General features: G+C 37.6%; 2 protein-coding genes across 2 annotated transcripts; both read right to left on the bottom strand.

Annotated features, from left to right (window-relative positions):
* Positions 1 to 8,228: 8,228 nt before the first annotated feature.
* On the bottom strand, positions 8,229 to 15,296 carry LOC143583567 (alpha-glucan water dikinase 2-like). Its single transcript, XM_077065847.1, has 12 exons — positions 15,167 to 15,296; positions 14,874 to 14,983; positions 14,673 to 14,751; positions 14,474 to 14,565; positions 13,961 to 14,379; positions 13,735 to 13,860; positions 10,250 to 10,360; positions 10,061 to 10,159; positions 9,079 to 9,252; positions 8,869 to 8,961; positions 8,661 to 8,782; positions 8,229 to 8,552 (listed from the first exon to the last, which is right to left on the bottom strand). The coding sequence occupies exons 5-12, from the start codon at positions 14,135 to 14,137 to the stop codon at positions 8,348 to 8,350; spliced, it is 1,107 nt and encodes a 368-aa protein (XP_076921962.1). The 5' UTR covers positions 14,138 to 14,379; positions 14,474 to 14,565; positions 14,673 to 14,751; positions 14,874 to 14,983; positions 15,167 to 15,296; the 3' UTR covers positions 8,229 to 8,347.
* A 134-nt stretch (positions 15,297 to 15,430) lies between these two features.
* LOC143583575 (transcription initiation factor IIA subunit 2) lies at positions 15,431 to 16,761 on the bottom strand. Its single transcript, XM_077065855.1, has 4 exons — positions 16,636 to 16,761; positions 16,393 to 16,531; positions 15,842 to 15,892; positions 15,431 to 15,740 (listed from the first exon to the last, which is right to left on the bottom strand). The coding sequence occupies exons 2-4, from the start codon at positions 16,519 to 16,521 to the stop codon at positions 15,600 to 15,602; spliced, it is 321 nt and encodes a 106-aa protein (XP_076921970.1). The 5' UTR covers positions 16,522 to 16,531; positions 16,636 to 16,761; the 3' UTR covers positions 15,431 to 15,599.
* Between the last annotated feature and the right edge of the window lie 44,501 nt (positions 16,762 to 61,262).

Genomic DNA, 61,262 nt, shown 5'->3' with positions numbered 1-61,262 from the left:
CATAAACAAGAATAGTTGGTTTTGTATTGTAATTTTCTCTATTTTTGTTGTACTTAAATGTTCGTTGACAATTAATAAATTAATTAGATATTGTCGCTTACAATTGCATGATAGTACCTTGTGAGCTGTGACAATCAGATCACGCCCGACATTTCCGCCTTAGGTTGGGGTGTGACACAATTGGTCAAATCTCATAAATCTAAAATTAAAACCATTATTTATCAATTAATAAATTAAACAATTAAACATTAAGCAATAATAATAAAAAATAACAAACTGACATTTGATCGAACACCTGGTGGGCATCCCAAATTAGTGTATAAAATCACAAAAAAAAATAATAATAATTTCATGTGAATCAACATACACAACATAATACCTGATACTTTAAGTGACCATTAGAAACGTTGATGGTTTGTTAACACAGTCATGGGTAGGCCGAATTGTTGTAGATTAAACATCCGGCTGGTGAACAGCTTCATCGATGGTGGACGATCAATTTGCCAAATAAATGAAATGAAGGTAGAGATCCGTGAAGAACATGATGGAGGTGTGAAATAGGGGATAATTGATTTGGATTTAGGTAAAATACGTTATAATGAATAATGAAAAAATGATTAATATAGATGATATAAATTAATATTAATAATCAATTATCACTTAATAGAATTTATTGTCTAATATTTTTATTTATTTTAGAATTTTTAATTTACATAAATAAAAGAGAAGTGGTAGATAAAATGGAAAGTTTAAGAATCCACCAATAGAAAGAGACCATGTTGAGTTAAACTTATTTGATTTAATAGTATGGTTAGATTATAACTAACTATACGCTAATAAAAGTAAGGAATTAAAAATCCTACTATACTATTAAAACAAATGAGATTGCCTCCACATGGCCTTCTCTATTGGTCAAATTCCATTTGTTTCTAAATATATCTTATACTTCTCTAATTTTCTTAACAATTAAATAAATCAAAAAGAAATTAAATTTCTAATAATTAATGTAAGCATTTAACTTTAAGTTCAAAAACAGGTTTCCAATATTCAATTGTTTCAACTTCAATACCCGGTTTCCTTAATATTCAATTCCTTTTAACCTAATCACCCAAATCCCTCTTTCAATCGGCCATTATTTTACATCGGTCGGATGATGATTTGATTAGATCCTGCAAATGTAATCGACACCGTAGTTGGCTAAATGATGCAGCGTTGTAAACAAAAACGAAGATCGAATCACGTTGATTCAGAGAATACCCGTGATGAACTTCAAAACTCCCAAATCCCACCCAAAGGTCTAGGGAAAATGAAGAGAAAAAACGAAATTTATTCAGTCTATCTTTCTGAATTACATAACCAACATATAAATAAGTGTCTAATACGAAATGGGCCTAAAATGGGCCATGGGCTAAACACAAACCCAAAAACAAAAACATAAAAACTGCTGAAAAAACATTAAAATGCCCATAACTTTATTTAGAAGGCGTTATTGGGCTTCGGACAGGGGCTAAACCGTCGTTGGCAGTTTGCCACAAATGTGCTCCTCGTCTCAAGCTTCGATTTGACTGGTAATAGCCTGAAACGGAGCTTCGTGGGCCAAGTTATGCCCGTTTTTGTGGGCCACCTTTGGAGACACGATCATGGGCCTCCAAATATAACATGGCCTGTTCGTCAATACTTGGGCCTTCATCACTAAATAAGCGTGATAATCCCTAACGTAAGGCTCCATTATTTGAAGACAACAATTTATTTGATTAGATCCGACAATTGATTCAGTAGATCCATAACGATGTACATTCGCTCATCATGTGGAAGTATACTGTTAATCATATCTTCACATCCATGCCTGTTTTCCCGTCAATCGAAGTTTTTTCGGGTTAGTATATTTAATGTTTAATTCTTAATGTTAATTGATATGTTTCATATGTTTAATGTTTAATTGATTCTAAATTTCAATTTACAGTATATGTTAAATATTTTTTATTTGTATCTTAGATTATTAACCTAGGTTAGTATTTTACATTCTTAGGTTAGTATGTTTAATGTTTAATTCTTAATGTTAATTGATATTGTTAATTGATATGTTTCCTATGTTTGCTATATTTAATGTTTAATTGATTCCAATTTTAATTACATTATATGTTAAATTTTTTTTATTTGTATTTCAGATTATTAACCTAGGTTAGTATTTTACATTCTTATGTTAGTATGTTTAATGTTTAATTGTTAATGTTAATTGATATTGTTAATTGATATGTTTCCTATGTTTAATGTTTAATTGATTTCAAATTTCATTTACAGTACTTGTTAATTTTTTTTAATTTGTATTTTAGATTAGTAACTTAGGTTAGTATTTTACATTCTTATGTAGTATGTTTATATTCAATTTAATGTTAATGTGTAAGGTTTAAGTGTATGTTGAATTTGATGTATAATGTTTAATTGAAATTGAAATTGCATATATACGATTGAATATAAAAGATCATAAACACTGATTACAATTTAAATTTTGAATTGATCATTATTTGGCTTATTTTTAGATGTATTGTGATTGATTTGTATTGATCATATCATTACTAGAACCTAACAACTTTTTACGGATTTAAATTTAAATTCAAATTCAAATTCAACTTAATGTGTCTAATTTTATAAACATCAATTATAATATAATTTAATTTATATGAGTTATTATTATTCGGTTATACAAAAATCCCTAATTACATTCTCTAAATTTACTATATTTATTATTTGGTTATACAAAAATTCCTAATTACATTCTTTAAAATTTACTATATTTATTAGGGGGGGATGGGCGGTGGATGTGGTGGCATCACTCATCACACACCTCACCCAATCAAATGGTGCCACATCACCAACCCCAAATCTATCACATGTGATGGTTTTTTACTAGGGGTGGTGGTGTGTGATGGAATTTTTTTTTTTGCAAGATTAAATGTTACAAAGATAAATAAATAAATAAAAACGACAAAGAAATGGTTGATATAGGCCTCGTCACGTTTCCGCCAACTTAGCCGATTTTTATATCATTTTTATAGCATTCAAAAGTTCAAGGTTTAATTTGTAAATTATTCTAAATTCTGTTTAAAAGAAATATGAAAGTTAAGGGGTTAAATGTGTAAATTGTATTTAAAATATAATAATAATACTAACAAAACCCACAGCACAACTCCTTCTTCCCTGTTAATTTTCCGGCAATCCATCACTTCCGGCGACGGTCATAAGCACCCCCCTTCTTCTTCCATCACAACTCCTTCTTCCCCTGCTGCCCCCCAACGGTCATAACCACCCCCATCCCAACGGCTCTTTTTCTTGGAATCAACCTTCATCACGTGTGACACCCATCACGCCAAAATCCATATTTTCGCGTGACAAAGGGCGGCGGTGGTGTGGAGAGGCTCACCACGCGTGATGGGAGCTCCATCACGCACCGCCACGTCCCCCCTTACTACCGATATAAGTTTACACCAATTATCAGTTATAATTTAATTTAATTTAATTTAATTGATATGAGTTATGAGTTATTATTGTGTTGTTACTCAAAAATCCCTAATTGTAATCCTAAATTTAATATATTTAGACATTTCCTTCTTACGGAACAATTCAAACTTTCTAACAAAATCTGTTTATCTATATATACTATAATCCGAATACACAAATTCTCACACTTCTCACTTCCTTACTCAAAATTCATACTTGTGTCATTTTCAAGGTTATAATTTTCTTCATACGGATATATTATTTTATTTGTTTTGTTCAAAGTATAAATATTAATTATTGAATCATTAATCCTTGCTTGAATTTGATTGTTTCTGAAGCAGCAACATGGAAGCATCAAACATTATCATGTTCAACAATTTGGATGTTACTAACAACGACTGTGTACTGAAGGTTATTTACGAATTCTGTACGAACGCGAACCCAAGGAGTTTGTTAGATTTGCGTTGTTTTTTTTTATTTTTCCCAAATTTTTATGTCTTAATTTTGTTAAATTTGTAATTCTATGGTTATAGGTTCATATATCAGTTTACGAAGAAGATTATGTTATTTCTTGGGTTAATACTTCAACTGGGCAAAGCTGAAATAGAGTTAAACTGAGGACGTTATGTTAACTGTTATATTCATGTTGAATAAACAACTAAATCTTAGAATGAATCAAATTTGGTATGTGAATTTCTCAATTTGAATTTGACTGAAACTCTAAGTTCATATCGAAAAAATGAGGACTGTATCATTGTTATATGCATGTAAAATTTTTTGATTTAATTTATAGAATTGGTCAAATTTGGTACTGAATTGCTCAAATTGAACTTGACTGAAACTGAATCTGTGTGTTACAACATGGGATTCGCATTGAAACGAGGAAAAGTTCGTTTGTTTCTCTTGATATTATTATTTAAATTCTATTATTATTGTTTGAGCTTTTCCCCTTTAACAATATATTTATGATAAGGGTGACTTCAGTGAACTTGCAAATGGCCATGAAGGATTGTCTAGGAAAGATAAGATGCAACCTGATCATGTCATTTTTTTAGTGCACTCTCATACTAACAATCATAGGTTTAGTAATTCAAATTTTAAAACTTAAATTATCATATTAATAAGGTAACTGATTATGATCATAAAATATTAGTTACTTAATTTAACAAAATCACATTTTATTAGCGTTTTAATTTTATTTATTGTTTCCTAAGTTTGAGTTGACTTTTGTATTTTTTTCTTAATTATAATTAATTATGTTGATTTATAATTCAAATCTTGAAAGTTTGAAATTAGTTACTTCCTTACTTGAGTTATATGTTTAATGACATGGAATTCCATACATTTTTTTCACAAACATTTTTTTCTTTGTTTTAAAAGTCAAATTTGCATGTCATACTTAAGGTTTTTTTTCTTTGTTCTCAATGCATTCCAGAAATTAATGCCTTTTTAAAACTATAATAGGTTTTTTCAGCAATGAAAGATACTGATAAAGTGGTAAATGACCTCTTTTTTTATATATGTACGAACATCATTTTCGTGTACTAAAATTATTTTTAACTTTTCAAAACAATAAGCAATCCCAAACACCTTTTAACCTTTCAAAATGTTAAAAAGTTAGCAAAAATTAACCAAATTTCATGTTGAGCAACTTGCATTTGATAAATTGGTCAACTGGCTCACCAGAAAGTTTTCTGGTATGTTCTAACCCCTTATATTGCAATATGAATAAAAAATTGATAAAGTTATATATAATTACTAGGATATATTAAATTTGTACATAATTGAATGATTTTGTTGCAACCTACTAGAGGGCCTTCTAGAGGTGGGATATTAAAGATCCCCAAAGCATATTGGAATCGCATTTGGAAGAACACTTGCCACGTCTTGTAAGTTTGGAAACGCAGTTGTCAATTGCTATAATGTGGCCGTACTTCATGATATTCTTTTCTCCATAACAAGTTGAGTTACTCACGAGAGGATATAAAAGTCAACCATATTGGTCTAACACCTACATTTGAGAATGGTTGTATTAACCAATTTACCGACATCTGTGATAGTAAATGGAATGTCTATTCCGTCATGGGTTGGTGTTAGCCTAATCAATTATAATTTTTATGGTTAAGTTGGACTTTGCATGGTTCCAAATTCATTATTGGCTATGGCTAGACATGTACAACTCGGTTTACAACCCACACCGGTTCTGGTTTAAAATTGGTTCGGGTTAGTCAAATCTTGGTCAACGTTTTAAAATAAATATGTACTTCTAAATGTGCTTTTTAATATTGTGGAATGCTTTTAACTAATCGTTTATATCGTATCATTAACTTGTGTTACTCAATTTGTCTTTGTATGTTGCTTTGGATTGAATTATATAGATAAGAGTTTCAATTTAAAATCATGTGATAAACCTTTCATTTATATAATACCATAGAATTATTACTTTAATATTTTATATTGATAACTTATCATCTTTGGTCATTTTTTTTCATTTCAGCAGATTTATGTAAAATAATCCGCTACATTTCTTTGTGTGTGTATATATATATATATATGATAAGTATATGGTGAAAACCCAATCCGGTTGTGAAAACCCTGGAAACTCGATTTGTGGTTCTAGATGCAGCCACATGGGTGCTTTACAGGTTTATTGTTTTATGTCTTTCAGTACTTACTTTACGTATGAATATAAATTGTAATTATAAATCATGTTGTCGTCTAAAAAACATATTAAAATATATCTTGTCGTTTGAAATTAGATATGTGTTTACTTGACGATTTCTATATTTCCACCCATGTCGTACATATGTTAATAACCTAGTATACAATATATAACGTTTGAGAAATAAATAGTATTAATGAATTATCATATTTAAAGTGTATTAATGATTAAATATTCCATGAGGATTCACGTGAAAGCGACACATCAGCAACATGATAGTCTTTTATTAAGCACCATAGACTTGTATGAGACCAATGTACACAATCGTTATGCAATAGTCTTTACAACAAATTCAATACAAACAATACATTTTATTTTCATAAAGGTTTTCAGTTTTTAACACAAGTTAAATAAAACAAAAAACAAAAAAAATACTCTTAATAATTTTCTTGTGAGAATGATATGATGCAGAAATCACAAAGGGAAGAACCATGGAAAATTGATCTCATGGAGAAGATAGAAACGGTTTTCCAGAGCCACACTGATACGAAAACCATGTGTTAACTACCCCGTATTGGAAGCATTGGCAGACCTATTGTGTGCGGCCGCCCACCTTGATTTTCTTTTTTTAGTTCCTCATAAATGTTTTCAATCGTCCCATAAACTTTTAAAGCCAACGCTGACTTTTAGGAAATAGAAACCAACCTCTGAAAAAACTATATATAATTTTATAAAATTAAATTTTAATATAACTACTCATATAATTTAGTAATTTTGAACATAACTCATTGGTTCATAAACAGCGTAACCCAAGCGTCAAAGCCATTAGCCCATTATCTATGAGTCAATGTTTAAAAAAGCCCAAGTACTCAACCCATATAATTTTAAATTGATGCATCGTTTATTAAAGCTAGCACTCGTGTTACCTAGCACTCGTGTTACCTGTCGCAACCGCAATGGTAGAGATGTTTTTTGGGAAAGAAGTGTGGACATCCGATTTGCGTAATCGTATGAGTGATGAGAACTTAAGCGTTAGTTTGATTTGTTATATTGAAAAGATTTGCTAAGGAACGTCTCAGTACATGATGCTATGAAAAGATTTTTAAAAATGAAGACCCAAAGAGAACAACTTTAGATATTTGACGTATATTTGTCAATTATTTTAAGTTGGGTTATCATTTATAATGATATTTGGAATACTTTTGTGTACTACCTTTTTGTAATGATATTTTTAAGTACTTTTGTTAATTATCATTAGCAGGGTGTACTACCTTTTTGTAATGATATTTTTAAGTACTTTTGTTAATTATCATTAGCAGGGTGGCGCCCCTCAAAAGAAGAATTTGTGGGTCCGCCACTACTTGAAAGGATGAGCAACTGGGCAATGGGCATACCTTGCATAGAAGCACAAGGACACTTTGACCTAGCCAGTGATCTTGGAGAGAGAGAACTATAGAAGTGTTGCTGCTATATATATGGTATAGAAACCATGGGAACCAATAGAGAGATGAACAATGAGTTCCCCAATATAGATGTTTATATAATAGAATCGCAGTGTTTAGTTTGCGAAACTCAAAAGTGATGAGATGGATGAGGATTGAATGAAGAAATGGATGAGTTAGTCGACAATTCACCAGCTGAGTTACTTATGATAGATGATATAACCACCCCACCAGTCCACCACCTCCCATCTTTGCATGAAAGCTTATGGAAGATCACGATGATAGATCGTCACCAAATCCAGACCACCATGGAAGAAAACTTGTGCATGTTTGACAATCCGGAGGGTGAAGCGATGGCCTAGGGCTACACAGATAATAGAACCAATAAAATGATCATCTGCCTCGCTACATGACTAGTATCAATTTTGGTCTACGCAAGTATAAATCATGGTGGCCAGACCCATCCCGTTTAGAAATAGCATACATGATTTTTGCATCACCAAAAGGGAGCACAAGGAAAAGGAATTATGTTCAAAAGGAACACGAGTATAGCCCGATTGTAGAAGCAAAAAACATGGAATGTAAAATTTTCATGCGATGTGAAATATAATCATCCTATAGCTCTAATGTTATATTAAAATCAACGATACGTGTTACTGCCCAATATGATACAACAAAGCACATGACTAGTATTGTATATTGGCATCAAACCATTGTAACCATCACATGTATTTCATCACATGTATTATTTGAGTTGCTTACATTGAAGCACATATACTTGTCCATCTTGCACCACCCCTTCAATGTTTTGTGCACATCCATACAAGTCTTCTATCCTCTTCGCCGTTTCTGATATTTTTGACAGAATCAAACCTTGAAACCGCAAATCTGTTACCAACGGGTCTCTTGAATAATCTAACACAGCTTCCTCCTTGTTTTCCAGTGAAATGCTGCAAAAAGTTTCAGCTCTAATCAACCTAGACTTGAGTTTTGGCTTGGCTTGGCTTCGCTTCGCTAGGCTCAAGCTCATTAAACCTTTTGACTTTCAGTTAACGTACCTGTCATATATACCATTGCCGATATAGATATTCACGTTCTCAGATTTAAAATCTGGCCTAAAGATAACCGACCTCTTGTTCTTTGTGTATAATCCGGTAGACTTGCTTGGGTAACAAATAACCTGGAAGTTATATGATAAAATTAAAATAACATTCAGCTTTAAAGAAATATATTCATATTAGAAAAATACAAATGAAGTAGTCTTACAATGGGTGATTTAAGATCAAATTTCTTAGTAATACAACTCATGGGGCGACCCAAAGAAGCACCAACTAAAGTCTCAACTGAGCCCTTCACAATCTGTTATTCAATCAAACCTCTTAAATCATATTTACGCACAAAGACGCATTATTTAACAAAATTGTATGAAAAGAGTTTTGGATCAACCCAACCCATTTGACCAGACTCGTGGCTTACCTCTGTGTATATCTCTGAGGGGTCTTGGGAGACGGGATGATATGTGTAGGTCACAAAGGCATAATCAGCTCTAATATATTCTTGAATTAAAATACCAATTTGTAGTTTATCATAATTAGTGTTTGTTTCCCTGTGACTGATATATGCTCTTTCATTCCATTTAGAAGCCCAAACCTGGCAATGGGTAAGAGACAAGATAAACGAGTTACGAACTAATAAGAACGGCATATAGTTTTTCTAAACAATATTGATAATTTCTTTTTTCATTATCTACCGAAACTAAAATTTGATGGTAAAAACCATCCCATATTTCAACTTAGAATCAAGAAATTGTGGGAAAAATTTCGAAACCAACCGCTAAAGTTCTTGACTTCCTGCACTTTATTCTTAACATAAAAGTCCATTTTGGCATGATTAACCGACTTTCCAAAAAATAACAAAAAGATCTATTTTGCATTATTAAGTCCCTAAGCTGTATTAAAAGGACTTTTCAATAATTTTTGAAAGTATAAAGACTTAATCATGTATAAATGAAGTCTAAGGACTTATGGGTGAGTTTGACACCAAGTCCATAGGGCTTTTTTGACCAGTGGCCATTTAAAATGTATAAGTTTGACTGTAAACTGCATGGTTGTAAAAATCATGCCTAGGCGCCGATTAATTGCTAGTCGGTAACCCACCGACTAGTTGCCAATAATCACTAATTGGTGAAAACTGAAAATTTTATATAAAAAACTTGTTACACATATGTATATTTGAGATATTACATATAAATTCCCATCTGATTAATCCCGACTAATCCGAATTAATCCCTAGTCCCTAACCCCCCCCCCCCCCACCCCACGGGACCAGTGCCTAGCGAGTTCTACAAGGAGTGTAAAGTTAAAACAACCAACTTTTTGATTAATCTTGACGATTTCATACAATATGATACAGAAAAGATAATGTTGGTATTAAAATTTACTAGCTATAAAAAAGTTACCATTTTTATTGCTTGCCAAACTCGGTTCCATGTATCCTCTCCAGGGCCTCGAGGCCATGGTAATCTTGAACTCTTCATTTTCCTTCTAACCTCAACGCTCTGCAACGTTCAAGATTTTATTAGGAATTTGTAATAATCTTTTCCAATAAAGAAAATCTTGCAATTAATATTTTTAACTTGATGAATTACCATTCTACGAGGAGCTTTCATTTGCACAACAGTTTCTTGGATCTCATTAAGCTTTGAAATGTCTCCTCTATCTACATGTTCACTGAGGCAAGCAATTTTCTTTGCTACTTCCTGAAGAATCAATTAATGGACTTTTAATTAGGGACACGTGTCTTGTTGTAAACGAGGGGTGTAGGAAAGAGTAAAGATAGGGAGCGTATATTGCGTTTGGCTTCTTGGAATGTAGGAACATTAAATGGTAAGTTGCTAGAATTGGTAGATGTGCTTAAAAGACGTAGGGTTCAGATAGCATGCCTCCAGGAGACTAAGTGGAAAGGACATAGAGGGGCTGAGTGTAATGGGTATAAGTTGTGGTACTCGGGGTCTGATGGAGCTAGGAATGGAGTGGGGTTTCTAGTGGCTAAGGAAATACACACTAGTGTGGTGGAGGTGATAAGACATAATGACAGGATTATGGTGTTGAAATTAGTACTAGGAGAGGAAGTAGTGGCAGTAGTCTCCGCCTACGCGCCTCATGTAGGCCTAGGGGATCAGGAAAAGAGAGAATTTTGGGATTGCCTAGACGCAGTGGTAGGGGGCATACCTAGGGGGGAGAGGATTTGCATAGGAGGTGATTTTAATGGACACATTGGTAAGGCTAACGATGGTTTTCAAGCCGTTCATGGGGGTTTCGGTTTTGGTGATAGGAATGAGACCGGGACAGATCTTCTAGAGTTTGCGGTGGCACATGACCTAGGTATTATAAATTCTTATTTTAGGAAACAAGATTCTCATTTAATCACTTTTAGCAGTGGCGGACGCGACACGCAAATTGACTACCTTTTGATGAGGCAAGGAGACCGACGTTGGTGGAAGGACTGCAAAGTCATACCTGGGGAGGCAGTTGTGACTCAACATCGACTACTAGTGACAGATATAGCCTTCAGAAATAAGCTGACTGTTCGAGCGAAGAAAGGTACACCGAGAATTCGATGGGGAAATTTGAAGGACGAAAATCTCCTACTGTTTAAGGATAAACTCATACTGCATACGCGGGCTCGACTAAATGGGACTCAACTCATATATGGGAAGCTATGGAGACAAAGATCATCCAAGTAGCAAAGGAGACTCTCGGGGTCACAACAGGAAAGACAAGTGGGCATAAGGAGTCTTGGTGGTGGAATGACGCAGTGCAAGACAAGATAAGGGACAAACAAGGATGTTTTAGGGAGCTAATGAGGTGCACGAATGAGGAGGAGCGAGTGGAATTGAGGGACAACTACAAAACGGCCAAGATAGAGGCAAAGAAGGCAGTGGCGGAAGCAAAGAAGGCGGCCTTTAAACGGATGTATGAAAGTCTAGAAACAAAAGAGGGGGAACATGCTATGTTTAAGATTGCCAAAGCCAGGGAGCGTAGAAGGCAAGATCTAGGACCGGTGAAGTTCATAAAGGATACAGATGGGCATGTACTGGTCAAGGAGCAAGACATCAAGCTAAGATGGCAAACCTACTTCCACAATCTTTTTAACAATGGGAGAGCTTACCAAGAAGAACATGACAACACAAACTTTCAACGACAACAATCGAATAACTGCTACTGCCGACGGATCACACAAGAAGAGGTCAAGGATGCACTTAGGAGGATGGGAAGGTCTAAGGCGGTTGGCCCAGACAACATACCCATCGAGGTGTGGAAGTGTCTGGGGGAGGAAGGAGTCATGTGGTTAACTACTCTGTTCAATAGTATTCTCAAATCAGGTAAGATGCCAGACCAGTGGAGGAGAAGCGTTGTAGTTCCTATCTATAAGAACAAAGGAGACGCCCAATGTTGTGGTAACTACCGAGGAATCAAACTACTAAGTCATACTATGAAGCTATGGGAAAGAGTGATTGAGGTTAGACTTAGACGAGAAACTCAGGTTACGGTCAACCAATTTGGCTTCATGCCGGGGCGTTCCACCACAGAGGCAATACACCTTATAAGAAGATTAATGGAAAAGTATAGGGAGAAGAAGCGTGATCTACATACGGTGTTTATTGACCTAGAAAAGGCCTACGACAGTGTGCCACGACAGGTGCTCTGGGAGTGCTTGGAGGGTAGAAGAGTGCCCAGGAAATACATAGAGATAATTATGGATATGTATACCAGGAGTGAAACAAGTGTCCGTGCGCCTGTGGGGGATACTGATTTCTTTCCTGTAGAGGTAGGTCTTCACCAGGGGTCAGCGTTGAGCCCGTTTCTTTTTGCAGTAGTCTTGGATGAGTTGTCAAAGTCGATTCAGAGGACTATCCCGTGGTGCATGATGTTCGCAGACGATATTGTGTTACTTGCTGAGAAAAAACAAGATCTAAACATGAGGCTTGAGGAGTGGCGAACAACCTTAGAGACAAAAGGTTTAAAGATTAGCCGATCTAAGACGGAGTACCTCCACTGTGATTTTGGTGGGATAAACGACAATGAAGACGCACAGATCACAATTGAAGGGCAGGTGGTCCCGCAGGTAACGAAGTTCAAGTATTTAGGATCATTTGTACAGAGCGATGGGGAATTAGACAGTGATGTGACCCACCGAGTTCAGGTAGGATGGTGTAGATGGAAAGCAGCCACAGGTATATTGTGCGACAAGAGTTTCCCGACTAAACTAAAGGGAAAATTCTATAGGGTGGCAGTTAGACCTGCAATGCTATATGGAACAGATTGTTGGGCCATCAAGAAGGCATAAGTGCGGAAGATGGAGGTAGCAGAAATGAGAATGCTACGTTGGATGTGTGGGCACACAAGGCTAGACCGAATAAGAAACGTTGTGTTTCGCGAGAGATTAGGGGTGGCGAACATAGCAGACAAGATAAGAGAGTGGAGATTGAGATGGTTTGGACATGTAAAGAGAAGACAGACGACGAATCCTGTTAGATCCGTAGAAAACATTACTATAGAGGGGAGGAGGGGTAGAGGACGACCGAAATTGACTTGGGATGAGAGGATTAGGCATGATTTGATAGACCTAAACCTCTCCGAGGACATGGTTGAGGATAGGAATTCGTGGAGAAGTAGAATTAAAGTTAAGGATTTTTAGAGAGAATTGAATACCTTAGGGCTTAGACTTAACTTATTTAGGTCACATACCATAATGGTATTTCCCTTACATATATTATTATTATTATTATTATAATTATTATTAGCTTTTATATAGCTGTTAAACTGTGATCTTATTATTAATATTATTATAATTAGTAGTAGTTTTTATATAACTGTTAAACTTTGATTTCCTTTATTTTGCTTCATACACATGTACTTAGAGCCGAGGGTCTCTCTGGAAGCCACCTCTTTATTCCTTTGGATAGAGGTACGGTGTGCCTACATCCCACCCTCCCCAGACCCTACTTATAGCTTTGCTGTCGGTGGGATTTTACTGGGCATGATTGATTGATTGATTGTGTCTTGTTGTAAACTTGTAATCATCTAGTTAATTCCACTTATAAAAAGGCAAGAAAGATATAAATCATACCTTATTTATGTCATCCGATAATACCTTTTCAAATACTCCAAAAGGTATGACAATTGATGCAGGAAATCTTATCCATTCTGGCGCCTCTTTATTCAAGAATCTAATGCTGTGTGACTTTTCACCAACCTGATACATCACTCATAATTAAGTTGACATGAAAAAATGGAGGTCAACCCATTTGACCGGTCTATGTTATAAGATATTATTTATAAACTAATGAGCATACCATTTCATTAGAAGTTTCTTCAAGTGACATAACATACATATTGCTGAAAGTATTGTTATTTTGAGGGAGTCCTTGTGAAGTGGACGAAGTAGAGAGCTTTGGAAAGAAAGGCAGGCTGCAGAGGTTTCCGTCGATTAACGAACATATTAAAATTTCTGAAATCACTATAGTATTCATATTTTCCAGATTTATGTTAAAAATGCACCTGTGTCTCAATAGGTTTTCGATATTCTCCTTATGAAAAATTCCATTAAGCAAGCATTTAGAATTTACCGCATCGTCATCTTTAACCTGCAAAATTTACATTCAGATGATAATAAATGTACTAGGATGTAAATGTTACACAATGAAGATATTAGATACTTGCATCGATTTCTTTGTGTAAATTAATGCGGAAGCTAGCTCCATTCATCTTCAACCTAACAATGCAAAGGGTAAATACATCAAACTCAAAAATCAAAAAAGAAAAAAAAATAGAAATAATACAGTATAAACAATTAGTTGAACTCGAACCATTTATCATGTTTGGTATTTTTAAGAACAAATTCTATGGCGTGTATCTTAGGGTCCCTTAGTTCAATGCCAACAACATATACGTCTCCATCCTACAAGTCTCATGATCAGTAATTGAAGTAGAAAAATAAACTCTGTTGTTCATCCAAAAAGATAAAAGTATAAGGTAGTAGCATTACGGCAATTATAAAAAATAAACCTTTATAAACGGAGTACTCAATGCAGCTTTCTTATATACTGTTGTCCCAGGTGGATAAGAGGAGGGTATGAACCATTTTCTGCAAAAAACATAATTACACATTTTTGACCCAAACCTGTTTTCATCCATTACCCGACATGCCCTTTCACCACCTAAAATAAGTAAGCTAAAAAAGTTAACATTCTCAAGAAGAGTAATCACTTGTTTCCATTGGAGATGCAACCCCAGTGTAGAATCCATGTTTGTGAACAGTTATGAAGTTGAAGTTTAACTTTCGCATTGTTGCCACTTGAGAACACAGATACATCAACCTAATAATACATAACATAGTTTCCAGCATTAGAGATATACTTCACTTTTGAGGTCGAATGTTAATGTTAGATTTGGGCTATCATTTGTACCAACTTTAAATGTGAAGCAATATATTTAAACAAAAAGTCAAAATTTGCCCATTAATTATGGAAGGGATATGATGACAAATGAGAAATTCTAACCTGAAGCATCATTCCATCTTCGAGATTATACTTTTTTATCTCGGTTCATTTGGCAGACTTGAAGGATGCCATAGCGGGCTTTAGGCAATGCAGTAAGCAAACTCAATACGTGAATCTGATAAAACTGCAAGCTGAAGTATATATGAAAGAAAGTATATTCTCAATTCCCAAAAGACAAAAGATTTAGGCAAAGAATCACATTCTCCATGACTCTGAAACATGGGCATAAATTAAAAACTTCTAATTTAAAATATAAACTTCAATTCACAAGGTGGTTCATAGCCTAAATGCAAACACCATTACATTTATTCTATTACACCTAAAACAACATAAAACAAAAACAAATAGGAAAAAACACTTAATGTCGACGAATTACACAAATACAGGATTATTAGTTAATAACTTATATCATCAACTAGATATTAAATGATCATCACTGAGTAAGCAGCTTAGAGTCACATGCCACTATCTTAACTTGTCCAACATTCTCCTGTGTGTCGTCATACTTGAAAATCGCATCTTGAACGATGAAAGTCCACACATTGTCACAGAATCTGTAGGTGTGCAAGTGTCCCTGTTATCATATCAACGTAAACCATGTTAAGAAAAATGTACTAACATCGCAATGATTCCTTTATATTTATTTTTTAAATGTTATCAATGAACTTATTATACCTTGATGGTCACCTTGCTTTTAACTTGGCTGTCAAGCGCTTCGGTCATCGACTGCAATCATTACAACACGACAAACCAATTCAAATCTTAAAAGCGTAAAAAAAAAATTAAACAATTCCTTTTTGGTAATTGTCATTTTTTTTAATGGTTCCAAACCAATTCAAATCTTTAAAAAAGATTAAAAAAAATTTAAACAATTTCCTTTTATAAAAATTGTCCCTTTTTAAACTGTTCCAAACCAATTCAAATCTAAAAAAAACATAATTTTTTTACATAATTCCTTTTTAAAAAATTGTCACTTTTTAAGCTGTTCCAACCCAATTCAAATCTAAAAAAAATATAAACTTTTTTAAACAATTTCTTTTTCGCAAATGTTAACTATTAACCTGTTCCAAAACAATTAAAACAGAGAAAAGAAACATCATTTAAACTAAATTACACAAACCCTAAAACACAAATCATAATAATCTTTAACAAACAGAAATTTATTATCCTTAATCAATCTAATCAAAACAAATTGAGAAAAAAAAAACAAAAGAATGAAACAGCACCTTATCAAACTGAACAAGTACTTGAATAGCAAGCTCTGGGCTGAGAATCCCATTGGACACCATCTCATCTAGGGTTTCAGTCAAACACATACCGATCGTTGATCTGCGGTACAATTCAAACGTCGCCATTGATCAAGATCTGTACCATACAAAAAACCCATCATCAGGAAACAACCAATTATCATGTTTTACAGTAAAATAAAGAAAACCCTAATCTTGAAATTAAAATTGAAGAAAAAAAACCCTAATTTTGAAATAAAAACTGAATCTTGGTAAGTTTGTTTGTTTGTTTGTTTATAAAGATGGGAGTGAAGTGCGAAAGTGAGGAATTTGTGACAGGAATTCGTTAGAAAGAGAGATTGGGGGTTTTTATACCTACAAGTTTTATAGTTGCTTCTTTGGATGGGATATATGGGGTGTTTGGGTGAGCTTATATATGGGGGAGTTTTTCTTTTTTTATTTCTTTTTTTTTAAATTATTGTTTATTTATTTTTTTACAACATTTTCTAAGTAGAGATGCACAAACCGGTTTAAAATTCAAATTTGGTTTAGGTTGAAATTGGTCTGATTTGGTTAAAAAAAGTTAAAACCAGTTTATGATCGGTTTTGGTTCGGGTTGAAACTGGTTTTTTGATCATGTTACGATTGATTTTGCTTTGGGTTTTGATTGGTTTCGGTTTGGGTTTTGACCAGTTTTGATTTGGTTAACCGGTTTTGATGGAGTAAATTACAAACCGGTTTCGAACCTACAGTTTCAGTCGGTTCCAAACCGATTTCATTTGATTTTTAGGTTGGTTCGGTTATCCAGTTTATTTGCCCACCTTTACTTCTAAGTAGAGGTGCACAAATCGTTTTTTTTTTATCCGGAAAAAAACCGGTTCGGTTAATAACCGGACCGGTTAATAACCGGTTTTTATATGTCAAAACCCTAACCGGTCTAACCGGTTAGAACCGGTTTAGAAACCGGTTAATAAACCGGTTTTTTTATTAACCGGTTTTTTAATAACCGGTTTTTTGGTTAACCGGTTTTTTTTTTTTTTTTAAATAACCATTATTTTTTCACAGTATAAACAAATCGGTAACTACAAGGCAAACCGGTAACTACAAGGCAAAACGGACTGACCGAAGCCATTCTTTGCTTTCGTTGTTAGGGTTCTTTGCTTGGAAGATTAAAAACTCATAACTTTCATTTATAGTTTTTACAATAAAAATACAAACATTAAATCGTTATCGCATATTCGTAACTCAAAAATACAAACATTAAAGAATGCTTAGACACGATTACATGAACAACTTGCTGTTTCTTACTCATTATTTGCCTCCATGTTTGCTGTTTCTTTAACTAATTTTCTTCGCTACCCGATCCCGAGCTATTCCTTAGGTAATCGTCGTACGCGGCTTCTTCATCGGTCATTGGTTGAGTGTGTCCTTGATTGACCTCGTCTTCATACAAGCCCGCCTCATACTCCATTTCCCCCTCGAGTGAGCGTTGATGTTGTGCCCTATCTAAAGAGTCCAAGTAATCCTTGTAGCAAATCGACATCTCTATAGCTGGTGGAGTGAGTCGAGTCCTCCTAATCGATATAACCCTGCCAGAAACAGAAAAAGCAGACTCCGAAGCTACCGTGGAAGCTTGGACCGTTAGTAAATCTTTGGCCATGGCGGCGAGGATCGGAAACTCATCCTCCTTACCTCTCCACCAAGCCAGCAAATCAAGACTTCTAAATTCATCCGGAGTGATGTGTTTCACAAAGTTGGTACCACCATACCTTCCAAGTTCACTGCTTGGGGTGTTTACCTTTTGACGTTTACCGGCGTCTTCCCAAATCATGTAGTACATCCCCATTTCAAGGTCGGTTTGGGATTGGGATTGGGCAACAGCTCTTAACGAGTCATGAATTTGGGAAGACGACCCGTATTTTGTAAGGTAAACATCATACATGTTTGACAAGGTGGTGTTGAAAGCATTCTTTAAAGTTTGGCAATAATAGGGGTTTTGATCGTCGTTTAACTCTAGCTCATCACAAATTTTTTCTATTAAAGCTTCAACACCACCAACATTGATGCAAGGGTTTAACGCAGCAGCACATGTCAAAACAGCTGGTAGTTCTTGAAAATATTTTCTAAATTTTTCTTTCATTTTTACACCCATATCAAAATAAGGTGCACCCCTACAATGAAGTTCACTCAACTTTGTGCACATGACAGCAATTTTTGGTAAAGCAATGGGGCTTGTTGGATAGTAAACCCCGGATAAACTAGTTGTGCAAGATTTAAAAATTTGAAGGACCTCCGTAACGATCTCAATCAATAACCAGTTTCTAGGATCGTACGGTGCACATTTACCCCTACTTGACAAAATTTGATGAAACGCAATTAGTGATTCTTTTCGTTGGATGGCTTTCTCAAACATATCACAAGTCGAGTTCCATCTTGTTGGACAATCCCAATTTGGCCCCAACCATTGACAATTAGCTTCTACACAAAATTTTTTGTATCTTGAAAATGTTTTATTGTTGCTAAAAACATCTCTTATTGTTGCTAAAAACATCTCGTAACATTCTTTTAAAATTGTTTCTTTACGTTTCGATCACGTTTAACCCATCTTGCACGGCCAAGTTGATAATATGTGCAATGCATCGGCTATGAAAAAACGCTCCATCACAAATAGGTTTATACTTTAATTTTAAATGGCCAACCGCGGCCGTATTGTTGGACGCGTTATCAAACGAAATTGAAAAGATTTTATGTTCAATCTTGTATTGTCGAATGACTTTATCCAAGAGTTTAAAAATATTTCTAAGAAACCGGTTAACCGGTTTTTTTCCAACGGTAAAAAACCGGTTTTTTTTAAACCGGTTAACCGGTTTATAAAAACCGGTTATTTAAAAATAACCGGTTTTTTCATTAACCGGTTTGAAAACCGGTTTTGGATCTAAAAGTTGTAACCGAAGTACAAACCGCCGGTTTACAAACCGGTCAAACCGGTTTTTAAAAAACCGGTTTTTAAAAAACCGGTTTTTTAAAAACCGGTTTTTTAAAAACCGGCAAACCGGTTCCCGAACCGGTTTTTTTGACCACCTCTACTTCTAAGTGCTTCTAAAAACCCAATTCAAAAAAACAAAAAAAAAATTGGTTTTAAAAATCATTTATACACGAAAGAAATCATTTTTCCATAAAATTCAAATTGGAGATATTTTGTTTCATTGTTTGTAAGGTTTTGAGTTGAAGACGCTTGTCTCTTGATAAATTTGTTGTCGTAAATGTGTGTGCAAGGCTTAAGACCTCATGAGGGGTACACAATTGTGAATAGGTTTACGGAGGTGCCAGGATGAGCTTTTAAGTGGTGCTTATTTAATTTTTAAAAGCAAAAAGTATTTGACAAGGCTCCTTCAAAAACTTCAAAATCAAGTTTTTCAAAAGTTAATTTTGTTTTACAAAAATCAAATAAGCAAGTTTATAAAGTTCAACCATACTACATACATATAACACAGAAAGTACAAATACTTAACAATTTCGCCCAAAAGTTCGCAATTTGCAACAATATGATTGTAACGTAATTGATGTTCTAAATCCCAATATGTAAGCTTTGAGCAAAGTGTTTGTTATATTAAAATAAAATAAAAACCAAGAACAAAATAAAACTGATCGACTCAGATCTCTAGATCATCATAGCCGTTACAAAACAAAGAGGCTCAAATATACAATTCCTCATTACCATTGACAACAAACTATGGTTTAGTGGCGCCACGGCTGCAACCGAGGTTGCCACGCCAAGCAGGTGACCACCATCTCACAGCCTAGGAGAGAAAGAAACTAAAGCCAGCCACGTACAATACCAAAGCGAACACACAAACAGTGATCTTAATTCAAGAAAATGGAAATATCAATTTCACCAGTTGATGCATGCTACCATATCCAATCAAAGAAATTGCAATATGATTAGATATGCAACAATTTGGGGATTTCACGGCCACCAAACCACAGTCACCCAAAAGAATCAACGACAAACTCATAAAAGTCTAGGCATCTCAACAAACAAATGTTGTATCGTGCAGCGAACACAACTCACCGACTCAGATACATATCATCATCGTCTTACCTCCGCCACCACCGCTGCCTAGGATTCCGAAATGGAATCCAACAGTGGACAACATCACCACTTGCTTTTAACACAATCATAGCCAACCAAAAGTCACCGGTCTCCGCCATCGCCGGGTTTACAAAATTGAACCCGACAACAGATTGAAGAATCGGAGTCATAATAAACGAAATCGGAGTCACAAAAGATGAATCAGAGCCATAACAGACAAAATCCGAGCTGGCACAGCATCACCCTCGTTCTTCCGCCATCCGACACACCACCGGTGGCCGATGATCTCTGAAACAATAGAGAGAAAGCAACCGATGATGGTGGTTTGTGGCTAACGGAGACCTGCTGCTTTGGTTCCATTCACATGGAATGAAGATAAGAGGCGGCGGTGACACGATGGTTTGTGCCTGAGGAGAGAGAGAGACACCAGCCACATCCGGTGGTAGTTGTATGGAAAACATCAAGAATATAAACAGTAAGGTGTGTGAGAGAGACGTGGAGCATTTTATGCATAACCCAAGAACACGTGTAACTCTCCGAAGCCAACCCAGAAGGTACAACAATAAGACCACGATGTACAATTGATGATGCGCGAATAACAATGAACAGTATTATTGTGTCTTTATCAGAAGTTCAAATTTAATACATATAATAATTTTTATACATTACATTTCTCTCTCATGTTCAATTAAATAATAATTTTTATACATTTTATCGTTACATTTTTCTCGCTTCTCTACTCACAACCTAATCAACAGATATTTATATAGGAGCAAACAAAGTTTTCCCAAATTTACAAAAAAATCACTACTTTTCTCTCTCCACCCTATAATTTACACCAATAACCACTCAAAACCCCACCCTATAATTTGCAAACTCTCCTCACATAATTTTAAGGGATGGGTTGAGAATTCTCTTAAAATTGCCAAATAATCTATACGTACCATTTGTATTCTAGGTACTTATGCGCAAGAGCATTTGTGCAATGTTAATGAAGGCTTACGTTTGTTTAAATATGATATTAATGAATATATTTATGTAGTTTTAAATAGATGGGAGAAGCTAAATCTTAAGCATGACATATCATTAATGAACCTACAACCTCCTCATTACCAATTACTGTATTTAGGAAGGTTGTACAACGAAACTATGTTGGTTTTTGATTTTGGTGGTGGTACATTAACTACTTTCGATGTTTCGGGTAAGTAGATTAGAGATAATGGACTTTTACACCCTAAATTTTGTATGATGTTTAAATTCAATTTGTAGTTGAACATATTCGATGAATATTTGGTTGTCAATGTCAAAAGTACATGCATTAATTCAATTTTATTAACAATATTTCTAATTACAAGCTAGTTGCCTAGTTTAGATCATAGTGATACATTTTAGTACATACATTTCTACCATTTTTGTAGTGTTTGATGTTGGTTATATGTTTTGGGATTTTGTGTGATCACAATGGCACACAATTTGGTAGAAGGAGCCCCTTCAAATAGATTTGTGTATTTTTGTAATTTGCCAATTAAAACAGATGAAGATATGTTAGTTACGCATTCAAACTCTAACCATTGAATTCAAGCTTAATGATAATATTTCTGATTACAAGTTAGTGACAATATTTCCTAGTTTAGATCATAAACCTATGAGACGGTAGTATATGTAGTATGGATTCTGATTATTCTTGTGCTTTAGTTTGTCTTATTGATACGACTCCAAGCTTTGATTTAGCGTTTTTACTAACCAGGAAACCGCCCACTGACTCCAACATGCATTGGCGAGTGCTCTTATAGTAAAATTGTTAATGACTTGGATACACTTTGACTTGACATGTAGACAAAAAGCTCTTTTTAAGTGTCTACAAGTACCACATGAACAAGATTTTCTTATTGTTATCCCAATATATGGGTTAAGCCAACATATGTCCCCTGTAGAGTATATATTATCCTTAAGTATCGTTTCATGATTCTTCTATTCTTGGTTGATGAATTATGCCATGTTTTGTCGCAAGGCGTGTTTGGATTCGTATGGGGAGCACGTGATACATTGTAGAGATCTCCCTGGGTTCAAGTGCCGACATGATCTAGTTAGGGATATGCTCCTTGACATATTTAGGTGTGATGGTAACTCTGTTAAGAAAGAAGCTTGTGTGAATTTCTTGGCTGACCCACTGGATAGATGTTCACTCTTCGTCCAGCTGACATTTTGGTCTTTGGATAAAGTGGAGGGAAACATACGTTGCGGATCTAACAAAAGGTTTCCCTTTTGATGGGCTGGGGAGTAGTGATTTCATGGCTGGGCATGTTGCTCTAAAAGTTGCTCAAGTAAGGTGACTAATCATGAGAAAATTCATCTTGACATCCAACATGTATTTTTATACCTTTTGCTTTTGACACTTTTGGTTTTCTCGTACCTGAAGCAGTGGAGCTACTTAGGCGAGTCCAACTGGTCATGAATAGTAATTTTATAACTCCAAGATCTATCAATTTAGTTTGCAAAAGATTGAGTTTTGCAATCTAAAAGGGGCTTGCGGCGAAGTTTGTTACATGTTTGTTGATGTAAACACCATAATTTAATAAATTTGTTATTGAAATTAAAAATAATTATTCTTTATATTTTGTTTTTAATACACTGGGTACTCATCTATAAGTTAATCCAAACATAATTTTCATGATATTTATGTCAATTTATGAGAAAATTCGATGATTTAGGTTGGATACAAATTGCTGATTACTAAATAGTATTCATCCAGAACTATGGTGGGAGTTGTGTGTCCCTTTTGGTGTTCTTTAAGAATGGTAGTTAGCCTTTGAATCAAAACAATAAGAAGTTTTGTTGGTGTGTATCAATTGAAACAAGTTGTAGAAGATGCTTCTAAAAACCCTGAGACCAAACTCAATGCAGCCTATGAAGGGTTTTGGATGACGCGGAATTGTTTTGTCACAAATTTTGCGTTAGTGGACAAAGCATTTGGAGAAATGGTCGTGGAGACTTGCATAATTTTTGCTAGGTTTTTTTGTTTATTGTTTTAACAACAAATTTTTTACACCATTAAATCATTCAAACCTTGCACTTCCACCATAATGAAGGTTTAGAAAGTGTTAAAAGTAAACTTAGCTAGGTTAAGTAGTGAAGATTCCTTTTATGTCAATTTTTATATGTTTATTTTGCATCATTTAATTTTCAAGTCTTGATTTTTGTAGGTTCTCTGGTACACCTAACAACTTGTTTCAGATTAATCCATGTTAATAGTTAGCGAAAATCACTACTAACACTTGGATCTCTGATCGAGTGAGATAAAATAGAAAGAACAACGAGTGTCCTAGGTAGGGATGAGCTTTTTTTCCCGAATACCCGTACCCGTACCTATTCAGTACCCGTACTTGTACCTGTACGTCTATTGGGTACGGGTATGGGTACTCAAATTTACTGATTATAGGTACGGGTATTACGGGTACTGGTACCCGTTTAGAATATGTATGGGCTTTTATTAGATTTCCAACATTCATTACTAAACTTTCAAGCGGGATGTATATTTTTACTTAGTTGAATAAGTTCATTCTCCATCTATATGTGTATATTCATATATTGTATATTCGTATATTTTTATTTCATGTATGTGTAATTGTGTATATCATTAAATAACATGTATTAACTTTCTCTCTTGGTTTTCTAAAGAAATTAAGGAAGCAATAAACAAAGAAAAGAAAAAGGGAATGGATTTTATATTATGGTTGATTTGTTTCATTTTTAGTTTTGGTTGCGGTATTACGGTTATGATTGTGGTATTACGGTTTTGGTATTATAGATAATTGATTGCCGGTACTGTACCGTTACCTAGTTTAGTGGAGATTTAAAAAAAACGAACAAAGGGGTACCAAAGCGAGTACCGTACCCAAAGTACCTGTACCCGTACCCGTACCGGTACCCATACTCGTACCTTATAATTCGGGTAGGGTATGGGTATCAAGATTTACTGATTTTGGGTACGGGTACTTTCGGGTACAGGTACGGGTATAGGTACGGGTACGGTCCCGATCTCATCCCTAGTCCTATGTAACATCCCGAAATTTCTAAAGTAATATTTAATATATTATTTTGTCGGGTGAAATAAACGAGTTAGTGGAACGATAATAATAATAGCAAAATATGAAGACTTAGTAGGATAGTTAGATGGGATTAGATAGGGACCAAAAGGAAATATGGGCCTTCGGCCCATGGGCTTAAGGGAGTATAAATACCCCCTTAAACCCCAATCATTTCCATTCCATCCATTTATCCATCCTAATCTCTACACACCCCAAAACACACAACCCGAACCAAGATCCAAAGGCGAGGACCCGAGCTCGTTGGTGCTAGATCGTCGTGACGAACCAAAGCAACAAAACCAGCTCGTGTTCGTAGTTCGACTCGTTTACGGTACGTTTATATCGAGAACTTGTTCGTTTAGGTTTGGATTAGTATAGAAATGATAGATCTGTGTTTGTATGGTAAAAACGAATCCAACAAAGCTAAACTTACTGAAAATGGTTACGATTTGATGGGTTAATCGATTGATAAAAGAACCCGTAACCTATATGCCTAAATCGCACCCTTTAAACATCGATGTTAGGTCGATTTGATGGTTGGGGTTTGTAGGCGCTAGTCAGACGATTCCGTGGATACCCAAATCGAGTTATTTGGTTAAGAAACGAAGATGATTAAGGACGAACAGTAGCTGCAGCCGACAACTTCGCCTGAAAGCTAAGTTCGCCTGATGACAACTTCGCCTAAAGCTAAGTTCGCCTAAGGTTTAACTTCGCCTAAAGCTAAGTTCGCCTAAGGTTTAAATTCGCCTAAAGCTAAGTTCGCCTAAGGTTTAACTTCGCCTAAAGCTAAGTTCGCCTAAGGTTTAACTTCGCCTGCAAAGCTAAGTTCGCCTAAGGTTTAACTTCGCCTAAAGCTAAGTTCGCCTAAGGTTTAACTTCGCCTAAAGCTAAGTTCGCCTAAGGTTTAACTTCGCCTAAAGTCAAGTTCGATTAAAAAATAAATTAAAAACGATAAGTAAAAGTAAGCTAATACTAGGCCACCAGATTAAATCAGGCGAGTATTGATACGTGTAACTTATACAGTCATCCGAGCTCAGTTAAAGAGGGGATTTACAACTATCGAAGGAAGAAGCAGAGTTCAGGTGAGTTTCTAGCCCCATTTCCTTGTTATGTTTTCGGGGCTGTGTGCATACTCGATGTGAAGTGTGAATACACTTACCTTAAGTGGTAAGTGTATGCTATAGATGTTATACGAGGTATATATTTTATAATGCTTGTCGGTACGTGAACGATCTTCGGATATTGCACGTATCGCCAAGGATAGTAAATTCCAAGTGGTTGATAGTGTGTATGAATGTTATGATGTGACTTGTTTATTACGTAAATACTGAACTGATATGAAGTGTGATATAGGCAGGTAGAGGTAGAGTGTGTTAGAAGTGGCAAGAGTCTAGTAAGGGTGTTAGTGGCATAACGTGAGCGCGTGATAGGGAAAGCCTGTACGTGCCATCGTTATTATGTGTGTATGATTGTTGATGTGACTTGCTTATTATGTAAATGATATGAAGCGTGTTGTAGACAAGTAGAGGTAGAGCGTGTTAGAAGTGGCAAGAGTCTAGTAAGAGTGTTAGTGGCATAACGATAGTACGTGGTAGGGTAAGCCTATACGTGCCTTCGTTATTAAAGTGGCAAAGTGGCATAACGTTTTACGTTATTAAAGTGGCAAAGTGGCATAACGTTATACGTTATTAAAGTGGCAAAGTGGCATAACGTTTTACGTTATTAAAGTGGCAAAGTGGCATAACGTTATACGTTATTAAAGTGGCAAAGTGGCATAACGTTATACGTTATTAAAGTGGCAAGGTGGCAAAGTGGTAGGCGTAAATAAGAGGCTAAGTGGTAATGTGAGCAGGTTAGATAGTGGATTATGTGTCTTCGGATACGTATATGATGCATGTAGTGGTTGTATGATAAGTTGCTTGATTAACTAGAACTCACTCAGTGTAGCTGACTTTTAGTATGCACGCAGGTGATCAGACCAAAGAACTAGCATGAGGATGGCACATGGCATGGATTGAACGGCTGGCATCTTAAGATGGAAGAAAAGATGTTTTAAATATAATGATTTGTTTTATAGTATCAGAGAAAAGATTGAATGTTTTGTAACGAATGCTTCAAGTAAACGTTTCCGCGAAAGTTTTAATTAACTCTGATTACAAGAACTGTGTTTATGAGTAAATCCGACGCTAAAGTAAGGCTACCGGGTTCGGGGCCTTACATCCTAGGTGACCCATTATATAGGAGGCTATGGAGTAGAGGTTGGAAAATCGGGTATTGGTAATACCCGAGTCGGGTTCAGGTCCGGGTATTATCTCTAAAAACAATACCCTATGCATCAGGTTCGGGTCGGGTATAGAACCAGGTATTCTAAAACTGGGTATCTGAATACCCTATTTTTGGGTATTGAGAAAACCCTATTTTCGGGTTTTTTCGGGTCTCGTCCGGGTATTTTTCGAGTATAGATTGAATTTTTTAAAAGGTTGCACTTTTAGGGGTATTTTCGGGTATTTTAAGGTATTTTTTGGGTATACATCGGGTATTTGAAATACCCGGTTTCGGGTATTGGAAAAACCCGGTTTCGGGTGTGGAACCGGTTTGGGTTTTCGGGTATTACTAGGTACAAATCGGGTCCGGTTCAAGTTTGGGTTTTACTACCAAAACGCATACCTTATCCATACCCAACGGGTTGAGGGCGGGTACTGGTTCGGGTATAAAAATCTCGGGTATTAAAAAACCAGTTTCGAATTTTTATTTCGGTTTGGTTCCGAGTTTGGGATTTTTATGCACCTCTAATATGGAGGATTATTGCCCTATTATATATTGCACTCCAAGCTAGAGGTGCACAAATCGGGTTTTTAAATATCCGGGTTCGGGTATAGAACCGGGTTCGGGTATGACCGGATACGAGTATGACCGGGTATTGGTAATAATCGGGTCGGGTTCGGGTAGAGTATTGTCTCTAAAAACCATACCCTATGCATCGGGTTCGGGTCGGGTATAAAACAGGGTATTCTAAAACCGGGTATTTGAATACCCTATTAGCGGGTATTGAAAAAACCTATTTATGGGTTTTTTCTGGTTTTTTTCCGGATATTTTTCGGGTATAGATTAGATTTTTTAAAAGTTTGCACTTTTTAGGGGTGTTTTTCGGGTATTTGAAATACCTGGTTTCGGGTATTGGAAAGACATGGTTCCTGGTATAGAACCGGTTCGGGTTTTCGGGTACTACCGGGTACAAATCGGGTCCGGTTCGGGTTCGGGTTTTAGTGCCAAAATGCATACCCTATCCGTTCCCTACAGGTAGGGTCGGGTACGGGTATTAAAAACCTGGGTATTTAAAAAACCGGTTCCGGGTTTTTATTTCAGGCCCGGTTTCAAGTTCAGGTTTTTTATGCACCTCTGCTCCAAGCCATATATAAAAAACTACGTTTTTCATTAAAAAGACCAAATGGGCTTCTTACAAACAAAATGGCCTCTGGCCCATAAAAGTGATTAAACGAAAGCTAGACAAAATGTAAAATTACATGAACAAAAACTATCTAATACATATTACATAAACCTAATAAATATAACAAAACAATGCCCAACAATTTTGCTTAATGAATTTGGTCATTTAATTCCATCATTGATGATCGATATGAACCTTTCTACTAACAATACTTTTTTGATACCTAGTGTTTCATGGGCCCGTGATTACTAGTATCAAATGCCCCAATTTTGATCCGTCTTAAAACAACCTTGATCGCAGGATTGTGAAAACCATGGTCAATTTTTTTTAGAAAAGTTCACTTCAATAACAAAAACCAAATACAAAAACGAGCTAGCAGGACCCATTCACCGAGCATGGAGGAGCCACTACTACTCTAAAAAAAAGTTACATTAAAGCATTTTTATACCAATCTGACCAACTCCTATCAAAACCCTTAGACCTATTTTTGAGCCATAAGAAACTCAAAGCCTTAACATCTCCCAAAATCTCTTCCACCTTAGCCTCCTTGCCTTCGTATAGTTTCTTGTTTCTCGCCTTTCAGATCCTCCAACTAGCAATGATCGTAATTCCTTGGATAACCTTTTTCTTGTACTCACCTAACCTCAAGCTGTTATGCAGAAAAAAAAGATCTTCCACCGAAAACACAAAGATCTGGGGAATTTTGCACCATGCGCTGATCTGTTGCCACACCACCGTGGCGAAAAACAGCCTGTGAGGATGTGGTTAACCGAGTCCTCACCAGACTCGCAAAGAATACACCTCATGTCATGAACACTTATATTTCTCTTGCTAAGGGCTTCATAAGAAGGAAGTCTGTTCTGTACCGCCCTCCATGCAAAAATGTTACACTTCAACGGAACCTATTTACACCAAATTTTCGCTAGACTGTTCGTACCGGAGTTATGCGACAAAAGGGATTTTCTAACTGAACTGACCGAAAAATGACCAGAACTGTCACCCAACCAGATCCATGAGTCCTCCCCTCCCTTCCAGTTTATAGAAGTAATAAATTTAAAAATGTTTTTCCATTCTTCCTTTTCTACTGTAGACGATGGCTCCCGCCACCAATTCCATTGCCAACCGATTTGGTTATTACACCACCAAACCCTTTCACTAATCTTACACTTTTTATTCTTTTCCAGCATATAAAGGTTAGGAAATCTGTCTTTAAGAAGGACATCGCCAAACCATAAATCTAACCAGAATTGAATGAAACTACCATTTCCTACTACGCCTTGAATCAATAATTGGAGGTTCACCCCACACATTTCCTCCAAAGATAAGCTTTTCGCCACCGCTTTCCATGCTCTTAGAATATACTTATTAACCGGAACTACACCATTACCACCTCTGGACCAGTGTACACACTCTATAACTCTCTTCCACAGACCATGTTTATCCGACTTCGATCTCCACGCCCACTTTGACAGCGGCGCTTTGTTTATGACCTCAAGTTTGCATAATCCGATACCTCCCATTTTTTTTGGAAGTGTGACTTTATCCCAGGCCACCCAATGGATTTTTCTGTCGTTACCTGACCCTTCCCATAAGAACCTCCCCATAATTCCTTCCAACGTATCTAACACTTTCATAGGGGCTTTAAAGAGGGATAAATAATATTTTGGAAGACTTTCAAGAACCAATTTTAAAAGGATCACCCTCCCGCCAATCGAGAGAGAACGGGCTTTCCACAAAGATAATCTATCTTCAAACGTTCTGATTACTTGTTCCCAGTTCACCACTTTATTCATGTTTGCCCCAACTTTAATACCGAAATAATCAAACGGCATAGAACCAGGGTTACAACCCAAAACCCGAGCCATTTGAGCTAAATCCCCCTCGCTTACCTTACAACCAAACAAATTTGATTTATTAAAATTAATTTTCAAACCTGAACATAACCGAAAAACTCTTAGGATTCTCGCCACGTTCTTGAAATTATTAGAGGACCACTCTCCCATAATCATAGCATCGTCGGCATACAAAAGATGAGAAATAACCGGACCACCATGAGACAAAGAAAGACCTTTAAAAATTCCAGCGTTACATGCCTTGCTCAACACACATGACAAAGCTTCCATAACCAAAAGAAAGAGAAAAGGTGAAAGAGGATCCCCTTGTCTAATTCCTTTATAGCATTGAAATTCAAAAGTAGGCGATCCATTCACTAGAACGGAAGACCACGCCGACTTGAGAATTCCAACCACCCATAAACGCCACCGCTCCGGGAACCCCATTTGATTGAGCATCGAAATCAGAAATTCCCAACTAACATTGTCTTAAGCTTTCTCAAAATCTAACTTTAAAAAGAAAGATCTGGAATTCCTCTTTCTCGACCAAGACAAAATCTCGTTAACTATCAACGGACCGTCTAGAATCACTTTTCCTCTTATGAAAGCTGATTGGGTGTCCGAAATGACCGACGACACAACTTTCTTCAATCTATTTGCCAGAACTTTAGAAATGACCTTGCTAACCGAGCCTATCAGGTTAATCAGCCAGTATTCGTTTAAAGAAATCGGATCCTTTGTTTTTGGGACAAGTGAAATGAACGATGACCCGCAACCCCTACTAATCTCCCCTGTGTCATAGAAATTAGACAAAATATTGCTAAAGTCAGATTCGAAAAGATCCCAAAACCTTTTAAGGAAACGAAAGTTGAAACCATCCGGGCCGGTCGCTACCACATCCGAAGACTGCTTCTTTAATTTCTTCCACAGAGAAAGGACTAATCAATGAATCTGCCTCCATTGAACCTAATTTTTTCACCTCTGGACAACGGAAAAACGGCCGTGACCCACACTCTTCCTTAAACTTGTTCCTAAAAAAACAAAACACTTCTTTCTTGATTTTTTTCGGGTCCTCACACCATATATTATCAATAATCAGCCCCGGGATAGAGGTTGCCACTCTTTTACTATTAACAACCTTATGGAAGTAAGATGTGTTTCGTCTCCTGCCGAGGCCCATCTAATTCTTGACTTTTGCTTCATATCCAAACTAAGGTTGTGTTCAAATTCGGAGACGAAATTAAAACATTCAGTTCTAATCCAAACTTCTTCTTCCAATAACTCCCTGTTTTTCATCTCTTCATTTAAAATACTTAGTTCCTTTCTCATTATGTTAACTTCTTCATCCTCTTTAAATTGGTCTCCTCCCACCACTTCTTAATAGCTTCCCTTATTAAAGTAATTTCTTTGAAATCTCTTTCTTTGAAAGTTGTAATTCTTTTATTATTAAAGTAATTTCTTTTATTTTGACAATAATTCTAGTGCTTTTTATTATAATCATCACAAAAGTGATTTTTGTATTTTCTTGGATAGTAGTTGTAAGGACTTTTAATGTAATTTTTTTTTGATACTCTTTGGGTAAGAGTTGTGAGACGTTATAGATTGCATTTTATAATCGTTCTTGACTGTTCCTAACCCATGCTTTGGTTTATTATGGGTGTGTTTGGGATTCCGTATTTTTCTCTCCTTATGACTTATAAGGTTGAATAAGTCATTTTTATGTTTATAAAGTGTTTGGGAACACATAAGGACTTTTAGGTTTCTCCTTATCATCAAGGCTTAAATATGAGTTTTCAATAAGTTAGGATTTGGTAACTTATCTCCTTATAAGTTTAGAATACCCATTCCACCCAAACACTTTTAAAAACAACTTATTCACTTATATACAAATGTCCTTTTTGGTCATTTACATCACCAAATTAAATCAAACACTTTTTTAAAATACAACTTACTGACTTATGTTAATCCAAACACTCTTTTGGAAACTCCTTATTAGAAAGTCATAAGTCCTTTTTCACTTATCACCAAAAGGCCTTTTCAACTTAAATAAGAAATCCCAAACACACCTTTATCGTTTGATTACATGAGGTTTTTCAATGGAAACAACTTTGATTATCATAACTTTTTTAGCTGTGACAAAACAAAGCAATTGCCAATTGGGTTCATTGTGCTACTTTTGTTAAATGTGGAAAATGTAATTTATTACGTAAAATGTTTTCATTGTTTCCTTGAGCAAATCACTATCTATTTCTAAAATCATTTGGAAATTTTGAATTTTAAGATTTCCTTTACAAGATCCATTTTTTTTATATTCTAAAAGATCACGCGAATGATTCTTGCATCTGTTATACATAAAAAGAGTTCTTTGCAAAAGTTGCGATCGAAGATCATGGCCGGCTTTTAGAAAGGGCGGGGTGGTCGACGGCCCCGGCCCGACACCCCGTTAGGCCCGAATTTTTTTAAAAAAATTATATGTATTTTTATGAAAGCCAATATGTATATATAATGTTTAAACTTAATTACATAATAACTAGTTTGGCTTAGTGGCAAAAAATGTATGACTACCAACTACAAGGTTGTGGGTTCTAGTCTAATTTGAGACATGTTATACAAATGTTTTATGATAACACAGATGTTGAATCCCGGATGCGGTGGTGCCTATTTTTATACACATGTTTTTTATACAACCCAAATCATAACCAAGTATGCCAAATTAAAAGTTAAATTGTTTAAAGCCAATAAAATACTTATTTTACCTGAGACCCAAAATATTTTTCACCTTCGGCCTAAAATTTTTTTTGCCTTCTCGGAGCCGGGCCTGTCGAAGATGTAACGAATCACTACGAAAACATAAAACCCATATGAAACAACTTTAAAATTTTCTTATGTGATCAGACCCGTACATTCTGACATATGGTGTTGGAAATTAGAACCCTGAAAAATCACCATAGGAAAAGTATCCTCTCCTCTCTATCTCCTTTATATTTATATAAAGGAAAAGTGTCCATCTCTACTTTGCAAATTAGTTGGGTTGACCAGAATGTTTCATTTCAATCAGGGTCTCTTATAATTGCCTTCCTATCATTTGTCATAACATAATGGGTTATTTCTGAGCAACTAATAATTATATATTATATGGCCAGAGAAGAGTGAACTTAAATCTGAGCCATAGAAAATACCTGATGTAATCATGACCATTGATATTGATGTAGCGGTTTTCATGGTGGTTACCAGTTTCCTCACGTTATAATAATATAATAATAGGTTACAGGCAGTTTACCATCCCTCTCACGTCGCCCTCTTCCATCCTATTCAACAACCGATCAGTTGGATCTGATTTCAAGGGTTCGTCATCCCCATCCTCCTTTCCGTTAAAATTAATTAATAGCTTCGATTAATTATAAAATATTTGGTTGCTAGATTTCGAGTTAGTCGTCTTCTCAATTATGTTCAATTCATTATTGTTGAGTTTGTTTTCCCCAACTTTGAACTTTACGTTTGATTTGTTGACAGTTCAAAGGAGACGAGATTCTTCTCCTTCTGATCAATCAGAGTAAATCGATTATGGATGCTATCGGTCAATATGTAATCACCACTTCAATGCCCAAGACGAGGCATGTATATCAATTTCCCTTAATTTGTTTATTATTTAAACCAAATCCACATTAAATTGTAGAAGATTACATATTGTTGTTTCTGTTTCTGAGAGAGATTCATTAGCGATGAATTTTATAATCTGCTTATTGTGATCGAGGATCGAAGGATGGAGGATTATAGATGTAATTTTGGCAACAAGCTGTAGCTAGAGGATGCTGTCTCTCAAATCATATTCGATTATAAGTTTTTTTCCCCTGTTTTTGTTACCATAATTTTGGGAATTAACTCCACTTTATTATGATTCCTTAAAAAGTCAATTTTCTTAATACAAGGTTAATACCAATTTTTGTGCTGCTGTTGGCTAAGCTGCTTCAAATCTGGTATGTTAATTGCTTATTGGTAACGAGTTAAAGAGATAAGGGACTGAACGATTTATGGGCAATGGGACAAAGTGAGTTACAAGTTTTAACTTTCATTTTATCAATGTCACATTATCTTTTATGCTACAGTACAGAACGAGTTGAAAAATGGGAAGACGAAGCGAGTAGATCATAATATGGGCTAAAGTTTGACTTCAGGTCAGTAGGGGCCAGTTTTGGAATACACTGTTTCGGTTAATTTGGATCAGAATGCGAGTCAAGTTTCCTTTTGATAAAGGTCAATATTTCATGTATGACTGCAAAGGGTATTTTGGTCACAGTGCAGATTTCAAATAAGCTTCTGGTAGGAAGATACAATTTATGTTTGTATTTGACAAACAGGGAAGGTGTGTTAATGACCCCCGTTTGATGGAACTTAAAATTTTAAAGGTTCAAACCCGAGGATGCGAACAAAAAACAAGACTTGCATGCACATAGATATCTTGTGACCAACTACATATGTACCCTAAATTGTTGGAATCATTGACTGCTATGTGTTTTGGACAAAAATCTGTTAAGGATCAAGTATCCAAATTTGTAAATGTGAGGTAAGGTGCTAACTCGATAATAACAATGTATAAGTGAAATCTTGTTGAACTCAGCGATGTGATTACGAGGGAAAAATCCCTTAACCAAGATTGTCTTATTTCGGTCAAAACTTATCAAGGTAATCTTTGGTCGAATCTCTTCGGTCAAGGATTAACTAAGTAATCGTTGGTCGAATCTTTTCGGTCAAGGATCAACAAGGTAACCTTTGGTCGATGAGTATGTGATTATCGTGATCTCCGGCACAAAAACCCCCGGGCGGTGAAAACTATCACTGTTGTTTATATTAGATAAAAAGGGTGTTACAATCGTTGTGGAGTATATGATCGAGATTACAAAAGTAAGCTAGTGAATAGAGAGAATGTTTGTTTCTGCTCTAGTGTGTGATAATACATGTGTGTTTTCTAGTTGATCATATCTCAATTAAATAAGAAAATATCACCAACAATATTTCCTAACTATCCGGAAGTCTTCCACTAGCCGCTCCACGACCTTTGACCACGTGCCAATAGCCGTCCAGTAGCGAGATAAGTGGGAGAACGAGTCTTGTAGCCGTTGTTGATATTTAAACATCCATCTTCATATGAGTTCATCCATTAACAGCTACATTGAATTAGGATCCTGGATCCATACTACAGCTATAGAGTACTATGTGAGGATAATTGATGCAAGTACGTCTTAAAGTTGCCACACCTGTCTAACACATCACCATACTACACGCAATCATTAGGAAACAAGTAATACCGAGGATCGTCGATCCTTTATATCCTGATACATATTTCAAGGATAAACTATCCATAAGATAGTCAAGGATAAAGGATTCTCAGTATAAAATTCATGGCCTAACAATTGCCCCCAAAATGGCGGGTGACAGTGGAATACAGCTGTCATTTTGAATTTCAAATTTACTGCAAAGAAGGTGATTAGACGTGTGTCAGGCGGTTCGTATCTACTAACCATTAATATATGCCGCCTATATACGCGATGATCATAATTCTTTTATAATCACATATCTCTCCATCTTTCAGGTATCTTTCTTTCTTTTTGTCTATTTTCCTTTGGTATGTCAACCACTTCTATATCCTCTTCCTCTTCTTCTTTCCATCACACGGATCCCGATGACCTTTACTCCCAAAATATCCTTCAATCACCTTCTTCCGAAATCTGCAAAATTCACATATTCGGAAATCGATGAAATCCGATCACATTTTCCAGCCGAAACAGTTTTCCGACCCTTCGACTCCACAGCACGTAGCGATAGCATTTCATAAAACTGGGTTTGCTTTCCGGTCCAACCGTTTCTCATAGGTTATAAGTATCCTTTCTCCAACTTCACTCAAAGGTTGTTCAATTTGGCGGGAATTTTTTACATCCAGGCCATGCCGATGTTGTGGAGAGTCCTTCATACCATAGAAAGGATAACCGTAGAGGAGGGAGTTGAGTTCGGCGTAGCAGAATTAGCATACCTGTACAATCTTGTTACCCACGGTTCCAAACGCTTCGTCTTTAAATCGAAACCTCACCAAGAAAATCCCATTTTCAAAGTCACCCTTAATGGTACCCTCTGGAAAAACCGATTTTTCTCCGTAAGACGAGATTCCATTCCGGATGGAACTAATCTTCCCAAAAAGTGGATACCAAAGGGTAGGATCTAGGATCCTTAGGTAACCTAGATAGGATACTTTATTTTTCTGCAATAATTTTTATTGCTTGTGTAGTCGAAAATTTCAATTTGCTGGCAGATCTTCCAGGAGTTAAAGATAGAGTGAAGAGGTTTTTATCACTAGATCCTGCAATCAGGACTTTTCAAGCAAAGTTTATTGAAGCTTTTCAAGGATCAAACTCAGAATCAATCATGTCAAGTAAGAGGAATAATTCTTAGTATTAAAAAGTGTTAAGAGTTGAAAACTTATCTATCATTTGTTATTTACAGGTGCTCCGAAATCAGGAAAGTCTGCTTCCAAGTTCTCTCTCAAGGATATTGACTGCATGTTAACCAAAAAAGAGACTCCGAAATCAACCCCTATGTCCGAGCCTCGTGCGATCACAACTCGAGCAAAGTCAGGATCTAAGAGAAAGAAGAGTTTAGATCCAGAGAACCCCTTTGATGCCGAAAAGCAGATTCTGGACATGCTTTCTACTGTAAGGATCCTTTACTTTTGTCAATTTCTATATTTTCAAACATCTTCCCCAACTTATCATGCTTTCATTTATAGGCCATCAATTCTGCTCGAAACCACTATGAGAAGACTGTGGTAGAGCATGAAAAGACCCTTGCTGCGATGAGATCAATGGCTGCTGCTAAGGATAAGGCCCTCTCGAAGATGACCAAAGAGAAGAGACAGATAGAGGAACATGCTGCTGCCCTGGCCGTCCAGATGCAGGACGAAATCAATGGGGCTACCGAAGAGGCGAAGGTCTGGGCAGCCAAGTCGGTCCTCGAGGCTAGAATTAGATTGGTGACCGAAGCCAATGATCCATCCTTTGATAAGTCTTCATGGGAAATCAAAGAATGTAAGCAAGCCTTGATCGACTTGGGTGGAGGCGAGGATGAGACCGAAGCTATGATGGTCGAAGCAGGTGAAGCAGGGACAAGCGGTGTGAAGGGTCTGGTTGAAGCTGAATGTGGGAATGAGGCAACGGTGGAGGTGGAAGCAAACGTATGAACGGGCGATGAAGGATACAAAAGACAAGGCCCAAGCCCGTTTTATTTTGCTTTTAAGATGTTTTTATGAACAATTACTGTGGTCTGTAATAAACAATAGTACTTAGGATAAATGATCCATGATCCTTAAGACAATCTGCGGGGGTGACAAAGGTGGAGGGATCCTTTGTTTGTGGGGATGAAGCCTTTTTTGCCCATGTTTTTAATTTTCTGCACTTATGAACTGTTAGTAACTCCAACTTAACCCGGATGGATGGTCCATCTTTCGTATAGTGAAGTCCGGGTTAAGAATTTTGGATAAGTCCTTGAGGCTTATCTTAATTAATATATAAATCTTTTGACTATTTACTTGTTATTTATTTTCAAATTTTTGTTAGATATAACTTTAGCATATTTACTAGTTTCGAAGAATAATTTCAAATAAATGATTTACAGGATAAAAGATCCTTAAGAAAATAACTCAGGATAAGATATCCTTAAATAATAAATATTAGGATAAAATATCTTTAATAGTTGATAAAATTTATATAAGAGAATTCTCTCAAAGGGCAAATTTTAGGATAAAGTATTCTTAAAATAGATAAAAATTTTAGTAATCAAATAACTTTAAGAGAATAGCTTTTTAAACTGAAATACCCAAAATTATTGCAACAAATATCATACATAAGTTAACTAACAGAGATCATACCAGAAGGTCTAGATGGACCTAAGTTACCAGAAGTATCGAACTCTTAATGATCCTTAAAGGAACAGCTTTAGGATCCGGGATTCTTAGTTTCTTGATCTTCAGAAAGAACTTAGGAATTCTGCTACAAATAATTCGTAATATTAACTGGGATCAAACCCATTAAGCTGAGGACAAGCCCAATAAATATACTGGGGACAAGTCCGTGCAACTGGGGACAAGCCCGTGTAATCTGGGGACAAGCTCGTGTAAATGGGGATAAGCTCGTGCAACTGGGGACAAGCCCGTGTAACTGGGGACAAGCCCGTGCAACTGGGGACAAGCCCAAAACTGGGGACAAGCCCAAATACGGATGTTAACTGGGGACTTGCCCAAACCGGGATTTAGCCCAAACGTGAGCTAACGTGAAAACATTATAAACCGGTGGTATGGTACGTCTACCATAAATCGTAAGATCCTCCATATAGCCGGAAACAACGAAATTGTCAGCCACTAAGCGTGTACTGGTCCAGCTTCCCCGGACTATACATCGGATAGCGTGCGCTACTGGCGATCGTGAGAAAGGTGAAAATCTTTAAACCGTAGGGGATATGACCATCGGGGGTCATATCCAAACGTGGGCTATGCCAAGGGAAATAAGATAATACCTCAAATGTAAAGGAGAGGTGGCCAACCTCTTGAACATCAAATGAATCATTATAATCCTGCATGGTTATTCAAAACTTGGAAAAGATAAAGTGTTAAGAATATATTATCCTTAAATTAACAGTAATAATTCAAAAAGAATAACTGATCAGAAAGATGTTACCGATTTAAGGATCCTAGATCCTTTTTTGGATAATATATCCTCTCAGGATAGTGGATCCTGATCAGAAAAAATATTTCTTGAGGTGGATGGCATTCCATGCTCTTGGTAACCTGTTGCCTTCCATTGTGAGCAAATGATATGCCCCTTTCCTGCTTCCGACTCAATCTGATAAGGTCCTTCCCATTTGGGCGCTAGCTTCCTATCAGCCAGATTTGTTGTGTTTTGGAAGGCCTTCCTCAATACTAGATCTCCTTCTTGAAATCTTCTGATTCTGATATTTTGTTGTATGCCCCAGCTACCCTCTGTTGATAGGCTGCCATCCTGATCCTAGCCAGGTCTCTGAGTTCTTCTACAGTATCCAAGTCTTCAAGAAGGATTTCTTCGTTGGCTTCAGGATCACGGATGCTCGTTCTTGCCGTAGGAAACACCATTTCTGTGGGAATTACTTCTTCTGATCGAAACACCAATGAGAAGGGTGTTTGGCCTGTTGCATTTTTAGGCGTAGTCCTGTCTGCCCAAAGAACATAAGGAAGTTCTTCAGCCCATTTTCCTTTCTTGGATCCTAGCTTATTCTTTAGATTGTTGATGATGATCTTGTTGCTAGACTCTGCTTGACCATTGGCTTGAGGATGAACCGGAGTGGAAGTAATCATTTTGATGCCCCAACTGTCACAAAAGTTAGTGATTCTATTCCCGATAAATTGGGAACCATTGTCACAAACAATTTCAGCAGGAATACCAAATCTAGTTATAATATTTCGTTTAATAAAAGATATTACTTCCCTTTCTCGGACTTGTATGAATGCTTCTGCCTCAATCCATTTGGATAAGTAGTCGGTCATAGCAAGCATAAAAACCTTTCCACCGGGTGCTTTTGGTAGTTTGCCCACAATATCCATACCCCATTTCATGAAGGGCCATGAAGAGGATATAGGATACAGAGGCTCCGCCGGCTGATGAAATATGTTCGCGTGTCTTTGGCAAGCATCACATTTCCTCGAATACTCCACTGCATCCTTCTTCATTGTTGGCCAGAAGTATCCAGTTCTAAGTATTCTGGAAAATAATGCTCTTCCACCTGTGTGATTGCTGCAATCTCCTTCATGAAAATCCTTGAGTACTTCTTGGATCTCAGAATCCTCAATGCATCTCAAGTATGGACTTGCAAGAGATTTTCTATATACCATATCATTTAGCAAAATATATTGGGATACCTTGAGTTTGAAGGACTTGGGATTTTCTGTGGCTGGAATTTCTCCAGTCTGAATATAGTTCTTGACAGGATGGATCCAGGATCCTTTCTTGTTTGAGGATAAAGGATCCCAGAGCACGATTTCTTTATCATTCGTTACCTCCCCAACTTCCTGTTCTCCTATTGCTGGCGAGACAATGTGGATTATTGGGATCTTCAAATCCTCAGGAATCTTCATAGATGAAGCTAAGTTTGCCAAGGCGTCTGCCCCAGCGTTTTCTTCTCTCGGTACCTGTGTAATACTAAATATTTCGAAGGATTTCGATAACTCCTTCACAACATCTAAATATTTCATTAGTTTCTCACCTTTAACAGCATACGAGCCATTAAGTGGTTAGTTATCAATAAAGAATCTACATAAACTTGAAGATACCTGATCCTCATGATTTTGTCTAATTGCAAACCTGCGATTAAAGCCTCGTACTCTGCTTCATTGTTTGTTTCCTGGAACTCACAAGCTATGGACTGGGGTAATATGTCCCCCTGTGGCGATTTCAGTAGGATCCCCAATCCTGTTCCTCTCACGTTGGATGCTCCATCAGTGAAGAGTATCCAAGGATCCTTGGTCTTTTCCAGTTGTTGGACCTCAAAGTCAGCTTCTTTTTGTAGATCACTAGTGAAATCAGCCACAAAGTCCGCTAGTGCTTGAGACTTGATTGCTGTTCTTGGCTCGTATTGGATATCATATGCACTTAATTTTACAGCCCACTTGGCCATTCTACTTGATAACTCTGGTTTTCTAAGAACATTCTTTACAGCATAATTAGTTCTCAAAATAATAGGATGAGTTTCAAAATAATGTCTCAATTTAGTAGAAGCCATAATAAGTGCAAGAATTAATTTTTCTAGATGAGAATACATGGATTCCGCATCTAGAAGACTCTTACTTACATAATTGACGGGGTGTTTCTCACCTTCATGATCCTTTACAAGGACAGCACTTATAGCATTACCTGAGACGGCTAAGTAAAGATATTGGGATTCTCCATCAATGGGCTTCATCAAGGCCGGTGCTGAGGATAAGTAATCCTTCAAGGCTTTGAGGGCAGCCTCATGCCTTTCCGTCCATTCGAACTTCTTATTTTTTTCTAAGGATATCATAGAAGTCCTTGCACTTCTCAGATGATCTTGAGATGAACCTATTGAGAGCGGCTATCCTTCCTGTAAGCCTTTGGACATCCTTCGCGTTTGCAGGAGATTTCAGGTTGAGGATGGCTTCAGTCAGTTCGGGGCTTGCTTCAATTCCTCTCTTAGTCACCATATATCCCAGAAATTTTCCAGCCTTAACACCAGAGTGGCATTTTGACGGATTTAATTTCATGTTATAATGGTCTAGGATATTGAATGCTTCCTCGAGGTCTCTAAGGTGATCCTCAGCTTTCTTTGACTTTACCACCATATTGTCTATGTATACTTCCATAGTCTTGCCCAACTGTTCATTGAACATCATGTTGACTGTTAGGCCATGATTTTTATACTGAGGATCCTTTATACTTAACTATCTTATGGATAGTTTATCCTTGAAATATATATCAGGATATAAAGGATCGACGATCCTCGGTATTACTTGTTTACTAATGATTGCGTTTAGTATGGTGATGTGCTAGACAAGTGTAGAAACTTTAAGACGAACTTGCATCAATTATCCTCACAGAACGTCCTCTAGCTGGAACGTGGATCCAGGATCCTACTTCAATGTAGCTTAATGGACAAATTCATGTGAAGATGAACGTGAAAATATCAACAACGGCTATGAGACTCATTCTTCCGCTTATCTCGCTACTGGATGGCTATTGGCACGTGGTCAAAGGTCGTGGAGCGGCTAGGTGGAAGACTTCCGGATAGATAGGAGATATAGTTAGTGATATTATCTTATTTAAACGAGTGATGATCGAATAGGTAAACACATGTACTTACACATACACTAGAGCAGAAGCAAGCATTCTCTCTACACACTAGCTAACTTTGTAACCTCGATCATATACTCCGCCGCACTTGTAACCACCTTTTATTTATCAATATAATTGACGGTGATAGTTTTCACCGCCCAGGGGTTTTTTGTGCCGGAGACCACGATAATCACATACTTACCGACCAAAGGTTACCTTATTGATCATTGACTAAAGTAATTCGACCAAAGATTATCTTATTAATCCTTGGCCGAGGTTATTTTACCAAAGATTACCTTGATAAGATTTGACCGAAGTAAGACTATCTTGGTTAAGGGCTTTTTCCCTCGTGATCAAACCTTTATGTTCACCAATATTACGCTTATACACTTGTCCTTATAGACTTAGCACCTTACCTCACATAACATATGTGGATACTTGATCCTTAGCAGATTTTTGTCCAAAACATTGACCAATCTTTGGTATGTTGCCCCTGCATTTCTTAATCCAAACGGCATAGCAGTATAACAGTATATGCCGGTAGGAGTCATGAATGCTGTATTCTCTTGATCAGATGGTTCCATCTGAATTTGTTGAAATCCAGAGGAAGCATCCATAAAAGTAAGCATTTAATGTTAGCCGTTGCATCCACCATGGAATCTATATGTGGTAATGGGAAGGGGTCCTTGGGGCATGCCTTGTTTAAATCGGTAAAATCGACACATACCCTTCACTTTCCATTCTTTTTTGAAATAACGACCACATTAGCTATATAATCAAAGACACCTGATGAGATGGAAGAAAGCGCGTATATAATCAAAGATATAGGGTGGCATATATAGACAGTTATAATTAACCTCAGGGGTCAAATGGTAAATACTCTGTCAAAACCGTCCCATCTATCAGTTTTGCAGCAATTTTGAATTTCAAAATGACAGCTGTATTCCACTCTCACCCGCCATTTTGGGGGCAATTGTTAGGCCATGATTTTTATACTGAGGATCCTTTATCCTTAACTATCTTATGGATAGTTTATCCTTGAAATATATATCAGGATATAAAGGATCGACGATCCTTGGTATTACTTGTTTACTAATGATTGCGTTTAGTATGGTGATGTGCTAGACAGGTGTAGAAACTTTAAGACGAACTTGCATCAATTATCCTCATAGAACGTCCTCTAGCTGGAAAATGGATCCAGGATCCTACTTCAATGTAGCTGTTAATGGACGAATTCATGTGAAGATGAACGTGAAAATATCAACAACGGCTATGAGACTCATTCTTCCGCTTATCTCGCTACTGGATGGCTATTGGCACGTGGTCAAAGGTCGTGGAGCGGCTAGGTGGAAGACTTCCGGATAGATAGGAGATATAGTTAGTGATATTATCTTATTTATACGAGTGATGATCGAATAGGTAAACACATATACTTACACACACACTAGAGCAGAAGCAAGCATTCTCTCTACACACTAGCTAACTTTGTAACCTCGATCATATACTCCGTCGCACTTGTAACCACCTTATATTTATCAATATAATTGACGGTGATAGTTTTCACCGCCCGGGGGTTTTTTGTACCGGAGACCACGATAATCACATACTTACCGACCAAAGGTTACCTTATTGATCATTGACTAAAGTAATTCGACCAAAGATTATCTTATTAATCCTTGATCGAGGTTATTTTACCAAAGATTACCTTGATAAGTCAAACTGACCGAAGTAAGACTATCTTGCTTAAGGGCTTTTTCCCTCGTGATCAAACCTTTGTGTTCACCAATATTACGCTTATACACTTGTCCTTATAGACTTAGCACCTTACCTCACATAACATATTTGGATACTTGATCCTTAGCAGATTTTTGTCCAAAACAATTTGGCGCCCACCGTGGGGCAATTAGCGCTATAATCCGTATTATTCTCATCAATTCTCATTTTTTTCATACCCTATACCCTTGCAATGGCCTCTCATTCCACCTCTGCATCGTCAACTATGCCGTCTTCGGTTTCTCTCTCCTCAAGGACCTTGCCGTCGATGCCTTCGCCAATCACGGGAGCACCAAAGGATGCTACTTCTGGGAGCAAGACACAAGTACCAGTCTTCCAGAGCTCGAGAACAACCACTGCTACTTCGGCGGTAAACTCTAACAATGACGTTTCCTCTATGTTTTTGCAGGTGAAAGCATATATGGAGCAACAGAACAAGACCAACCAAAGGATCCTGCGTGAGATCGAAGACATCCGAAAATCCAAGAGGCCAGCAGAGGATCTCACCCCCCTGATGCCTAGGATGCTGGATTTCACCAGTCCAGGATCCCTGGCTCAACTTCCGCAAGGATCATCCATCCTTCACCAAGGATCCATGGCTCCTCAGACTCAAGGATCCTCAGCCTTTCAGCAAGGATCATCCATCCTTCAATAAGGATCCATGGGTCCTCAAACTCAAGGATCCTCAGTCTTTCAGCAAGGATCATCCATCCTTCAACAAGGATCCATGGGTCCTCAGACTCAAGGATCCTCGGCCTTTCAGCAAGGATCATCCATCCTTCAACAAGGATCCAAGGATACTCGGATTTCTAGCAAGGACCATCTAGCTTCAGCCATGTGTCGATGGGTCAACCAATGCAGAGTTCCTCGATGTTCCAAAGGGGATCAGGGATGCTTCCGCTAGGATCCTCCGGGATCCCTTATCAAGGATCCTTCTTTCAGGATCAAGGATCCTTTGGATCCCATCATCAACGGTCTTCCGAAGTCCATGATGGGGAAATAATCCCCATGCAGACCATAGCATCTGGAGGACCCACTCCGATTGCTGACTCCTCTTATCCCAGATACTCGTCTGGAATACCAAACTCCACCCAGCAGAGAGGTAACTGGTACGATCCTATATCTTTAGATACTAACCATGTTCCCATGCAGGATTCAGGTATCAACCAGGCCATGGCTAAGGAGTTACAGAAGCTAAAGGATATGATATCCAGTGTCCCGAGAGTCATACATCCAATTCCTGAGATACCGGAGGGGATTCACAAGTTATCCAGATTCGCTCCACCAATCTGTGATGCAGAAATCTTGATGCGGTTCCAAACTCCCAACATGAAGACTTATGACGGGAGCACTGATCCTGAGGAACACGTTGCCCAATATAAGGAAAGGATGGAAATTAATCATGTTCCTGAAAGACTCAAGGAGGCTTGCCTTTGCAAAGGATTTGGAGCCACACTAACGGGAGCTGGACTGAAATGGCTGCTAAGTCTCCCCCCTTTCTCAGTTACATCTTTCTCTCATTTAGTTAATTTGTTTAACACTCAATTTTCTTGTAGTCAGAAATTTGAGAGGTTATCCAGTGATTTATATCGTGTTATACAACCTATTGATGAATCCCTTAGGGATTTCGTTACCAGGTTCGGTAAGGAAGCTCTGCAAATCCCAAACCTTGATATGGCTACTGCTGTTGAAGCATTCTAAATGGGAATTTGATGTGCTAAAAGTAGTCTAATTATTATTAACTAAAAATAAGCTAATCTAGACACTAAGTAATAATTCTAGACTCTTAACTTAACTAAAACTACTAACCGGCAAGTGAACCGGTCGACTCTAGTACGGTTAAGTAAGTCCGGATATCGAACCCACGAGACTCTTTAAATTACGTTAACTAGCTAACTTAGACTTAACTATTGACACGACTATTTATTTATTATTATTAAGGGGGATTTAACCAATAACTATATAATTAAACAAATATTAAAATCTAATTAATAAAAAACAACTAAAAACAAAAAGAATATTTTTATGAGTTTAAATCAGAAGACGATGAAAAACTACCTAGGCTAGAATCCCCAAAGTTTCGGTTATCAAATAGTTGAAAAATAATAGTTATGGAACTGGGATCGTAAAATAGACACTTAAAAGAAAACCCGAAAAGGACCCTTGACACTTCAAGAAGACGCCTATGGATTTCTAACAAGTTTTAAGACTCACCAGTTTTATGAATTAAACTTTCTTACGGTTATTTAATTATTTATGATAGAGTACCTTTATAGTTAAAACCTATCTTACAGCGCGGAAATCAAAGGTAATTTGACGAACTTAATTGACTCGCTAGACAATATTAATTAATCAAACCTAGACGGACTCCTTACGAAGAACTAAATCTAGCAATCTCAATCAACAAAGATCTAGCAATGACCTATCACCTTACAGCTTTCTAGGTTAGCAGCACACTTTTATTCGTTTGACTAATATTATTATTCCTATGATCTTATTCGAATTCAATCATAAACTAGTCAAAAACACACAGTAGATGACCTAAAAAAATCCTATAATATGAAACAATCACCAAGAATTTTGTGGAATAATAAAACTAGAACAACCAAAACCAAGTACACATACGCATCAATCAAATAAACCAAACAATTTACTGAATCATAAAACCATAACGAAAAGCAAATTCCAAAAATAAAACTTCAAACAATGGTTCATGACAAGCCTAGGCAGTCTAAGGGTTTAGCCAACAACCATACTCAAGAACAAGCCAAATAAGTAAGGTTCGAATAATGAATTCATAAAGAAAACTATAAATTCAAACCGACTAATAATAATGTTTGATAGAGTAGGTGCTGAACCCGAACGTTCTTTTCTCTAACCAATGTGCTCAATTCTTTTTCCTTTTTGTCCTTGCGATGAACAACAGGGGCAACCCCTCTCTGCTGCTCTATGATTCGTCTCTCCGTCTCCCCGCCCCCAATGCTTCTGCTAGCTTCTCTTTTTATTTACGTCAAAAAGGTCTAGAACCCTCAAATATTACAGCCCAAATAATTTATGTAAAGGCCCATTACAATTAATTTATTTATGACCTCAACCAATTTATTTGACCACTCCTTCTATTCACGTGCGCCACATCCAAACGCCAAAACTTTGAACAATCTAATTAGTGGTCAACTGTCCATTCTCATCACATTATAATAATGTTGACCCTTAGCTTTCTTTTTTCTTGATAACTCTATGAAGGAAAACCAACAAAACATAAATATTTCCACCTTTTAACTTTGAGATGTACGAACCGATAGAAACATATATAAATTCATAAAATTCTAAGATGTAGGAAATATTTATATAATAATGTGTATACTTTGGACCATATCAGAATTCAAAAGAGCTCCCCTTTTTATGATGATTTAGTGATGACTCCGTGCAGGACATTAGACGAAGTCAGAAACAGGGCATTAAGATACATCCGCTTAGAAGAAGATAAAAAGATCCAGGATCGTCTTGGGGGAAAAACGAAACAAGAAACTCCCGAAAAGAATAAAGGATCCTGGAATAGGAACAACAATTCGAAGCCGTACGCCAAGTTCAACAATCAGAACGTACGGGCAGTTGAAGAAGGAGATGACGATGAAGACTATCCTTGCATCTCCGATTATTGTTTCTCTGTAGATACTCATGGCTTGATTTGTGCGATGAAGGATCTGGGAGAAAAAGCAAGGTGGCCCCGAAAGAATGAGAAGGTTGTCGGCTTCAAGGACAAGTCTTAGTGGTGCGCCTTCCACGAAGATTTTGGCCACCCGACAGACGAGTGCATCGGCTTAAGGAAAGAAATTGGATACCTCCTGAGCAAGGGTCACTTTAAAGAACTCTTGGGAAAGAAGAAATCCAAGATCCAGGATCCTGATGATCTTCCACAGAAAGCAGCACCACCGCCGCCGCCGGATGCCCATGTGATTAACTTTGTCTCCAGAGACTACGAATTGTTTAGAGATTCTTGTGCCATAGAAGAAAGTCCCGTAGAAGAATTCGAGTTGGATAATGAGAGAAGACCGCTCATCCCCACTACTCGAGTGACTGAACAGAGAATCTTTTTCAATTCAAGGATCCCGAATCCTTAACAGGACAAGCTAGATTTGCGGGCAGTCAATTTCATCTCTGGAGGTTCAGACATATGTGGAACTTCTTTCTCTGCAGCAAAATGATTCTCTAAGGAGATCAAGATGGATAATGGGGATCATCCAATAGTGTCAAGCACATTAACAACAGACAACATAATCTTCTTCGATGAGGAAGACAAGCTGAACATTCAGGATCCTTATCATGACGGTTTGATTATTACTTTATTTATCTCTAACCATTATGTACGCAGGATCCTAGTGGACGGTGGCAGCTCAGTCAACATTATCCAACATGATTTCTTCAAGAAGATGAACATCCCGGATTCAGAAATCATTCCTAGAACATCGGTACTAGTCGGTTTCAGTGGTGAAACCAAGAAGACACTGGGGGACATCAACCTCCCAATTTACATCGAAGGGTTAAATACATACCAAAAATTTTATGTTATAGATAACCTTTCCTGTTGCAATGTTATTTTAGGTAGGCCTTGGCTCCATGGAATGAAGGCTGTAGCTTCAACTTATCACCAATGCATCAAGCTATCTACTCCTTGGGGAGTTGTGAAGATAGTGGGTGACCAAGCGGAGGCTAGGAACTACTACTCTTCATCAATGAAGCCAACATCCAAGCAAACTATAGCATAGCAACTATAGCAACATCCTAGGGACGTGCTGGAAGCTCGGGAGAAAGACCTCAAAGAAGTATCATTGGACCCCGAAGATCCGGAAGTAAAAGTGTTCCTAGGATCCAGTATCCCTAGTAAGATTGAGGAGGATATAATATCCTTCTTAGGGCGAAGAAGATCTACCTTTGCCTTCAAGCATTCGGACATGACAGGTATTTCAAAAGAGGTAATCACCCATAAACTCGGCCTGGATTTAACTGTTAAACCCATCCATCAGAAGCGAAGAAAATTCGCTCCTGAGAGGAACAATATCATACAAGAAGTGTGTGAAAAACTTCTTAATGCCGGTATGATCAGAGAGGTTCAATATCCTCTATGGCTAGCTAATGTGGTCGTTGTTTAAAAAAAGAATGGAAAGTGGAGGGTGTGTGTCGATTTCACAGATTTAAACAAGGCATGCCCCAAGGATCCTTTCCCATTACCACATATAGATGCCATGTTGGACGGGACGGCTAGACATGAAATGCTTACCTTTATGGATGCTTCCTCTGGATTCCAACAAATTCAGATGGAACCATCTGATCAAGAGGATACAACATTCATGACTCCAACCGGCATATATTGTTATACTGCTATGCCGTTTGGACTAAGAAATGCGGGAGCAACATACCAAAGACTAGTCAACATGATGTTCAAGGACCAGTTGGGCAAGACTATGGAGGTATACATAAATGATATGGTGGTAAAGTCGAAGAAAGCAGAGAATCACCTCAAGGACCTTGAGGAAGCATTCAATATCCCGGACCATTATAACATGAAACTGAATCCATCCAAATGCCATTTTGGTGTTAAGGCTGGAAAGTTTATGGGATATATGGTCACAAAGAGAGGAATTGAAGCATGCCCATAACAGATCGAAGCCATTATCAATCTCAAGTCTCCTACAAATGCCAAAGATGTCCAGAGACTCACCGGAAGAATAGCGGATTTGAATAGATTCATTTCAAGATCCTCCGAGAAGTGCAAAGACTTCTATGATATCCTTAGAAAGAACAAGAAATTTGAGTGGACTGAGAAGCATGAAGCTGCGCTTACAGCCTTAAAGGGTTACTTATCCTCAGCTCCAGCTCTGATGAAGCCTGTAGATGGAGAATCCTTGTATTTATATCTTGTTGTCTCAGGAAATGCAGTGAGTGCCGTATTAGTAAAGGATCATGAAGGTGAACAACATCCTGTCTACTATGTAAGTAAAAGTCTTCTATATGCGGAGTCCAGGTATTCTCATTTAGAAAAGCTGATTCTTGCACTTATTATGGCATCTACTAAACTGAGACATTATTTTGAAACTCATCCTATTATTTTAAGAACTAATTATCATGTAAAGAATGTTCTTAGAAAACCAGAGTTATCAGGTAGAATGGCTAAGTGGGTCGTAAAGTTAAGTGCATATGATATCCAATATGAGCCGAGACCAGCAATCAAGAATCAAGCACTAGCGGACTTTGTGGCTGATTTCACTAGTGATCTACAAAAAGAAGCTGACTTGGAAGTCCAACAACTGGAAAAGACCAAGGACCCTTGGATACTCTTCACAGATGGAGCATCCAACGTGAGAAGAACAAAATTAGGGATCATACTGAAATCGCCATAGGGTGACATATTACCCCAGTACATAGCTTGTGAATTCCAAGCAACAAACAATGAAGCAGAGTATGAGGCTTTAATCGCAGGTTTGCAATTAGCCATAAGTATGAGGATCAGGTATCTTCAAGTTTATGTATATTCTTTATTGATAACTAACCACTTTAATGGCTCGTATGCTATTAAAGGTGAGAAACTAATGAAATATTTAGATGTTGTGAATGAGTTATCGAAATCCTTCAAAATATTTAGTATTACATAGGTAGCGAGGGAAGAAAACGCTAGGGCAGACGCCTTAGCAAACTTAGCCTCATCTCTGAAGATTCCTGAGGATTTGAAAATCCCAATAATCCACATTCTCTCGCCAGCAATATAAGAACAGGAAGTTGGAGAGATAACAAATGACAAAGAAATCGTGCTTTGGGATCCTTTATCCCTAAATAAAAAAGGATCATGGATCCATCCTATCAAGAACTATATTCAGACTGGAGAAATTCCAACCACAGAAAATCCCAAGTCCTTCAAACTCAAGGTATCCCAATATATCTTGTTAAATGATATGGTATATAGAAAATCTCTTGCAGGACCATATTTGAGATGCATTGAGGATCCCGAGATCCAAGAAGTACTCAAGGATTTTCATGAAGGAGATTGCGGCAATCACACATGCGGAAGAGCGTTATTTTCCAGGATACTCAGAACTGGATACTTCTGGCCAACAATGAAGAAGGATGTAGTAGAGTATTCAAGGAAATGTGATGCTTGCCAACGACACGCGGACATCCTTCACCAGCCAGCGGAGCCTCTGTATCCTATATCCTCTTCATGGCCCTTCATGAAATGGGGTATGGATATTGTGGGCAAGCTACCAAAAGCACCTGGTGGAAAGGTCTTTATGCTTGCTATGACTGACTATTTCTCCAAATGGATTGAGGCAGAAGCATTTGTACAAGTCCGAGAAAGGGAAGTAATACCTTTCATTAAACGAAATATTATAACTAGATTTGGTATTCCTGCTGAAATTGTATGTGATAATGGTTCCCAGTTTATCGAGAATAGAACCACTAACTTTTGTGACAGTTGGGCATCAAAATGATTACTTCCACTCCGGTTCATCCTCAAGCCAATGGTCAAGCAGAGTCCAGCAACAAGATCATCATCAACAATCTAAAGAAGAAGCTAGGATCCAAGAAGGGAAAATGGGCTGAAGAACTTCCTTATGTTCTCTGGGCAGACAGGACTACACCCAAAAATGCAACAGGCCAGACACCCTTCTCTTTGGTGTTTGGATCAGAAGCTGTGATCCCTACAGAATTGGTGGTTCCTACTGCGAGAACGAGCATCCGTGATCCTGAAGCCAATGAAGAAATCCTTCTTGAAGACTTGGATACTATAGAAGAACTCAGAGACCTAGCAAAGATCAGAATGGCAGCTTATCAACAAAGGATAGCTGGAGCATACAATAAAAATATCAGAATCAGAAGATTTCGAGAAGGAGATCTAGTGTTGAGAAAAGCCTTCCAAAACACAACAAATCCGGCTAATAGGAAGCTAGCGCCCAAATGGGAAGGACCTTATCAAATTGAGTCGGAAGCAGGAAATGGGGCATATAATTTGCTCACAATGGAAGGCAACAGGTTACCTAGAGCATGGAATGCCATCCACCTCAAGAAATATTTTTTCTGATCAGGATCCAATATCCTGAAAGGATATAGAAAGGATATATTATCCAATAAAGGATCTAGGATCCTTAAATCGGTAACATCTTTCTGATCAATTATTCCATTTGAATTGTTGTTATTTAAGGATAATATATTCTTAACATTTTATTTTTTCCAAGTTTTTAAATAACAATGTAGATTTCGAAAAGAGGTTCAATGTTCAAGAGGTTGGCCACCTCTCCTTTACATTCGAGGTAATATTCTATTTCTCTTGGCCTAGCCCACGTTTGGATATGACCCCCGATGGTCATATCCCCTGCGGTTTAAAGGTTTTCACCTTTCTCACGATCGGCAGTTGCGCACGCTATCCAACGTATAGTTCGGGGCAGCGGGACCAGTACACGCTTAGTGGCTGACAATTTCGTTGTCTCCGGCTATATGGAGGATCCTACGATTTATGGTAGACGTACCATACCACCGGTTTATAACGTTTTCACGTTATCTCACGTTTGGGCTAAATCCCGGTTCGGGCGAGTCCCCAGTTAACATCCGTATCTTTGGGCCAGTCCCCAGTTTGGGCTTGTCCCCAGTTTATTGGGCTTGTCCCTAGATTATTTTATGGGCTTGTCCCCAGATTACACGGGCTTGTCCCCAGTTACACGGGCTTGTCCCCAGAATATTTGTTGGGCTTGTCCCCAGTTTAATAGGTTTGATCCCAGTTAATTATATGAATTATTTGCAGCGGATTTTCAAAATTTTTCCTAAAGATCAAGAAACTAAGGATCCTGGGTCCTAAAGCTACTCTTGTAAGGAACATTAAGAGTTCAATACTTCTAGTAACTTAGGTCTATCTAGACCTTCTGGTATGATCTTTATTGATTAACTTATGTATGATATTTGTTGCAATAAATTTGGATATTCCAGTTGGAGAGGCTATTCGCTTAAAGTTATTTGATTACTAAAATCTTTAGCTATTTTCGGGATACTTTATCCTAAAATTTACCCTTTGTGGGAAATTTCTTATATAAATTTTATTAACTAATTAAGATATTTTAGCGTAATATTTATCATTTAAGGATACCTTATCCTGAATTATTTTCTTAAGGATCTTCTATCCTAAATAATCTTTTACTCAAAATTATTTGTCAAACTATTAACAATGCTAAAGTTATATCTAACAAGTTTTTGAAAATAAATAACAAATCAATAGTCAAAAGATTAATATATTAATTAAAATAAGCCCCAAGGACTTATCCAAAATTCTTAACCCGGACTTCACCATACGAAAAGATGGACCATTCATCTAGGTTAAGTAAGAGTTACTAATAGTTCATAAGTGCAGGGAAATTAAAAACAGGGGCAACAAAGGCTTCATCCCTATAAACAGAGGATCCCTCCACCTTTGTCACCCCCGCCAATTGTCTTAAGGATCATGGATCCTTTATCCTAAATACTATTTTTTATTACAGACCATAGAAATTGTTCATAAAAACATCAACACTAAACAAAAAAGTGGGCTCGGGCCTTGTCTTTGATATCCTTCATTGCCCACTTAAGCTGCATCTTCAACCGCAGCATCACCTTCCCCTTTGCCAGCTTCAACCGCCTCCTTAACGCCATTGGTCCCAGCCTCGGTGTTCTCAACCATCTCCTCATCATCCTCACCACCAAGGTCGTCAAGAGCAGCCTTCCATTTCTCCACATCCCAGGCCGACTTATCAAAAGCAGGATCACGGCCTCCATCGCCATCTTGATCCGTGCCTGGAATATCGACCTGGCAGCCCACACCTTAGCTTCATTAGTCGCCTGCTCCACTGCCTCTTGTCGTTGGGCTTCGGCCGAGGATAGCCTATCCTCCAATTGTTTCTTAAGTTGGATCATAGCTTTGTCCTTAGCAACCACAGCTTTCCCCAAACCTGACATTTTCTCGCTCATTTGAAGGATAGTCTTTTCGTATTGATCCCTCATAGCAATCACAGCCTATCAATAAATCTCGTATCAGAACTGGGACAATATTGGATCCTAAAATACTAAAGGACAGAATACGGTATACTTAAAGAGTTGACAATGTCATAGTGGGTCTCGGTGTTTTGGATAAAAATCACTCAATGATAATGTATCCAAATTCGTTTAGTGAGGATTAGTGCTATGGTGATGAAAACAAGTATGTATCGATTGCAAACACAAACACACGGATTTGTTACGGGGAAAAGCCCTTGATTTGGTTCGGATCGCCGGCACAAAAACCCCGGGTGATGACAAATCGCCTATCACCACTTTATTAATCAAAAAGGGTGTTACAATTGTGGAGATTATGATCAGTGGTACAATAATTCTAAGTGTGTGAGTTGTGATAGAGAGAATACTCAGGTGTGTGTATACAATGTGTCCTATAACTGATCATAATCTCAATTATATATAATAGATATTAACTCAATGGAGTTATTAATAAAAAATGCTATTAACTAATTTTCCTAAAAATCCGCCTTTATCTTCAATGTAAACGTAACAGCCACTTTGACCACGTGCTCCATCACTCAGGCTATGAAATAGGAGGTAGACCAGGTCTTGGAGCCGTTACACTTGATAAATATCAGCCTTCATATAAGAAATAACCATTAATAACACCAAATACCGAGGATCCATGATCCTGACATAGCTCTGGAACTCTTCAGAAGGACAATTGATCCAGATACGTAAATATCTTCTTGACTACAAGTTAGTAGATACACTAAGTCTTCTAATCGTTATACCTGCTAAATATTAGATTACACATGAGCACAACCGTTAGTAAATAATAAGTACTGTGGATCCTTGATCCTGACGGGATCTGGAACACACGCTAAGGATAACTGATCCAAAACATATGCCAGGATAACATATCCATAGTGTCAAATTTCTGTGCACTAACAATTTCCCCCAAAATGGCAGTTGTGATAAGATCACAGCTGTCATTTTTCCTTTGAATTCAAACTTCCTGCAATAACGTATGAGATTTGACAAGTTGGATATAACTGTCACATATCAATGGAGTTTCCATGGGAACTTCCCTTCCGGCTGTATATCCTTCTCCCTGCAAATCAAGAACAACTAGTAACACCTGTTTAACCCGAATGGATGGTCCATCTTTAAATGGTGAAATCTGGGTTAAAGATTTTTGGTAATTGCAAGTAGATAGTATCTTTTAACTATTTGTTGATTGTCTGTTATTTTGAAAGTATGTCTGATATACCTTTAGACTTGTTGAAAGTTTTGAGAAATATTCTTTAGTAAAAAGTTTTTAGGATAAAATATACTTGCAAAAATAAACCAGGATCTTAAATCCTTATAAAAATAGATTGAGAATAATGAATCCTTATGTCTATGAAGATATAAACTGAAATAAAATAAGTGTAAACCGATAAACAGAAGTCATACCGTAAGGTCTGGTTATACCTAAGTTACCATAAGTATTGATCCTTTTGCAATCCTTATAAAACTGAATTTAAGGATTTTGAATCCATAAGTATTGATCCTTCAGTGATCCTCAGAATCTAATTTATGATACCTGATGCAAATAACTTATGAAATTATCTGGGATTAAACCCAATAAACCGGGGACAAGCCTATAAAATAAACTGGGGACAAGCCCGTGTAATCTGGGGACAAGCCCGTGAACTGGGGACAAGCACAAAAACTGGGGACAAGCCCAAATACGGATGTTAACTGAGGACTCGCCCAAACCGGGATTTAGCCTAAACGTGAGATAACGTGAAAACGTTATTAATCTTAGCTAACATGAAAATGTTAGAAACTTTGTCTTGAGATAACGTGAAAATGTTATAAACCGGTGGTATGGTACGTCTACCATAAATCGTAGGATCCTCCATATAGCCGAAAGCAACGAAATTGTCAGCCACTAAGCGTGTACTGGTCCCGCTGCCCCGGACTATACATTGGATAGCGTGCGCTCCGGGCGAGAGTGTAGAAACTCTAATTTATAAGAAAGGTGAAAACCTTTAAACCTTGGAGGATATGACCATCGGGGGTCATATCCAATCGTGGGCTAGGCCAAGGAAAATAGCTATGTACCTTAAGCGTGGGGGAGAGGTGGCCAACCTCTTAGACATTGAATCATCTTATTGAAACCTGCATTGTTACTTAAAAACTTGGAAAAGACAAACGTTAAAAATATATTATCCTTAAATTAATAAGAATCTGAAAAGGATAAGTGATCAGATAGATGTTACCGATTTTACGATCCTATATCATTTAAGGATATTCGATCCTCTTAGGATACTTGATCCTGATCAGAAAAAGTACTTCTTGAGATGGATAGCATTCCATGCTCTTGGTAACCTGTTGCTCTCCATTGTGAGCAAATGATATGCCCCCTTTCCTGCCTCCGACTCGATCTGATAAGGTCCTTCCCATTTAGGTGCTAACTTTCCATCAGCCGGATTGGTAGTATTTTGGAAGGCTTTCCTCAAAACCAAATCTCATTCTTGAAATTGTCTGATTCTTATATTTTTGTTGTATGCCCCAACTACCCTTTGTTGATAAGCTGCCATTCTGATTTTGGCTAGGTCTCTGAGTTCTTCTACAGTATCCAAGTCTTCAAGAAGGATTTATTCATTTGCTTCAGGATCACGGATGCTCGTTCTTGCTGTAGGAATCACCATTTCTGTAGGAATTACTGCCTCTTAACCAAATACCAATGAGAATGGTATTTGGCCTGTTGCATTCTTAGGTGTTGTCCTGTCGGCTCAAAGAACATAAGATAGCTCTTCGGCCCACTTTCCCTTCTTGGACCCTAGTTTCTTCTTCAGATTATTGATGATGATTTTGTTGCTAGACTCCGCTTGACCATTAGCTTGAGGATGTACTGGAGTAAAGGTTATCATCTTGATGCCCCAACTGTCACAAAAGTTAGTGGTTCTTTTCCCGATAAACTGGGAACCATTGTCACAAACGATTTCAGAAGGGATACCAAATCTAGTTATAATATTTCGTTAAATAAAAGATATAACTTCCCTTTCTCGGACTTGCACGAATGCTTCTGCTTCAATCCATTTAGAGAAGTAGTCTATCATGGCAAGCATAAAGACATTTCCGCCTGGTGCCTTTGGTAGCTTGCCTACAATATCCATTCCCCATTTCATGAAAGACCATGAAAAGGATATAGGATACATAGGTTCTGCTGGTTGGTGAAGAATGTTTCCATGCCTTTGGCAAGCATCACACTTCTTTGAGTATTCCATAGCATCCTTCTTCATTGTTGCCAGAAGTATCCAGTCCTAAGTATCCTGGAGAATAATTCTCTTCCCCCTGTGTGGTTGCCGCAATCGCCTTCATGGAAGTCTTGAAGTACCTCTTGTATTTCAGGATCCTCAATGCATCTCAGATAGGGCCCTGCAAGAGATTTTCTATACACAATATCTTGTAAAATAATGAATTGCGATACCTTTAATCTGAAAGCTTTAGGATTTCCCCTGTAGGGATCTATCCATCTTGCAGGAATTTTTTGATTGGAAGGATCCAAGATCCTACTTTTGAAGAGGATGGAGGATCCGTATGTTCTCCTGTGCAATCCACTGTTATCTTCACGGATTCTTGTTCTCCAATTGCCAGAGACAATATATGAATGATGGGTATCTTTACATCATCCGGGATCTTCAACGATGATGATAAGTTTGCTAAGGCATCTTCCCCAACATTCTCTTCCCTTGGTACCTGTATTATACTAAACAATTCGAATGATTTTGCCAATTCCTTCACAATTTCTAAATATTTGACCATATTCTCACCTTTCACAATATAAGAACCGTTAAAGTGGTTAGTTATAAGTAAAGAGTCTATATAAACTTGAAGATACCTGATCCTCATCTGTTTAGCTAAGAGTAAACCTGCGATAAGTGCTTCGGCTTGGAATGCACATGCAATGGACTGGGGTATTATGTCCCCCTGTGGTGATTTTATTAGTATGCCCAAACCTGATCCTCTTACATTGGATGCTCCATCTATGAAGAGGATCCAAGGATCCTTGGTTTCTTCAAGTTGTTGGACTTCTAGATCAGCTTTATTTTGCATGTCACTACTGAAATCAGCCACAAAGTCTTCAAGTGCTTGTGATTTAATGGCTGTTCTAGGCTCATACTGAATATCATATGCACTCAGCTTCACAGCCCACTTGGCCATTCTACCTGACATTTCTGGTTTTATAATAAATACGATGTTGTTCACCATCGTGATCCTTTACAAAGACGGCACCTACAGCATTACCTGACACAGCTAGGTAGAGGTATAAGGATTCTCCATCCACAGGCTTCATCAGAGCCGGTGCTGAGGATAAGTAATCCTTCAAGGCTGTAAGCGCAGCCTCATGCTTTTCCGTCCACTCAAACTTCTTATTCTTCCTAAGGATGTCATAGAAGTCCTTGCATTTCTCAGAGGATCTTGAGATGAACCTATTGAGAGCAAATATTCATCCCGTGAGCCTTTGGACATCTTTTGCATTTGCAGGAGATTTCAAATTGAGGATGGCTTCAATTTGCTCGGGGCTTGCTTCAATTCCTCTTTTAGTCACCATATATCCCAGAAACTTTCTAGCCTTAACACCAAAGTGACATTTTGACGGATTCAATTTCATGTTATATTGGTCGAGGATATTGAATGCTTCCTTGAGGTCTCTAAGGTGATCCTCAGCTTTCTTTGATTTTACCACCATATCGTCTATGTATACTTCCATAGTCTTGCCCAACTGATCCTTGAACATCATGTTGACTAGTCTTTGGTATGTTGCCCCTGCATTTCTTAGTCCAAACGGCATAGCAGTATAACAGTATATGCCGGTAGAAGTCATGAATGTTGTATCCTCTTGATCAGATGGTTCCATCTGAATTTGTTGGAATCCAGAGGAAGCATCCATAAAGGTAAGCATTTCATGTCCTGCCATTGCATCCACCATGGAATCTATATGTGGTAATGGGAAAAGATCCTTGGGACATGCCTTGTTTAAATCAGTAAAATCGACACACACCCTCCACTTTCCATTCTTTTTAGAAACAACAACCACATTAGCTAACCATCGAGGATAGTTAACCTATCTGATCATACCGGCCTAAACAAAATTTTCAACTTCTTCTTGTATGATCGCGTTCCTCTCAGGAGCGAATTTTCTTCGCTTCTGATGGACGGGTTTAATTGAGAAATCAAGGCCTAACTTATAAGTGATTACCTCTCTTGAAATACCTGTCATGTCTGAGTGCTTGAAGGCAAAGGTAGATCTTCTTCGCCCTAAGAAGGATATTAAATCCTCCTCAATCTTACTGGGGATACTGGATCCTAGGAACACCTTTATCTCTGGATCCTCGGGGTCCAATGATACTTCTTTAAGGTCTTTCTCCCAAGCTTCCAGCATGTCCCTAGGATGTTGTTGTAGTTGTTATGCTATAGTTTGCTTGGCTGTTGGCTTCATTGATGATGAATAATAGTTCTTGGCCTCCGCTTGGTCACCCACTATCTTTACAACTCCCCAAGGAGTAGGTAGCTTGATGCATTGGTGATAAGTTGAGGCTACTGCCTTCATTCCATGGAGCCAGGACCTACCTAAAATAACATTGCAACAGGAAAGATTATCTATAACACAAAATTTTTGGTAAGAGTTTAACCCTTCGATATAAATTGGGAGGTTGATGTCCCCCAATGTCTTCTTGGTTTCACCACTGAAACCGACTAGCACCGATGTTCTAGGAATGATCTCTGAATCCGGAATGTTTATCTTCTTGAGGACATCATGTTGGATAATGTTGACCGAGCTCCCACCGTCAACTAGGATCTTGCGTACATAATGGTTAGAGATAAATAAAGTAATAATCAAACCGTCGTGATGAGGATCCTGGTTGTTTAGCTTGTCTTCCTCATCGAAGAAGATTCTTTTGCCTGTTGTTAAGGTGGTTGATACTATTGGTCGGTCTCCGTTATCTATCTTGACTTCTTTGGCAAGTCTCCTTGCTGCTGAGAAAGAAGTTCCGCAAATGTCTGAAACTCCAGAGATGAAATTCACCACTCGCACATCCAGCTCATCTTGATGAGGATCCTAGATTCTCGAGTTGAAGAAGATCCTTTGATCAGTCACTCGAGTAGTGGGGATGAGCGGTCTTCTTTCATCGTCCAACTCGAATTCTTCTGCGGAACAAGAAGTTTGAATCATGTCGTACTCTCTGGAGACGAAGTTGATCACATGAGCGTCTGGTGGTGGTGGTGTTGCTTTTTGTGGAAGATCTTTAGGATCCTGGATCTTGGATTTATTCCTTCCCAAGAGTTCTTTAAAGTGACCCTTGCTCAAGAGGTATCCAATTTCCCTTCTTAAGCCGATGCACTCGTCTGTCATGTGGCCAAAATCTTCGTGAAAAGCACACCACTTAGACTTGTCCTTGAACGCGGTTGTCTTCTCGTTCTTTCGGGGCCACCTTGCTTTTTCCCCTAGGTCCTTCATGGCACAGATCAATCCATGAGTGTCCACAGAGAAACAATAGTCAGAGATGCAAGGATAGTCTTCATCGTCATCTCCTTCTTCGACTGCTCGTACATTTTGATTGTTAAACTTGGTGTACGGCTTCGAATTGTTGTTCCTGTATGAGGATCATTTATTCTTATCGGGGGATTCTTGTTTCGTTTGCCCCCCAAGACGATCCTGGATCCTTTTATCATCTTCTAGTCGGATGAATCTTAACGCCCAGTTCCTGACTTCATCTAAGGTCCTGCAAGGAGTCATCACAAGATCATCATAAAATGGGGAGCCCCTTTGAAGTCCCATCTTGAATGCTTCAACAGCCGTAGCCATATCAAGATTAGGTATTTCTAGGGCTTCCCTACCAAACCTTGTTACAAAATCCCTTAAGGATTCATCATAAGGTTGGACAACTCTATATAAATCACTAGTTAACTTCTCAAATTTCCTACTACATGAAAACTGGCTGTTGAACAAGTTAACTAAATATGAAAAAGATGTAACAGAATAAAGAGGAAGACTTAGCAGCCATTTAAGTGCAGATCCTATTAGTGTGGATCCGATTCCCTTGCATAGACAAGCTTCCTTGAGTCTTTCAGGAATTGGATTGATCTCCATCCTTTCCCTATACTGAGCCACGTGTTCTTCCGGATCAGTGGTCCCATCATACACCTTCATGTTGGGTGTTTGAAAGTGTTTTGGGATCTCCGCATCGCATATCGGTGGAGCAAATCTGCACAACTTATGGCTCCCTTCTGGTATTTCAGGAATTGGACGGACCACTCCTGGCACGCTGGATATCATATCCTTAAGCTTCTGAAGTTCCTAGCCATAGCCTGATTGATACATGTATCCTGTATAGAGCCAAGGTTAGTGTCTGAGGATATGTGATTATAGGCGTTACCTCTTGGTTGGTTGAACGTTGGCATCCCAGAAGTGTAGTTAAGATAAGAGGCATCTGCTACAGTAGCAGGTCCACCAGAGGCAATGGTCTGCATGGGGATGATGTCACCTTCATGGACCTCTGAAGACCTTTGATGGTGAATTCTTGAGGATCCTTGATTTTGCCAGAAGGATCCTTGAGGTTGGGAGCTGAAGGATCCTTGAGGATACAACCCAGAGGATCCTGGTTGAAGGATGAATGACCCTTGTTGAAGGAACGAGGATCCTTGAGTTTGCTGACCCATGGACCCTTGTTGAAGGATAGATGATCCTGGCTGAACGAATGAGGATCC

Source organism: Bidens hawaiensis, unplaced genomic scaffold, assembly GCF_021521415.1.
Source record: "Bidens hawaiensis isolate Kalapana, Puna unplaced genomic scaffold, B.hawaiensis_p1.1 tig00001511_1, whole genome shotgun sequence".
Lineage (NCBI taxonomy): Eukaryota > Viridiplantae > Streptophyta > Magnoliopsida > Asterales > Asteraceae > Bidens > Bidens hawaiensis.
This window is presented reverse-complemented; position numbering and strand designations above follow the sequence as displayed.

What these genes read in the sequence shown, in the direction of transcription:
- LOC143583567 (XM_077065847.1), bottom strand. Translation starts at nt 14,137, where the DNA reads ATGAATACTATAGTGATTTCAGAAATTTTAATATGTTCGTTAATCGAC. An exon ending in TATCGGATGACATAAATAAG is followed by an intron (nt 10,361 to 13,734) that starts GTATGATTTATA and finishes TTGATTCTTCAG; the next exon opens with GAAGTAGCAAAGAAAATTGC. An exon ending in TTGATCTTAAATCACCCATT is followed by an intron (nt 8,783 to 8,868) that starts GTAAGACTACTT and finishes TATAACTTCCAG; the next exon opens with GTTATTTGTTACCCAAGCAA.
- LOC143583575 (XM_077065855.1), bottom strand. Translation starts at nt 16,521, where the DNA reads ATGGCGACGTTTGAATTGTACCGCAGATCAACGATCGGTATGTGTTTG. An exon ending in TACTTGTTCAGTTTGATAAG is followed by an intron (nt 15,893 to 16,392) that starts GTGCTGTTTCAT and finishes TAATGATTGCAG; the next exon opens with TCGATGACCGAAGCGCTTGA. An exon ending in AAAGCAAGGTGACCATCAAG is followed by an intron (nt 15,741 to 15,841) that starts GTATAATAAGTT and finishes ATATGATAACAG; the next exon opens with GGACACTTGCACACCTACAG.